General features: G+C 34.9%; 1 protein-coding gene across 2 annotated transcripts; it reads left to right on the top strand.

The window, feature by feature from the left end:
- Positions 1-48,495: 48,495 nt before the first annotated feature.
- On the top strand, positions 48,496-57,999 carry LOC131155195 (protein indeterminate-domain 12). 2 transcript variants are annotated; one of them, XM_058108151.1, is made up of 4 exons: positions 48,696-49,341; positions 49,496-49,657; positions 49,744-50,140; positions 56,914-57,999. In XM_058108151.1, exons 2-4 carry the CDS (start codon positions 49,498-49,500, stop codon positions 57,719-57,721), a joined length of 1,365 nt encoding a protein of 454 aa, XP_057964134.1. In that variant the 5' UTR covers positions 48,696-49,341; positions 49,496-49,497; the 3' UTR covers positions 57,722-57,999. The 2 variants fall into 2 exon arrangements, with proteins under 2 accessions (XP_057964133.1, XP_057964134.1); XM_058108150.1 differs by having other exon boundaries at positions 48,496-49,657.
- Positions 58,000-72,089: the final 14,090 nt, after the last annotated feature.

Raw genomic sequence — 72,089 nt, 5'->3', positions numbered from 1 at the left:
TATACCACTAGTTTCGATAACTTAATCTCACAGAGTGTGACATGCTTCTCTACTATGAATGAAATTAGTTGGATTTGGCATAGGAGATTAGGACACGCAAACATGGACTTAATATCTAAACTAGTTAAGGGAGACTTTGTTAAGGGATTGCCTAAAACAAAATTTGTCTAAGATAAAATTTGTGAGGCTTGTCAACTAGGAAAACAAGCAAGAACAACCTTTAAAAAGAAGAAAGAAATCTCCTCTACTAGGCCACTTCAAATGCTATACTTAGATTTATTTGGTCTTAACCCAATTCAAAGTTTAGGAAGAAAAACATACACATTCGTCATAGTTGATGATCTTTCAAGATATACATGGGTACTATTCTTAGGTCACAAAGATGAAGCTTGTGAACAATTCATAAACCTATGCAATAAAATCCAAAATGAAAAGGGATATACTATCACTAAAATTCAAAGTGATAGGGGTAGAGAATTTAAAAATCAAGGCATGGAAGACTACTGCAACTCACTAGGAATAGCTCATAATTTTTCAGCTCCTAGAACACCACAATAAAATGGTGTAGTTGAAAGGAAGAATAGGTCTATACAAGAAATGGCCAGAACTATGCTTAACGAACATAAATTAGTATTTCTGGGCTGAGGCAGTGAATACCGCCTGCTATGTTCTAAATAGAGTTTTGATTAGACCATCACTTAATAAGACTCCGTATGAATTATGGAATGGCCATAGACCAAACATATCATATTTTCATGTCTTTGGCTGTAAATGTTTTGTGCTTTAGATATAATGAACATATAGGAAAGTTTGATGTGAAATCAGATGAAGGTGTTTTCCTAGGGTATGCCTTACATAGTAAAGCCTATAGAGTATATAAAAAACGAACATTAACGGTTATAGAATCTATTCGTGTAGTGTTCAATGAGTCAAATCCCTTCTCCAAAAGAACTGATGAAGATGAAATTGAGATAAACAAGGAATTTCAGAAACTATTAATTGAGAATGATTCAAAAAAGAAAAATAAAATTAAGGAACCATCCACTGAAACTAATCAAATTGAAAATGCGGTTAATGAACCACCTAGAGAATGGAAGTACATAAAATTCATCCCATTGATCAAATAATAGGTGAACCATTACATGGAGTAGCAACACGATCCTCAGTTAAGAATATGATGAGTCATTTTGCCTTTCTATCACAAAAAGAACCTAGGAATGTGAGTGAAGGAATTGAGGATGAATCATGGGTGTTGTCCATGCAAGAAGAGTTAAACCAGTTTTAGAGAAACAAAATATGGACATTAGTTCCTAGACCTAAGGATAATCAATCATTGGAACAAAATGGATATATAAGAACAAGAAAGATGAATATGGGATAGTTGTTAGAAATAAAGCTGCACTAGTAGCTCAGGGATATAACCAGGAAGAAGGTATAGATTTTGAAGAAACCTTTGCACCTGTAGCTAGAATGGAAGCCATTCGAATGCTTTTAGCCTATGTAGCTTTTAAGGATTTCAAGCTATATAAAATGAATGTGCATTTTTAAATGGCTACATAAGTGAAGAAGTGTATGTAGAACAACCCCCAGGTTTTGAAAACCATAAGAATCTAGATCAGGTGTATAGACTGACAAAAACCTTGTATGGTTTAAAGCAAGATCCTAGAGCTTGGTATGAAAGGTTAAGTGATTTTCTACTAGAAAATGGATTTATCAGAGGAAAGATAGGTACAACTCTGTTCATAAAGTCTAAGAAAGATGACATTCTCCTAGTTCACGTATATGTAGATGATATCATATTTAGAGCCACAAATAAAGAATTGTGTAATGAATTTGCTAGTACTATGCAAAATGAATTTAAAATGAGCATGATGGGTGAACTAAATTTCTTCCTAGGACTCAGATCAAACAAGTGAAACATAGAATATTTATAAATCAATCGAAGTATATTAGAGATCTACTCAAAAAGTTTAATATGGAAGATGGAAAAACACTAGGTACATTTATGAGCGCTTCATTGAAATTAGATAAAGATGAACAAGGTATACTAGCAGATGTCAAGCTTTATCATGGAATGATTGGTAGCTTATTAAATCTGACTACCAGTAGGCCTGATATAATGTTTAGTGTACGTTTGTGCGCAACATTTCAGGTTGCACCAAAAGAGTCACATTTTCTAACAATTAAATGAATACTTAGATACCTGATAGGAACCATGGAAGTTGGATTTTGGTAACCTAAGTATACATCTTTTGAGATTATCAGCTATTCAGATGCTGATTTTGCCGGTAGCAAAGTGGATAGGAAGATCACAAGTGGTACATGTCATTTCTTAGGACATTTGTTAGTCTCTTGGTTTTCCAAGAAGCAGAATTCAGTTCCTCTTTCCACAACTGAGGCAGAATACATAATAGCAGGTAGTTGTTGTGCTCAAACTCTATACATTAAGCAACAACTGATGGATTTTGGATTAAGTTATGAAAAAATTCTTATAAGATGCGACAATACAAATGCAATAAATATCTCAAAGAATCCCACATTACATTCATGAACTAAGCATATAGAAATACGACATCATTTTCTTCGTGATCATGTGCAAAAAGGAGATGTAACACTTGAGTTTGTTTGCACGGATGAACAATAGGCAGACATATTCACGAAACCACTTACAGAGGATAGGTTTATCCAAATTAGGCGAGAATTAGGCTTGATGCATAGTCGAGAGGTTGCCTAAAATTATATTAGATGACATAATTCAGGGGGAGCAACGTCACTTGACATTCACAATTTGTTAAAACATTTCACTTTCGACTCATTTGTTCTCATTTGATATCACATTAATCAACATTGGTATCCTCACATAATCTTTGACATTTGGCACATTGTGTATGTTCACAATGCAATTTACATTCCATAACATAGATTTACGCATTAACAAGCGGGATGGTTGATGTCAAAAGGGGGAGAAGAAAATTTTTTTTGGTCAAATATGATAGTTGAATAAGTTCAAAACTTTAAGACTTAAAAAGGGAGAAAAATATAAGACTATGTCCACTCATGTATTAATATTATACACCTTTTTGTTGATGTCAAAAAGGGGAGAAGAATCTGGCATTAGGCAAAAATAAGAATCTGGCTTTAGGCAAAAATGGTTGACAACACTAATTGTGTAAAGGGGGAGAAGAATCAGGTTATCAAAAATTGACCAGTGCAAATTGCAAGTCCATAGTATCGTAGTTTTATAATATAATGATGTGTAGAGTATCGTCCTCAGAGATTGATGTCTTAATTTTACCAAGTACCGAAATTTTACTAACCTTGATTTTATTTAGAAAAATTAATAATTTTAGACTGCAAAATTTAAACAAGGCTACTTTAAATAAACTATTCAGGAGAATTTAAAACTGGATACCGCGTGTCAAATTGATGATGGTGAAAACTTCTAGGAAACCGATTTCACCTAGCTTCTCACTATGCTTTACTCATTTAGCTAATTTAACTTCGTTTTCTCTATTTGTTAGCAAATCACCAATTTTTCCAAAAGCCTCTTTCGATAGTCAATCAGAACCTATTCTTGTTTATTATTTAACATAAGAGTATGCAAAGATCTATCCTACAATCCCCCCTTTCGGTAGCAAATCACAAGACTAAAATCATTTAATTAATGGCCAGTTAATTAAAAGCATTAGGCACAGAATAACTCAAACAAACATTAATGAAAACTACTTCAGATTAGCATCAAAGAGCAAGTATAATTCGAAACTGGCTACATCGTTTTCCTAGAATTCAAAAATTTAGTTCATTTCGAAAATTAAATCCAACATAACAGATTTCACCATATTTTCTTCAATTTGAAGCGTACGGAAAAGATCAACACTCGCCGCACTGCCGTCGCGCGTCACGAACACCACGAACACCGCCGTTGTTCGCCGCCTTCCAATTCTGAAAAGATAGTATTTTCGCGTGCTTCCAACTCTCCTTTGCTGGCTGTGTGTGTATCTTCACAGCACCCCCCAAAAGAAAACCACAAGAAAGCTCCCAAAAAGATAATTTTTCCAAGAAAATTTTCGTGGTTTGGCCTCCCTTGTGTGTCTCCCAAGAAAAATTCTTTTTTTTTTTTCTATGGTGCAGCCTCTCTCCCCCCAGCCCAGCGCACGTTGCCTCCCTTCATCTCTTCTTGCACACGGCTCCCTCCACAAGGAAACCCTCCGTTGACTTTTCCTTTTTCAATCCTTTCCTTTTGCTTTTCTTTCCTTTCTTTTTTTTTTTTTCCATTCTTTTGTCTTTCCATTCTATGTACCCAGCGCACACTGCCCTTATGAGATGACCCGGCTGTATGGCTGGGTCACATCTCATTTTTTGATTTTTTTATTTTCTCTTTTTTTCAAAGGTACATGAACTGCCCTCCTCTTTCAAGCCAACTTTCAACCCTTTTAAGATCGTAACTCTAAAAGATTAAAACACAAAAGATGTAGAGATCTTTTTCAGCTTTTCTCAGAATTTTGAATCATCTCGATCAGAGCTCGTATGAGAAAGTTACGCCAATATTACGAAGAATTGTCGAAATAATCCATAAAACGGCATATGCTAACTTCACGTCTGATTTCGATCTTGATGCATCCATTATTTCATAAAATTCAAAACATGAAAATTGTAGAACATTTTCTTATCTTTCTATGGCATCCTGAATCATCTGAATCAGAGGTTGGATGAGAGAGTTACGCCAAGATTACGAAGAATTGTTGTTGGTTTTTGGCTTCCGATAGTTGCCCTACAAGAAAAAATACCAAAATTTCATAAATTACTTAATAAACTCAAATATTATAAATAGAACATAATTTTAAAATATTGAGAGTAATTAGGCATTTAAATACAAAATAGGATTCCCAATGCATGAATTAAAGCACCTAATTACGCAATTTAAGCGCGTAATCAAAGATGAATCAAGTTATAAGGATCAGGCTATAGGAGAAGAATCAAGCTAAACAACTTGTGTATCAACATAAGCATATTTCATTCAGAATTAGGCAAAGTAACATGTATATGAACATGAGCATATTTCATTTGGCATGAGCATATTTCACTTACTGAATATTTGATGCATTATTTGAGGGGGAGCCTTGTTAGGCGTAACCTATTTTATATATATTTTTGCTCGTGTATTTGTCATCATCAAAAAGGGGGAGATTGTTAACTTTATGAGTCCAATCCTGTTTTGATAATGACAAATCACTTGGCATTTGATTTGTGCATTGAGATTGTGAACGGGAATTATATTAAGCAAGCACGAAAGGGTAATAAGTCATAGAGGCCATAAAGAATAAAGCATACATATCTAGGCAAGATCCATAGAACTCAAAGAGTACAAGAATGAAGATGCAAGCAACAGGTTCAAGAACGTCATGGGAATGTGTACTTAGAGCTACTGTAATTACATTTTCAAATGATTTAATTTGAGGCTTAACATATACCCTACATTGACTTTAGGACTTATGCATTTCATAAACATCATTAGGGGACATTCATGGACTTAGAAATATTTATAAAACTCAGAAAATATTTTTATAAAAGAGCCAAGAAAGAGAGCAAAGCAATTTTTAAAACTATAAAGAAAAAATTCAGGAAATAGGAACTTCAGAAAACCGAACTCAACAGTCAGTTGCCTGAAGTTGCCACTTCAAAAGACTGAAGTTAACCTCAGTCATCTGAAGAATTTCTTCAGAAGGCTGAAGATTAAGTTCAGTCACCTGAAGAATTAATAGTGAAACACAAAACCTGGCAGAAGCACCTCACAAGACTAAACTCAGATTTCAGTCGTCTAAACCCGACACTTTAGTTGTCTGACCCTGTGTCCAAGTTAATTTTTTTAAACTCTAAGGAACTTCAGTTGTCTGGGTCTTTGACCTCAGTCCTCTGAAGTTGCAGGAAAACTAAAAAATCTAATTTTTAATAAGAGAACTCGAGTGATATTTTTTGATCCAACGGTTGAGATCAATTCTAAGGGCAAGATACCTATATATTGAACATCTAAACCCTAGTATGTTAACTAAGATCAACGAGAAGAGAAGAGAACATATTTTTGAAAGAGAATTGAGAAACTTGAGCATATAGCTATACGATTGCCTGCACTCTAGCTCATACTCATGAAGCTTGGGCAAATCAACTCAAAAAAACAAAGGGATTTCATATACACATCTTGATTTCTTTCTGATATTGAGGTTTGGTAAATCACACTACTTGTTAAGAGTTATTCTCATAAATTTTCTTCATCTAAATTGATTTGCTGATTAATATCTAGTTTTCAAAGAGCTTGTCATTTCAAAATCTACTTTTGAATATTTGTTAAGAGGTTGATCTTGAGTGTACATATATTAAATTATTTTGAAAAGTTTACCACTTGAGAAAAGATTTTGTTATTGATTAGATATTTTTTATTCAAGTTAGTTTTCATTCAAAGACTTGATATTTTTAATATTCCAAAATCTACTTGATTGAAAGTCTAAAGGTTATCGATATACACTTGAGAGAAATATTGTTGTGACAAAGTGTGTTTCAAATATTTGCAATCTTCAAAGCTTTTTTTTTTTTTTATGTATTCAAAGATTTAACCTAAGTTCTCCAAAGCATTGATTTGAATAAATATTTTTGGGATATTTGATAAAAAGGGAAGTTAGTGAATCATATTTTTGCATATAACGATTATATCATTACATTCATTTTGAGCTTCAAGTTTCATCATATGATTATGTATTGGGAATTTAAATTGTACTCACTAGCTTTGTTGGAAGCAGCTTTGAGTGTTTTTACATATTTGATTGTAATCACGGTTCGGGTTGTGAACCGGGTTTGAGGAGAGATTTGTATCTCTTGTAAGCAGCAGATTAGAAGGATGTTGTACCTCTTGTAAGCAGCGGATTGTAAGGGAAGCTCCTTACCAATTTAAGGAGCAGGGATTATAGTGGAATTCTTGAGTGGGTTGCTCAAGGCGAGGACGTAGGTCGGGTTGGTTGAACCTCATAAAGTCGCGTTTGCATTCTCTCTTCCCTTATCTCTTTACTTTCCGCACTACATTTCATTAATCATATTGCATGTGTATGTTGAATAACTCTACATGCACTTAATCAGGTAAAAAGAACTCATTGATAAAATAAATTTAATTCAGTCTTAAATCCTTACAATTGATTTTATAAATATACAAATAGGGATTAAGTGGTAAATAGTTTCAAATAATTTTAAAATACCTAATTCACCCCCCCCCCCTCTCTAGGGATTACACCTAAATCAACAGCTACTATCCAAGAATCATCACTTAAGGCTTCTTCTATATTCTTGGGTTCTTCTTGAGATAGAAATGCATAACAATTACGTAGATTTTTCAATGAGAATCTAGTGGACACACCACGTGAAGGTTCACCAATGGTTTGGTCATTTGGGTGATTTCTTACAAACTTTTATTCTTTAAGTAGTTCAGATTTATATGTAGGTCTATCATTCGAGGTTGATTCATTATTCTCATATTTTATTTCTTTAATTTCTAAGTCTTCTAGTTTTTCTATTGTTTTAACTTCCTCAATATCAATTGTTTTAGTGAATGGATTTGCCTTATCAAAGGCTTCATGTATTGATTTTATGATTGTGAGTGTTCTTTTGTTGTAGATTTTGAATGCTTTACTATTTAATGCATACCCTAGGAAAATTACTTCATCTGATTTTGCATCAAATTTTCCTAAGTCTTCTTTATCATTCAATACAAAACACTTACATCCAAATACATGAAATAAGATACGTTAGGTCGTCTTCCTTTCCATAGTTCATAGGGGGTCTTATCTAAGTTTCATCTTATCGAAACTCTATTCATCACATAACATGCGGTATTTACTACTTCAGGCCAAAAATACTTAGGTAATTTATGCTCAATAAGCATGGTCCTAACCATTTCTTGAAGACATCTACTCTTCTTTTCAACAACTCCATTTTTTGAGGAGTTTGAGGTGCTAAAAAATTGTTATTTATTCCATATTCATTACAAAATTTATCAACTTCTTTATTTTTAAATTCTCTTCCTTGATCATTTATGATATTTATAACTTCATACCCTTTTTCATTTTGTAGTCTCTTGCATAAATTAATTAACATCTTGCAAGCTTCATCTTTGGAGGCTAAGAAGAGTACCCAGGTAAACTTGGAGTAGTCATCAACAATGACGAAAGCATATTGTTTTCCTCCTAGACTTTGTGTTCTAGTAGGGCCAAATAAATCAAAGTGGATAAGTTCTAAGGGCCTACTAGTGGAAATGTGTTTCATCTTTTTCAAACTTATTTTGGTTTGCTTCCCAAGTTGGCAAGCATCACAAATTTTGTCATTTATAAACTTTGTGTTGTGTAGACCTTTGACTAAGTTCCTTATAACAAATCCATACTAGCGTGTCCTATTCTTCTATGCCATAGTCAGCTAGCTTCATTTGTGGCTGTTAGGCATGTTATTTCTTGTGATATTAGATTTTCAAAGTTTATATAATGCACATTTGTGATTTTAGGTGTAATCCCATGAGGTGGTGAATTGGGTATTTTAAAAATATTTAGGTCTCTTAGTCCCTAATTTTGAAAACTATAACCACACAAACACAAGCTAGGAGTTATACAGATTTCGGTACTACACAACCTAATAAATTCAAGCTATGGATATCTCAAACAATCAGTATTACCCAATCAATCTTAAGTGCAAGAAATATTTCAGGCATTCACAATAAGCAAGTATGAAATAAATAAAATCACGCATTAGCGAAAATAAAAGAGATAAGGGTAAGAGAAGCAAACTCAAGATTTCACGAGGTTCGGCCAAAGCCGGCCTACATCCTTGCCTCAAGACAACTTGTCTAAGGATTCCACTAATCTGCTCCTTAAAACAGGGTGGAGCTTCCGTTACAAGTTGCTGCTTACAAGAGGCACAACTTCCTCCTCCCGGTTCACAATCCGAACTGTAAATACAAATGATATAAGAATATTTTTTAGTACAAGAAGGTGATTCTTAATCAAGAAAATTTGTACAAATGAAAGCCCTAAACACTCTCACAAGATATAACTTGAAGCTCAATGGAGAATATGTATATTTCCCAATAAGATATTTGTAGTAAAAAAGTATATGATCTTTGTATGAAAATATATATAGTGTGTTGCTTCAAAGATCTAAACTTAATGCAATATTTCTACAAAAATAATTTTTCAAATAATGTGTGTTGGAGAATCAAGGGTTTGCTCACAAATGACTTTTGTAAAAATATAAGAATGGAATTCTTTGAGTAAAAATATGCAAATGAATGCTTCAAAGTTTCAAGCCCTAGTAAGAAACTTTTTCTCAAGAGATATTTTTCAAAACTATGAAAATATGGAAAACTAGGGTTCTTGCTCTCAACAAAATTTTTAAATAAAAGACTAGGAGAGAAGATAAACTTTTAAGAGAAATATTGAATGCCCAACAAGAATGCTTGAATATCAAACCTCAAGACCAATGATGCTTGCAATAGATGTGAGTGAATGCTCTAGAATGTTGAAAATGGGAGTAGAGAATGTAAAAATGCAGAAATGTAAGAGATTATAAATCAATAACCTCAAAAGTGTTTTTTAAGTCTTGTGGGCATCGTATTTATAGGAAAATTGAAGATATAACCGTTTTATGGCCGTTGGGGTATTAAAATATGATTTAATTTGAAAACTAGTCGTTTTTCAGCCATTAGGGAGCTTTTTGTGCGGACACCCTTTAGTTTTTCAGACATAACATTTTCTATAAAACTTAAAATTTGACATTCTTGGTAACAAAATAAAGTGAAGAGAAAATCTCACAACTTTCATGTTGAACACTTTTTGAGATAAGGAGTGATTGATTGATAAAATTGCTCATCAATGAGATGAAAGAAACCTAAAGGAAAATTTACTGCTGCGGATACCATTTAGTTTTTAAGACATAACGTCTTCTACACAACTCCAAATTTGACGTTCTTGGTATCAAAAGAAATCTAAGAGAGAATCCCACAATTTTCATGTTGAACAATGTTTAATATGAGAGTTGATTGATTGATAAAATTGCTCATCAATGTAAAGATAAAAAAATGAAAGGGAATTTTTAAAATTGTTTTGGAGTTTTTCACTTGAAATAATTTTTGCATATTTGTAAAATGATTTTCTATGAAATATGGAGTGCCTAAGGTCAGTCTAAGATCATTTGAGAGCTTCATATCAAATCATGTGAGACGTTCATATATAATACATTATAATTGAAAAACTGAATTATCTTCATCCTTTTGCTCTTCTGCTTCCATGGAATGAGCCAAGCCTTATGTGCTTCAAGATCCTCATGGCCTCCACACCATCCTTACCACATGTGCATTCTGAATTATTGCCCTTTTTGAACACTTAGTGCACACGTAAAATACTTAGGATTTGTCATCCTCAAAACGGGATTGGACTCATAGAGTGAATATTTTCCCCCTTTTTGATGATGAAAAATACCAGAGCAAAAATGGGTTTTTGCCTAAAAAGGTTCCCCCTAGGAATATGCATGATTTAGAATATTGTTACATAATCCAAACATATTGTAGAATGAAGATAATAAAATTTTCAATATGCAATTTTCACTTTTCTCTTATCTCACCAAGTTTTGCACACCACACTTAGTTTTGCTTATTTCTCCCTCTTTTGGCTTCAACAAAAGGGTCAACGTAAAAAAAATATTAACATTCAACCCAACCTTGAGTAGATAAATTTTATTTTTTGTCAAAGGCATAACTTGTTTTAAAAGAAATTTATCATTTTGTGCACAAAAACAGTATGTAAATCCAGTATCTCCAAGTGATATAGTCAATGAACATTCAATACCAGATAATACCCATCCATTCAATAGATTTAAACAATAAGAAAAGTATGGATGGTGAATGCATTTCATAGTAGTAATAGTTCTAAGTTAAAATACTCCACCTCAGTTATGTACTTGGTTATATCATTAGGCAACTTCTCAACTGTGCATCAAGCCTAATTCACATCTGATTAGGATAAACCAATCCTCCTGAAGTGGTTTCGTGAATATATTAGCCCATTGCTCATTTGTGCACAAAAGCTCAAGTGTCCCCCTTTTGCACATGGTTACAAATAAAGTGATGTCTAATTTCTATGTGCTTAGTTCGTGAGTATGATATGGGGTTCTTTGAGATATTTATTGCACTAGTATTATCACATTTGATGGGAACAGTTTCATAGTGCAATCCATAGTCGATGAGTTGTTGCTTCAAATACAGTGTTTGTGCACAACAACTGCCAGCTACTATGTATTCGGCCTCGACTATGGACAGTACAACTGAGTTATGTTTCTTAAAGAACCAAGAAACTAGAGATTGTCCTAAAAAGTGACATGTGCCGCTTGTGCTTTTTCTATACTATACTACTGGAAAAGTCAGCATCAAAGTAACTGACAATCTTAAAAGCAATGTACTTAGGATACCATAACCCTATTTCAATAGTCCCGATAAGGTATCTAAGTATTCTTTTAACTACTAATAAATAAGATTCTTTAGGTGTAGCCCGAAATCTAGCACACATATAAACACTAAACATAATATCAGGTCTACTAGTAGTCAGATATAATAGACTACCAATCATGCCATGGTAGAGCTTACCATCTACTGATATGCCTTGCTCATTTTTGTCTAATTTTATGGAAGAACTCATAGGTGTTCCTAAAATTTTACTATCTTCCATATTGAACCTTTTAAGCAAGTCTCTTATGTATTTAGATTGGAATATAAATGTTCAATGTTTGGCCTGTTTTATCTGAAGGCGTATGAAGAAATTAAGCTCACCCATCATGCTCATTTCAAGTTCATTTTGCATGCATTTGGCAAACTCATTACAAAGTTCTTCGTTTGTTGCTCCAAAAAAGATATCATCTACATATATTTGCACTAGGAGCATGTTATCATTTTTATCCATTATGAAGAGTGTTGTATCTATCTTCCCTCTAATAAACCAATTATCTAGCAGAATATCACTTAACCTTTCATACCAAGATTTAGGAGCTTGCTTCAATCCATACAAGGCTTTAGTCAATCTATAAACATGATTTAATTTGTGGTTTTCAAATCCTAGGGCTTGTTCAACATATACTTCCTCATTTATATAGCCATTTAGAAATGCACTTATAACATCCATTTGATATAATTTAAAGTTCTTAAAAGCAGCATATGCTAGTAACATTCAAATGACTTCCATCCTAGCTATAGGAGCATATGTTTCCTCAAAATTTGTACCTTCCTCTGGGTTATACCCTTGGGCTACTAATCTGACTTTGTTTCTAATTATAATGCCATTTTCGTCTTTTGCTTTTCTTATAGACCCATTTAGTTCCAATAACAGTATGATCATCAGGTCTAGGAACCAACGTCCAGACTTTGTTCCTTTCAAATTGGTTAAGCTCTTCCTGCAAGGACATTACCCATGAATCATCCTCAATGGCCTCTTTTACATTTTTTGGCTGCTCCTCCTAAGACAAGAAAGCATAGTGGCTAACCATATTTATAAGAGATGATCGGGTGGCTACCCCACAAGATAGTTTACCTATGATTTGATCTATGGGGTGATTTCTTACAAATTTCCATTCCCTAGATAGTTCATGTACCTCACTTTCTACTTGATTACCTTCAGCAGGTGTTTCTTTTATTTCAGTGCTCTTATAATTGTTTTCAATAGATAAATTTTCTAATCCCTTCCTTATCTCAATATCATCCTCATCAACCTTTTTAGAGAAAGGATTGGACTTATCAAATACTACATAGATAGATTCTACAATCATTAAAGTTCTTTCATTAAACACTCTATAGGCTTTACTATCCAAAGCACAACTTAGAAATATCCCTTCATCATATTTTGCATCAAATTTTCCTAGGTTATCCATATCGCTAAGAACAAAACACTTACAACCAAAGACGTGAAAATATGAAATAATTCTATGGCCTTTCCACAATTCATAGGGGATTTTGTTGAGAGTGGTCCTGGTTTTCGCTCTATTCATTACATAGCATGCGGTACTAACTACTTCAGCCCATAAATATTTGGGTAACTTATGCTCATTTAGCATTGTTCTACTCATTTCCGATAGAGATTTGTTCTTTCTCTCAACTACTCCATTCTGTTGTGGTGTTCTAGGTGCAGAAAAATTATGAGATATTCCTTATGAATCACAGAATTCTTCTGTATCCTTATTCTTACATTCTCTACCCCTATCACTTCAAATGTGTGTGATCATATAACATTTTTCATTTTGAATTTTTCTACATAATTTAACAATTTTTTTCACATGCTTTATATTTATGTGCAAGGAATAATACCCATGTGAATTTAGAATAATCATCAACAATAAAAAAAGCATACGACATACCTCCTAGACTCTGAATTTGATTAGAACTAAATAAATCTAAGTGCAACATTTGAAGTGGCCTAGTAGTGGAGATGAATTTTTATTTTCTTTCTTAAAACTGGATCTAGTTTGTTTACCTAATTGACATGCATCACATATCTCTCTTACCAAATTTGTGTTTGGTAAACTTTTAACTAACTTGTTCTTAACTAGCTTTGACAATAAATTCATGTTAGCATGTCCTAATCTCCTGTGCCAAAGCCAACTAGCTTCATTTATAGCAAAAAAAAAGCATTTGACATGTTAAGAGACTAAGTTATCAAAACTTGTAGTATAAACATTTTCATATTGATCTGCAGTAAATAGAACTTTGTTCTCAAATATGTTTTCTACTAAGCATTTATCATGTTCAAAGGACAACCTATATCCTTTGTCACATAATTAACTTATACTCAACAAATTATGCTTCAAGTCATCTACAAATAAAATATTGTCTATAACAAGAGAAGGTCCCTTAACTATCTTACCTACTCTGATGATCTTGCCTTTTGCGTTGTCTTCGAATGTGACGAATCCTCCATCCTTAGGTAAGAAGGACACGAACTTTGCTTTGTCTCCTATCATGTGTCGCGAATGGCCACTGTCCATGTACCATTTGTCCTTGGATGAGGATGATCTCAAGTACACCTGCAAGGAATATTCAAGTAGCTACTTTTGGTACCCAAATTCTCTTGGGTCCATTCGGGTTAGTGCCAGACTCTCTCTTAACCTTCTAGGCCTTCTTAATTCTAACATCTTTGTTCTTGAAAGGACAATCAAATTGTATATGGCCTAACTTCTTACATTTAAAGCATATTGTATGTCTATAGGAGTCTTTAGTTGGGATATAAGATTTGATTCTTTTATAAAGTATCCCAAGTAACGATTTTTCTATTTCCTATTTTCCTTCCCATTAAAACCAAGGCCTTCTTTGTCAAGAGAGTTTCTATAGGCCGCAAGGAGTTTTTCAAAATTGTTTTGACCCTTTATGAATTTATAAATAATTTTAGAATTATCCTTCATTTTTCTTTCTAACTCCACAGTTTTCAAATCCTTTTCTTTTATCAAAGAAGCATAAGACTCATTTTGTTTTTCCAAAAGCTTTGAAAATTCCTTTAGTTTAGTTTTCAAATCAGTATTTTTCCTAGACATTTTCTCAATCATTTTAAGAGCATACAAATATTCTTGTTGTAGCTCATCATATGAAAGCATGCTATTATCATTATTAAAATCACTAGAATAATATAATGAAACAGAGCAAGATGATTGTACCTCGTGATCGCTATGTGCCATTAGGCATAGATTGGCAACCTCATTGTCACTGGATTCAGTGTCTGAGTTGCTGGCACTATGTGTGTCCTATCCGATTTTCAGTGCATTCTTATTCTTTTTGGAGTCCCTCTTTAGCAAGGGACACTCCGTTTTGATATGTCTAGCTTTTCTGCAGTTGTAGCACATCGGAGGTTCTGCTTTTTGTTTCCTTTCTCTTGACTTTCTTTTTTCTATATTTGAGTCCTAAAATTTTCTGGTACACTTCTTGTTCTTTTTTAGGAACTTGCCGAACTTTTTTGTTAGTAGGGTCATATCCTTATCTGACTCTGAAGCACTCTCTTCACTAGAGTTGCCAGTAGATGCTTTAGGAGTTGTTAATGTCGTTACTATGTTCTGTTCACTCATCCTTTCATTTATTGCCAATTCGCATGTGATGAGCGATCCAGTAAGCTCATCGAGCGTCACTGCCTTTAAGTTCCTTCCCTCGGCTATGGAAGTAGCTTTTGCCTCCCAAACTGGTGGTAAACCCCTTAGAATTTTCCTGATCATTTCATAAGTAAGGTAAGTCTTACCAAGAGCATGCAAAGAGTTTGTGATATGGGTGAACTTGGTGCACATAGATTGAATTGATTCATTTGGAGACATTTTAAATGCTTCGTACTCACTAGTAAGCATGTCTATTCTACTATCTTTTACCTCTTTAGTGCCCTCATAGGTTACTTCTAATTTATTCCATATTTCCTTAGCAGATGTACATGCTATGACTCTATTAAATTCATTTACGTCTAAAGCACAGTATAAAAGATTCATGGCAGTGGCATTCACTTGAGCCTTTTTCATATCTTCCTCATTAAAATCTTCTTCATCTAAAATGACATCTTTTCCATCAACAATTTTCATGGGGACATAATTTCCTTTAATAACAACCCTCAACACTTTCCAATCAACATTTTGAATAAAAATGTGCATTCTTTGTTTCCAATAGGTGCAATTAACAGCACAAAAAATTGGAGGATGTGTGGACGATTGTCACTATCCAAAAGAAGTTACACCAATATGAGCCATCATGATCTTTTACAAAAGTAGTTAAGTCAAATGTGACGAGACTCTGATACCAAATGTGATTTTAGGTGTAACCCCAAGCGGGGGGGTGAATTGGGTATTTTAAAAATATTTTGGTCTTGTAATCCCACATTTTGAAAATTACAACCACACAAACACAGGCTAGGAGTTATATAGATTTCGGTATTACACAACCTAATAAATTCAAGTTATGGATATCTCAAACAATCAGTATTACCCAATCAATCTCAAGTGCAAGAAATATTTAAGGCATTCACAATGAGAAAATATGAAATAAATATAATCATGCACTAGTGGAAATAAAAGAGATAAGTGTAAGAGAAGCAAACTTAAGATTTTACAAAGTTCGGAAAAACCAAGCCTATGTCCTCTCCTCAAGACAACTTGTCTGAGGATTCCACCAATCCGCTCCTTAAATTTGGGCGGAGCTTCCCATTACAATCTACTGCTTACAAAAGGCACAACTTCCTCCTTACAATTCGCTGCTTACAAGAGACACAACTTCCTCCTCCCGGTTCATAACCTGAACCATAAATACAGACGATACAAGAATATTTTTTAGTACAAGAAGATGCTTTTCAATCAAGCAAGTTTGTACAAATGAAAGCCCTAAACACTCTCACAAGATATAACTTGAAGCTCAAGAGAGAATATGTATTTTTCCCAAGAAGATATTTGAGGTAAAAGAGTATATGATCTTTGTACGAATATTTATATATATATATATATAATGAGTTGCTTCAAAGATATAAACTCAATGCAATATTTCTCCAAAAATAAATTTTCAAATAATGTGTTTGGAGAATCTAGGGCTTGCTCTCAAATGACTTTTGCAAAAATATAAGAATGAAATTCTTTGAGTAAAAATATGTAAATGAATGCTTCAAAGTTTCAAGCCCTAGTAAGAAACTTTTTCTCAAAAGATATTTTTCAAAACAATGAAAATATAGAAAACTAGGGTTCTTGTTCCCAATAAAATTTTTAAATAAAATACTAGGAGAGAAGATAAACTTTGAAGAGAAAGATTGAATGCCCAACAAGAATGCTTGAATATCAAACCTCAAGACCAATGATGCTTGCAAAAGAAGTGAGTGAATGCTCTTAAATGTTGAAAATGATGTAAAAATGCCCAAATGTAAGAGAGTATGAATCAATAGACTCAAAAAAGGTTTCTAAGTCTTGTGGGCATGGTATTTATAGGTAAATTGAAGATATAGCCGTTTTATGGCCGTTGGGGGTATTAAAATACGATTTAATTTGAAAACTAGCCATTTTTCGGCCATTAGGGAGCTTTTTGTGTGGATACCCTTTAGTTTTTTAAACATTAATTTTTTTATAAAAGTTCAAATTGAACATTCTTAGTATTAGAAGAAAGCTAATATAAAATCCCACAATGTTCATGTTGAACAATTTTTGAGATAAGGAGTGATTGATTGACAAAATCGCTCATCAATAAGACGGAAGAAACATGAAGGAAAATTTACTACTGCAGATACCCTTCAATTTTTCAGACATAACTTTTTCTATACAACTCAAAATTGGACGTTCTTGGTATCAAAATAAATCTAAGAGAGAATCCCACAATTTTTAGGCTGAACAATATTTAATATGAGAACTGATTGATTGAGAAAATTGCTCATTAATGCAATGGTAGAAACATGAAAGGGGATTTTTAAAAACTTGTTTTGGAGTTTTTCACTTGAAATAATTTTTGCACATTTGTAAAATGATTTTATATGAAATATAGTGTTCCTAATGTCTGTCTACGGTCATATGAGAGCTTCACATCAAATCATGTGAGACGTGCATATACAATACAATATAATTGAAAAAATGAATTATCTTCATCCTTTTGCTCTTCTACTTCCATGAAATGAGTCAAGCCTTGTGTGCTTCAAGATCCTCATGGCCTCCACACCATACTTATCATATGTGCGTTCTGAATTATTGCCCTTTTCGAACACTCAATGTACAGGTAAAATACATAGGATTTGTCATCCTCAAAATGGGACCAGACTCATAGAGTCAACAACATTATCAACCCTATTAGCGGTGAATAAAACATCATGTTTTTCTCGATTTTCAACTATGCATTTTTCTGGTTCAAAGATTATGTCAAAGCCTTTATCACTTAATTGACTTATACTAAGTTGATTATGTTTTAACTCATCTACTAGTAAAACATCATCAATGGTTAAGGAGGGTTCTTTACCTACTTTTCTGATACCAATAATTTTTCCTTTAGCATTGTCGCCGATGGTGACATATACATCATCTTTGAAAAGCAAGGTGTAGTCCCAAGAGGGGGGGGGGGTTGAATTGGATTTTAAATTTTTCTTTTAATTTCTTTGGAGACTTCTTTTTATTTCTCTTAACCAATTCTTAACTTGTTTGTTTAATTTACTAATCACACAAGAACTTAGTTCTTTTAATCCACAACATTATTGCTTAACCAAACAAGTAATCAATTATTCAACCAAACCAATCAATCAAGAATAATATTCAAACCAAACAATCATAAAACATTCAATCAAGATATATGTTGCAACTTAATAAAAAATCACAGCTTGTGTGCAGGCCTGTTGTTAATGCAATCCGTTTGATAATGAACTGCTTTCTTAATCAACACAACATTTACAAACACACTTCTTCCCAATGTTTAACTTTTAAATAAACTTTCGGCTTAATAAGTTAAGGATGATCCACCAACTTAGTCCCTTTCGGTTTCCGCAATCAATACTGATCAAACCAAAACAAATTATCTTCCAATCTATTTAACAACTAAACACTTAGAATTCAGAGTTTTATAAAGCATCCACGCAATTTATAAACTTTGCTGAAAAATAAAGAGTAGGGAAGAAAGAGAAAGTGAGACTGAGACTTTTACGAAGTTCAGCTTATACCCAACCTACGTCCTCGCCTTTGGAAAACTGCCAAAGGATTCACTAAACATGTTCCTTTATCGGGCAGAACAATACCTTTACACACTCCTTCAGTAGGCTAGAGCCCTCCTCTCCAAACGATGTACCCTCGTTTGGTCACTCCTTCAATTAGGCTAGAGCCCACCTCTCTAAACAATATTCCCTTGCTTAGCTGACGATCCAAACAATCCTTGGAATCGTCAATCTACAAGATACAAATCAAATATTTGTGTACAAAGAATTTGCTCCTCAAAGAGCTAATTAGTATAGTTCAAAAACTATATACTTCAATAAAATTCACAATATGAAATTCAGATTGAAGCTCTAGAAATTTTTCACCCTATGATTCTTTCCATGCATGAAAGAATTAATAGTGGAAGCACAATATTAGTGAGAACATCAGCAAGACTTCAATAACTTCATGCAAGATGTGAGCAAAAGAGAGCTTTTGCAATTTCAGAATGCTTTAGAGAAATTTGATTGCTGAATTGAATTCTTGATGTCGAAATCAATGTAACTTGAGGGTATTTATAGATGTATAAAAGTTTATAACTTGTTCCCCAAGTTTACATGGAGTAGGGTCCAAGTTTTATATTAATTTGGGCTTCAAGTAATTGAAATTTCAAAAATATATCCGTTGAGTATTTTAAAATTTGTCATGAGCTAGATGACTGTGCGGTCACTGGGAGTCATCTGTCTATGCATTTCAAGTATATATTTCACAAACAGTAAGGTGGCAATAACCTGTCATCAGGGTGGCAATCGTCTATCACTAAACAACCGACTTTTTAAAAACATTCAGAAGTGTGGCAGATAACTAACAAAACACACCCAGTCATCTCAATTGTCACTGACAGTCGTCTATCAAGTACTTGACAGTCGTTTGTCAAGCTTCTGCCTTACTTAGTTAAGGTTCTTTAATATGCCAGTCGGCTGTCTATAGATAGACAGTCGTCTATCAACCAATTTTTCCTCCTTAAAAAAAATTTTTATCTCTCTCATCTTTGCTTAATTTATCTTGGAATATTAACTTGTTTAACTTTGAAAAATATGTTCCAAGTCTTTAAAACTTCAAGTTTCTAAGTATGTCTTTGCCTAATGAGCTTCAAAATGAAAAATCATATTTGAACCATTCTTGAAGTACTTACAAAGACTTGTCCTAAGAACTAAGGTGACTCCTCTTTGCTTTGAGTTCTCTTTATTGCTGAGCTTCAATGATCCTGAATTTGAAGTGAGCTTTCAATTCTTTATCTCTCTTGATCTTTCATCACTAATTCATACTTTGAGGCTCATTGATCTTTTAGCTTTCCATGTTGATCACTTGAGCTTTTATTCTTTGAAGCTTTTATCTTTAATATCAATGCTTTCATTATCTTCAAGTTCTAATTCGTGCCTCACGCTTGATATAATCATCCTTATTTGAAGTACAAGCTTTCATAAATTCTTTAACCTTGCATTTCATCATTAAGTCCTCAAAATACATCACTTAAACAAAGCATGTTAAGTTCTACTTGTTTGTTAGCATCAAAACAGGATGTTAAGCGTTGTAAGGCCAACAATCTTCTCCTTTTTTATGATGACAAACAAGAAGCAAAAATTGGAATGAGCCTTAAAAGACTCCCCCTTACAATAAGCATCATCTTAACAATATTCGCAAGATCAATATTAATTTCAAAACTCTTTTATAATCATGCTCATCACTTCATTAAGTTTATGTTTATCAATCAATATCAAATACTTCTCCTCCTTTTGATATATATTATGTTCATGCTCTATTTTTGCAATATCATGCTCAATTTTTGCTTAAAACTTCTCCCCCTTTTGACATCAATCAAAAAGAGAAAAAAAATAATTAAGTTCAACTAAAATCACTTTTTTTTTTTAGCATATTATCAAACATGCATATCAAACATATGTACACACTCAATTTATTATTTTTCAATATAGCATGTGTAGTGTGTTTTAATAGTCATGTATATAAGTTGCAACATCTTTACTAACAACTTTTTCCCTTTGACAATATTCAAGATTCTAATTGTTGATTTTATGATACCAATTTAAAATTGAATTCATGATATCAATTAAAAAATTTATTAATTTATGATACCAATTGAGACTTGATTAATAGGGAAACGATCATAATATAGGCAATAAGTCATAACACTCCCCCTGAATACAATACATTCAGTTTTGTTACCAATTATGCTTTTACCATCCCATGTTTCAAAACATTTATTCACATCATGTATCAAATATCAATATTATGCCAATATCATCAATGCCATACCATGCTTATGGTTATAATCATACTTTTCATGCTCAAAAACAAGTTGAACTTTAGATTGTAATAACAAGTGAGCTTTTTAAATTGTGATACCAATTAAAAGTTTTAAAATGTGATACCAAAAATATAATGGATACCAAATTACTTTATAGATACCAAAGTCATTATCACATTATGCATGGCTCATGGATATCAATATAACTATTATATCTTTCATAGCTCATAAAATATCAATATAAAAAGCAGTAACTTTATCCATGTGATTCATTAATGGCATGCATGGTCAAGAATTAATCTCATATCAGAATTCATGCTTATGCTCAATAATCTCATGCTCAAATTTTTAACATAGTAAGTCATAAATTATTAATATAAGTCAAGTCATATACATATAGCATATAGCATATCATATAGGCATGTAAGCATGTAGCATATAGGCTTTCATTCTCAAATATCTTCTTCTTAATCAAGGTACTTATGTAATATGTTCATTTTGATATTTCTTAATATTTTCTTAAGTTAAGCCTTGTAAAAAATCATCCTATGATGTTTGCCAACAATGTCATTTTGAATTTGTTATAATAAGCTCTAAAACTCATCGTTAAGTTTTTCTATTTCAACTAGTTCGTTTATTGATCATGAATTAAGTTACTTTCTCATTTTTTTTTTAAACGAAATGATTTAATCCACAGAGTTTTTCGTTTATGAACTAGTCTTTCATCTTTGTACCCATAGTTTCTTGGGTCCGGTTGGTTTAATAAAGGATATTTCTTTTACTCTCCATACTTGTTTCGTTTTCACACCCTTTCTCTTAAATGGACATTCAAACTTTATATGTCTCTTTTTCTTACATTGTAGGCATTAGAAGATGTGCTAGCATAATCTTTGGATGCTTTTGAAAAGTAACCCACGTAAAGATTATTATTTTTTTTTTTATTTTCAACCCCATTAAATCCAATGCCTTCTTTGTTTAAGGTCATCCTTTGTGAGCCTATCATTTTGTCAAAGTTTCTCTTTCCTTTTGTGAAGTTGTAAATAATTTTTTCTTTATCTTCAATTTGATTTTTGAGATCATTTATTTCAATATCTTTCTTATTATCATCCTTCTTTAGTGATTTCTCTAAATCTTGAGATAATTTTCTGATTTTATCCTCTAATACAGAAATATATATATCTTTCTCATATTCCATAGAGGATAGAGATCAAAGGTCTTCTATCATATTTTAATTATTGCTTTCTAATTCTTCAATTTTCATGTCTTTTTCTTTTTCAACAAGATTTTTATATTCTAACTCCTTCGTCATAGCTTCATTCTGACTTTCTATTTTCTTGATTCTTGAATCCTTGTCTCTTTCAACAGTTCTAAGGGATTCTAACTCTTTCATTATACCTTCATTCTTATTTTTCAATGATGTGTTTTGTTTAGTTACTTTGATTAGCATCTTATGTACTTTGAATAAGTCATTTTGAAGTTCTTCATAAGATGACATACACTCATCATTGGATTTATTTGATGAATCACTACAAGAATTATTTAAAGATTTAGATGAGGAGCTTTCCTCATCGTCCCAAGCCATAAAGCACGTATAAGCAACCTCTTGGTTACTTGATTCATTTTTTGAACTACTTGTACTCATGTTGTCCCAAGTAGTCGCTTTCATGACCTTTTTGTTTTTCTTCTTAGACTCTTTCTTTAGTAATGGACATTTCGGTTTTATATGTCCAACTTTGTTACAATTATAACACGTAGGAGTTTTATTTTTAGATTTCTTTTTACTCATATCTTCTTCTCCAAATTCACAGTCTTGGTTTCTTCTTTTGAATTTGTTTTTCCTTCTAAAGATATATGCTAGCTTTTTAGATATAAATACTACTTCATCTTCATCCATATTTTCTTCACTACTAGAGTTCTCTTTTGAGGCTTTGAAGGCTATTGTTTCTTGGGCTTTGGTTTTACCATTCCTTGCATTCATTGTCATTCGTATATGAGGAGAGAACCCATTAGCTCATCTAAAGAAATGTTTTTAAGGTTTCTTCCTTCAGTTGTCGCAGTGGCTTTTGATTCCCATATAGGTGGCAGCCCTCTAAGAATTTTCCTTATCATCTCATAACTAGTGTAAGTTTTTCCTAAGACATTTAGGGAATTTATTATGTGAGTGAACCTAGTGAACATGCTAGCTAGTTATAGATTCATTTGAGTTCATATTAAAAGCTTCATATTCACTTGTAAGCATATCGATCCTATTATCCCTAACATCTATAGTACCTTCATAAGTGACTTCTAGCTTGTTCTATATTTCCTTAGCTGATTTGCAAGTCATTACTCTATTAAATTCATTAGCATCTAAAGCACAATATAAAACATTCATAGCACTAGAGTTAACTTGCAACATCTTATGATCTAAGTCTATCATATCATTTTTCTCCTTGGGAACTTGTTTTCCATCAACTAGTTTAAAAGGAATTTGATCACCATCCATAACAACCTCCTAAGCTTTCCAGTTCATAGTTTGAAGATATATTTGCATTCATTTTTTTCCAAAAAGTGTAGTTCAAACCACAAAATATGGGTGGCCTAATTGAAGATTGTCCCTCTCCAAAGGGAGCTATGCCTAAGTGAGCAATTTCGATCTTTTTATAGCTACTAATTAAGATTTGCTATAACCTGGCTCTGATACCAATTGAAAACCAAGGTATAGTCCCAAGAGGGGGGGTGAATTGGATTATAAAATTTCTTTTAATTCCTTTGGAGACTTCCATTTTATTTCTCTAAACCAATTCTTGACTTGTTTGTTTAATTTACCAATCACACAAGAACTTGGTTCTTTTAATCCACAATACTATTACTTAACCAAACAAGTAATCAATTATTCAACCAAACCAATCAATCAAACATAATATTCAAACCAAACAATCATAAAACATTCAATCAAGATATACGTTGCAACTTAAATAAAAATTCTTAGCTTGTGTGCAGCCTTGTTGTTAATGCAATCCCTTTGATAATGAATTAGCTTTCTCAATCAACACAACATTCACACTCTTCCCCAAATTCAGAATTCAAAACTCTTAGTTAATTTATTTTTGGGTGTTTAACCAAATAACGTACTCCCTTATGGTTTCTGTAAAATATGGTTCAACCAATGTACTCGCTTTCGGTTTTCGCAATCCCAAATCAAAATTAAACCTTAATTTTATTTAATTTCCAAATTACGTAGTTTGTATGATTACCAATTAAACCATCCACACAATTTAAATGTGCTGAAAATAAAGAGTAAGGGAAAGAGAGAGTGAGACCGAGATTTTTACGAGGTTTGTCTTATACCTAGCCTACATCCTCGCCTTTGGAAAACCACCAAAGGATTACTAAATTCAGCCTTTTTCGGGTGGAACAATACCATTTACACACTCCTTTAGCAAGCTAGAGTCCGCCTCTCCAAACGATGTACCCTCATTCAGTCACTCCTTCAATTAGGCTAGAGCCCGCCTCTCTAAGCAATATCCCCTTGTTTAGCCAACGATCCAAACAATCCTCGGAATCGTCAATCTACAAGATACAAATCAAATATTTCTATACAAAGAATTCCTCACACAAAGAGTTGATTAGTACAACAATTCAGCACTATAATATACTTCAAAGTAAATAACAATATGGAATTTAACATGAAGCTCAAGAGAGTATATCACCGATCAATTCTTTCAATGATTGAAAGATTTAGAATTTGTAACACAAGATTGGTGAATAGAATCAGCAAGAACTCAGTAAGCATCATGCAAGTTGAGAGCAAGAGAGCCCCTTGAGAATTTGAGAGCAATTGGGAGAGATTTTGAATGCTGAATTTAATTCTTGGTTCTATTAATTTAATGATCTTGAGGCTTATTTATAGACTTGAAAAGGTATGTAACTTGATCCCCAAGTGACTTAGAGTATTCCCTAATTTTTCACAAAGTTTTAGCCCCAAGAAATCTCATTTAAAAAATTTTTCCATTATAGAAATTTAAAACCTGCCGCGTGATAGTTGACTGCCACTTTTGGTCAGTCAGCTGTCTAGTTGTCAGCTTCGAGCACCCTTTAGTATTTTAGTTATAAAATTTTCTATGTAACTCCAAATTTAACTATATTGGTGTCAAAATAAAGTTAAGATAAAATCCTACAACTTACATGTTGAATAGTATTTAAAATAAGGACTTTTTGATAGATAAAAATGCACCTTAATGTGCATGTATAAAAAATGACAGCAATTGGGAAATCCTCTTTTTGGTGCTTTTCATTCCAAAAATGATTCCAACCTTTTTGAAATAATTTTTTAACCTTATAAAAATATTTTCCAAGTATGTTAAAAGGTATTTAGGTCCAAGAAATTAACCTAAGAGCTTCATGCATCCATATTGAAATTCTTTGAAGTACTTACATGAAATTTCCTATAAACTCTTTCAAATTTTTAATTCTTGAATCCCTTAAGGTCTTTATGCTTGTTTCATCTTTCAGTGAGCTTTAATCAAGTTCTCTTTAATCCTCATGCTCTCATGATCTTCAAGCTTTATCTTTAAATCCATTTTTGAATCCATGCTTTAAGCTTCATATTGATCATCCTCCTTTGAAATATAAGCTTTCATGAATCCTTCTAAACACTTGTCCTTGCATTCATCATTGAATCCTGAAACAACATCACTTAACCAAATATGTTAAGTTCTACTTGCTTATTAGCATCAAAATAAGATGTTAAGCATTGTAAGGCCAACAATAGGGTCATGGCATGTTAGTCAACCAAAGAAATTTGAGATAAGTTAGAGGTAACCTATAAAGGAATGGTCGATGTTGGAGATAGTAGAATCGACATGCTCATAAGCGAGTATGAGGCCTTTAGGATGAACCCGGATGAAACTATCACTAGCATTTATACTAGATTTACTCACATAATAAACTGTATAAATGCTTTAGGGAAAAATTACTCAACATATGAAATGATTTGAAAAATCCTTGGAGGACTTCCTTCGATATGGGAACCTAAGGCCACAGAAATAACGAAAGGAAGAAACCAGTAAAATACCTCTCTTGATGAGTCAATTGGATCCCTTCTCACATATGAGATGGTGATAAATGAAAGAAATTTCGAGAATAATAATAAAAATAAAAAATCAATAGCCCTTAAGGCTGCCAAAGAAAGCTCTAGTCATGAAGATGAAGAAAATGAATTAGATGATGAAGAATTGGCCTTCATTACTAGAAGACTTGGAAAATTGTTCAAAAAAAATAAGGAGTTCCCTCAGAAGTTTAAAGGATCAAAAACTGACAAAGGAGAAGCAAACAAAAAGCAAAACTAAGAGTGAACTTCCAATGTGTTATAACTGCAATAAAGTTGGACATGCTAAACCTAATTATCCATAGTTGAAGAAAGACAAGAAAAAATAAAAAGAAAGCAATGAAAGTTACATGTGATGACAAGCTCAAACAAATCGGAGAATGAATCAAGTGAACAAGAAGTTGTCAACATATGCTTCATGGCTCACAACGCTGAGGTAAACTCCTACTATAGTTCATCAGAAGAGTCTAGTGATGAGTCATGTAATGATTTATGTGATAGTATGCCTTCATAGAAAGAAATTCAGGTTGAATTATTTGCCTTACACAACAGGTTCATAAAAGTAACTAAAAGGGATATAACTATGAAAGAACAAAATGAAAATATGAAAAATCAGCTAGGAACTTCTAAATTAGCAGAAATAGAAAAGGACTCTCATATTAATGATCTTATAAAGAAAATAAACATGTCTCAAGATTTGGTAAAGCTGCAAGTAAATGGTGAAAGCAAGAAAGACTTAGAAATAAGTAGCTTTAAAAGAAAAATTGAAGAAAAAGACAAGATCATTTACAATTTTACTAGAGGAAAAGAGAATTTTGAAAAGATGGTCAGACAACAAAGGATGATTAGTGATAAAAAAGGAATTGGATACAATGGAATTGAAATAAAAAAGAAGAAGAACCTATTTATTGGATATTTCGTAAAAGAAGCAAAATACTATGCAAGTACATCTTCTACAAATATTTATGAACACACTACTTACTTCTTGTATAGGAATAAGGGACACATAAAGTATAATTGTCCACTTAAAAGGAAGTATGTCAAATAATAATAAAAATGAATGGAATGTAAACACTAAAAATAGATATGACTTAAAAAGAATTAAGAAGGTTTGGGTTCCAAAATCCTTCCTTGTAATTATGCTTTAGGACCACTCCATCAAAGGAAAAATGGTATTTGGATAGCAAGTGTTCAAGACACATGACCAGGGATAGAACAAAGTTCACCACGCTTGTTTAAAAGGATGAAAGGTATGTAACCTTCAGTGAGAACACTAAAGGTAAAATCATTGGAATCGAAAAAATAGGTAAAGAACCTTCCTTAACCATAGATGATGTTTTACTAGTAGATGGGTTAAAATATAATCTTTTAAGCATAAGTGAACTTAATGATAAGGGGTTTGACATGGTATTTAAGCAAGATAAGTGCATAGTTCAAATCCAAGAAAACATGAAGTTCTATTTACAATTTATAGAGTCAATAATGTATATTGTATAAACCTTGAAAATCTAATCTCTCAAGAAGTAACATGCTTGGCTGCCATGAATGAAGCCAGTTGGTTTTGGCATAGAAGACTAGGACATGCAAACATGAATTTGTTATCAAACTTATCTAGAAAGAAGTTAGTCAAAGGTTTAGTAAGCATAAAATTCATAAAAGACAAAATTTTTTATGCTTACCAACTTGGGAAGCAAATTAAGACGAGCTTTAAAAAGAAGAAACATATTTCTACTAGTAGACCTTTAGAACTTATTCATTTGGATTTGTTTGGTCCTACTAGAACACAAAGTATAGGAAGAAAGCAATATGCTTTGGTCATAGTTGATGACTACTCCAGGTTTACATGGGTACTCTTTTTAGCCTTCAAGGATGAAACATATAATATGTTAATTAATTTGTGCAAAAGACTTCAAAATGAAAAAGGATATGGTGTCTCAAATATTAGGAGTGATCAAGGAAAAGAATTTAACAACAAAGAAGTTGAAAAGTTTTGTAATGAACATCGAATAAGTCATAATTTTTTAGCACCTAAAACTCCACAACAAAATGAATTTGTTGAAAGAAAGTATAAAACTCTTCAAGCAATGGCAATAAAAATGCTCAATGAACATAAGCTACCAAAGTATATTTGGGCTGAAGTGGTAAATACTGCATGCTATGTAATAAATAGAGTATTCATAAGATAAAACATAAAAAAGACTCTCTATGAACTATGGAAAGGTAGAAAGCCTAACATATCTTACTTTCATGTATTCGGTTGCAAGTGCTTTGAACTAATTGATGAAGATGATTTAGGAAAATTTGATACAAAAGCTGATGAAGGAATATTCTTAAGATATGCATCAAAGAGTAAAGAATTTAGAATATATAATAAAATAATTTAGAATCTATAATAAAATAACTCTTAATATTGTGGAAACAATTTATGTAACATTTGGTGAAGAAAATCCATTTTATAAAACAATAAATGTTGAAAAAGTTCAAACCACTCAAAAACCAGAAGACTTAGAAATTATAGAAGTGAAAGAAGAGAAAAATGAATTAACTTCAAATGATGATGCTACAGAGAATTCTAAGTTACCCAAAGAATGGAAATTTGTAAGAAATCATCATAGAGAACAAATCCTAGGAGAACCATCACGAGGTGCATCTACTAGATCTTTGTTGAAAAATCTATGTAATCATTATGCATTCTTATCTCAAGATGAACCTAAGTACGTTGAAGAAGCTCTTAGTGATGATTCATGGATAGTGGCTATGCAAGAAGAATTAAATCAATTTGAAAGAAATAAAATATGGAAGTTAGTTCCTAGACTAGATGACCATTCAATTATTAGAACAAAGTGGGTATTTAGGAATAAAAAGGATGAAAATGGAATTGTGGTAAGAAATAAAGTTAGACTTGTGGCTCAAGGATATAACTAAGAAGAAGGAATAAACTAACATCACACTCTTGCTCCATAGCTAGAATGGAAACCATAAGAATTCTATTAGTCTATGCATCTAACAAAGAATTCAAACTTTATTAAATGGATGTGAAGAGTGTATTTTTAAATGGTTTTATAAATGAAGAAGTATATGTAGCACAACCTCTAGGCTTTAAGGGATATTCAAAATCCTAATCATGTGTTTAAGTTAGTAAATGCCTTGTATGGATTGAAACAAACCCCTGGGGCTTGGTATGAAAGGTTAAGTGGATTCTTACTAGAAAAGGGATTTTCTAGAGGAAAGGTAGATAGCACACTATTTATCAAAACTAAGAAGGAAGACAAGCCCATTGTCCAAATCTATTTTGATAATGTCATATTTGGTGCAACAAATAATGATTTATGTGAGGAATTTGAAATGAGCATGATGGGAGAATTGAACTACTTCCTAGGACTACAAATTAAGCAAGTAAAGAATGGAACTTTTATAAATCAATCCAAATATATAAAAGACATGGTTAAGAAATTTGACATGGAAAGTAGCAAGCCTATAGGAACTCCAATGAATACTTCCATAAGTCTTGATAAGGATTAAAAAGGAAAACTAGTAGATATGAAAAACTATCAAGGTATGATAGGAAGTTTGTTATACTTGACAGCTAGTAGACCAGATATAATGTTTAGCGTATGCATGTGTGCATGATTTCAATCAGCTCCTAAAGAATCTTATCAAATGGTTGTGAAAAGAATTTTAAGATACTTGATAGGTACTATTAACCTAGGACTTTGGTATCCTAAGGACACTGGATTCGAAATGATTAGTCATTCAGATGTCGATTATGCTGGATGTAAAATTGATAGAAAAAGTACAGGTGATACGTATCATTTTCTATGACGATCTCTAGTATCTTGGTTCTTTAAGAAAAAAAACTGCATAGCATTATCTACTACTAAAGCTGAGTATGCAATTGCAAGGACTTGTTGTGCACAAACATTCTACATTAAGCAACAATTAAAAAACTTTAATTTAGAATACTAAGTCATACCAATAAAGTGTGATAATACAAGTGCTATAAACATTTTTAAAAATCCAATATCATATCCAACAACCAAGCATGTAAACATTACACATCATTTTCTAAGAGATCATATGCAAAAAGAAGATATCATACTACAATTCATAAATACAAGTGATCAATGGGCGGATATTTTTACCAAACCTCTTTTAGAATAAAGGTTTATATCAAAAAGAAGAGAACTTAGCCTATTACATAATAGAAGAGTGGTTTAGAAAAAATTCAAGAAGAGAAAATAAGAAATTTTGAAATTTTTCGGAAGTCAAGCGACCGAGTTCAGTGATCCTAGTCGACCGGTAGGCCACTAATTTGTAGGAATTCAGTTTCTTTATCAATCAGGCAACTGACTTCTGAGACCCAGTCGACTAGATCATTGGGGCTTTATATATTTTGAGCGTGAAACCCTAATTTCTTTCATTCAAGTCAACTAGACTTGGTTCCTTAACTCACCCGAACTCATTATCTTCCATTCCCCTTGCATCTAAACCCAAAATCTTTCATTAAAAAAGTGGAAATCATCTTCGCACATCTTCCCCGTATGACTTTCTAGGGTTTTCGATTATGTTCGTTCATTAAATTTCCATGAACCAAATGTGCAGCGAATCGAGGTTCTACCACTAGATAAGAAGAAGACAACATTGACCAATGGCTTGTTGCTCCTCACGCCAAACAAAGATATAGGATTCATCTTCGAGCAACCAATCCATTAATACTTGGTAAGATCATCGACACAACTTTCTTTACGACAGATATTCTGAATATTCTACCAATGTTTAGGGCGATAGGTGGGAAAAATCTTTTGTTTTATCAAGCAAAGGGTCTATACCCAAATCTCATTAAGATCTTTTATGCAAATATGGTTCAAGGTCAATCAATACTCACTACCGAAGTAAGAGGACAAAGAATATCATTAACACCACAAACCTTGGCCCCCATTCTTCGTATTGACCAAGGTGATTTTGAGTGTCTTGCATTCTCACGTACTTGGATCATGGACCAAGGATTCAACCCCGATGAATTTTTACCGTTTATTATGGTCGAAGCACTAGATCAATTTAGGAATCCTTCTAAGTATACACAGTTGAACTTTCAAGCACAGATACTTCAGAAAATCATCACATATAATATTGTACCCCAAGCTAGATTACACGATTACATGTCATATGTGGACTGCTTTATCATGTGGTGCTTTTTGAAAGGGAAGAAACTTAACTTGTCCAGTTTGATTCTAAAATGGATGTGGACAAGATTAGAAGCACGACGGGTTACTCTTCCATATGGAGGAATCTTTAATATCATGTTTTCTCATCTTAGTATCATTTGTCCAAATGAGTTGTTCATAAAGAGAACTTGATATGATCTTTTCAACTTTACAATTTTGAAATAGATGGGATATGAGAAACATAAGTAGGGTTGGAACTTGAAAGGAAGAAAACCACCTAGGCCAGCTCCTGAGCAAGCTCCACCTCCTGATAAGCAGCCAGAACCTCAGAATGATGCGCCTTCATGGTTCATACCATTTCATCATCAGTTTACTACTTTTAGAAGTGATGTACGCTTAGGACTTCAATCTTTTAAGGAAAGTAATACCTCACTTTAGTCTAGTATCTCCTCAATTGATCAAATACTTAGCCATTTGGAACAATATCAGGCCAGTTCCTCACGTTATCCTAGTGATGATGCATTAGATGAGGAATCTGAGGAAAAGAAAGATGAAGGAGATAATAAAGGATCTGAAGATGATGATGTAGCTGATGCTGATGCTTGATGTTTTTGTTGCTATAATGTGCATTTCAGTGCTATATTAGTTTTTTGTTGTGCATCTCATCACTATATATATATATATATATGTGTGTGTGTGTGTGTGTGTGTGTAATCAGTTTGCTATGTTTTAGATTGTATCTCAGTTCATTTTTTTTATCTCAAGATTGCTTATGACACTATGTATACCTATGGTTCTATGTGAACATCTCTTTGTGTATGACTTAGTGTCTGTTTTGGACTTTGCCTTGTTATTTATTTTCTTCTTCTTTTTTTTCCGATTGATGTCAAAAGGGGAAGAAGGATTAAAAATTGAGAGTAAAGTTGCAAAGTGAAAAATGAGAATGATATATGATATTTTGATATATGTTGATAAATGAAATGAATATGGTATATTATTGAAATGAGATCTTGCAATATGAACTTTCATAAAACTGAAGTTGATACTATTTGAAAAACTATCATATGGATGATTATTGAACTCTCAAAACATTGTTAAAAATATGCTTATTGTAAAAGGGAGCCTTATCAAGGTTCACTCACTTTTACTCTTTATTTGTCATCATCAAAAAGGGGGAGATTGTTGGCCTAACATGGCTTACTAATCTATTTTGATGATAACAAATCAAAGGTAATTTATTATGTTTTGGTGAAAGTGATGATACTTTAGGAATCAGGTTTTTAAACTCAAGTTCAAGTAATCATGAAGTTCATTGCAAGAATACATGAAAAGGAAATGAAAGCTTAAAGGACATGAAAGCATGAATTCCAAACCCATGTGGTAGGGCTTGTGGGGACCCACGAACCACTCTGCTCAGTTTGAACTTTATCCAAACCCTTTTTTGGCAAGGATGGGGGTCATATTGGGAACCTATTGTCAATAGGGTTAGAGTCTAGCCAAATATAACTATTGATAATCTCTTGCCTAAGATAAAGCCCGGAAGAACCCTGTATATACAATCCCACCTTAGGTTGGGACACAGGCCACATCCTTCTTCACATGTATGTAATTGAGTCTTTTGCATATATATGTTTTTGTGTTGTACATATCACGTATTTTGCATCCATTTGAGAAAAGCATACTACTTAGCCATTATTCTAGAAAAGCCCAATAATGAGACCATGGCCCATCCCTTCAAAAAATAAAACATTTGGCCTAAGCATTTTAAAAGATGAATCGGTCCAATCCTTCTCAAATAACTCAGACCCAACTCTTTTAAAAACAAATCTAAGCCCGACCTTTTTCCTAAACAAAAATCCGACCTAAGCCTAAATTTCAAAAAGGGCCAAACCCATATTTCAAAAGGGGGCTTCGGCCCTTATTACTTAAAAATATAGGCCAAATTTTTTTTGAAAAACAATCCAAGCCCAACTCCCTTTAAACTCGGGCCTTGACCCATCAAAAAATAGCTTGAAGCCTATATTTTGAAACACCTGAGGGCCAAGTGCATATCAAAGTCCACAAGCCTACGTTGAACCAACCCAATGGGTTAACTCGCCCGAGTTAATCCCAAATCCAGATCATAACCTGATACTTCGTAGGATCTAAGATACCTGGACCATCATCAAGGAAAGGGATGGTCGAGGGAGGAATTGAATTGAATCAGTGGTCCATCAATGGTCGGCTTAATCATGAAACCATTCATTAGTCGATAGGGATTTTTCCAAAATTCTGGCAAAGTAGTTATTTAGGTTACATTGACTTCATGCACTTCACACATAGCCATGCACGATAGGCCGCATGCATGTTCATATCCCTATTTGCATGTATTTTTGCACTAGTTACACCCATGCATAAACATCCATTGCATAACATAATCATGCATTCCAGGCTCAATTCATAACCATGCATGCATAATGATCTCCAATAAGTCGGTAATCACATCCCAATTTTCTATAAAACTAGTGTGCCAAGGTGGTGAGATCAAGATCCAGTATTCCAAAAGAAGGCACAGCAGAATAGTCTCTGTACATCCTTTTTAATTCCTGATAAAGGGCAGAGTCATGTGGAAGCATCTAGAAGGTCACAAGAGATCTTTTGAAAAAAATCATGAAAATATCCATCAAGATGTTCGAAAGGTTAAGGATCAAATGGAGAAGATAGCCCCCTCGTGGAGCAAAACCAACACAATATCCAGAGCAAGCAATTGAAAACAAGCCTTTGTTCCCACCACGACCGATGGAGTCATTAGCTGACCTAGGACTAAGCCTACATGCATTTATCCTATCAACTCAGGACCTGAGATCCTAACTAGAAAGAAATGTCCAAGCACAACACTTTATCAATCCTTATATTCAAGAAGAGAGAATAGCTGAAGAAACGAGCAAAGAACAGATAACTAATGTAGAAATGTATTAGGAAAATGAAGTATGGAAGGAACAGCTACAAGCTATGCAAAAAGCAAACATGTCTAGTTTGTCGAATGCTTTCAATCCTTGTTTGATTTCGAATTTGATCTTTACCCCCAAAGCTCAAAGCCCCAAATTTTGAGAAGTTTAGTGGGTCCGAATGTCCACTAGCTCACTTGGGGCTGTATTTACAAAAGATGGCTGGACATTGTAGCGATGATGATCTGCTCATCCACTATTTCCAAAATAGTTTGGCAGGGGAAGCTCTAGAATGGTGTAGCCGAGTAAAAATTCATACATGGAGGGACTTGGCTCATGCTTTTATTGTTCAGTACAACAATTATGCAGCTTCAAACAAGTCGACTTCACAGAATATTGGGAAAAAAGAAAGCAGACACTCTTATCATGGGAAGATATGACAAAACCAGGTTACCCTTTGATCAAAAAAGTAAAAGTAGGTTATCCATATGACAATCCCCTTGAAGATCCATGTGGTGACCATCTTCTTTGAAGCATCCCCTAGAATGGTCCACATTGGGTAGTGACTAAGAAGCGAAGTGAAAGGGCAACCAATATTGGGGAAGCGAAGTATGCTGAGTCAGAACAAAACCTTTCCAAAGGGGCCAGTAGAAAGAAAAACAAAGGAGCCTAGATGAGTGAGGGACATTATTACCAAGGCAATAAGAACTAGGGGCTTGGGAAAAATCTTATTTGTGGACACACCTTTGATCAGATAGTGTATACGGGTGCAAGGTCTCAGTTTGTGCCCTATGGGCCTATGCTCACACAAAAAATGTTCAAACACAGAGAAATGGTCGTAATAGGGTGGAACCAATTCCTATGCCTTATTCGGAATTGTTCCCCCAATTGCTCGAAAGAAGGCTCATTTTAGTTATCCCTGGAGTAGTCGTACGACATCCCCTACCGCAATGGTATAAACCGGATGCTAGGTGCACCTATCATGCCAATTCCCCATGTCATACCATCGATTGATGCTAGGCGTTTACACACAAGGTATAATCATTAAGGGATGCAGGTTGGTCAGCGTTCGATGATAAGCAGTCAAGGATCTAGAGTGATCCTTCATCCATTCGCAAGGAAGGAAATATGTTGTAAGAAGATCTGGGAGCCGAGGTCAGGTAAAAGAATATGTTAGTTATGAATCCTAGAATTCTCGTAAGAAGCCTGAATGGATAGATTTACTATTTGACTGCAGGAGCGAAAGTACACAAGGGGCAAGTTTTTGATTATCTAGTTTATTTCATGTAATGATGTCATTTTAATTCCCTTTCTTCGTGTAGTCTGTCGACACTATTGTCTCGAACAATTTCCATTCCATCAATAAAATGAATTATGCATTTCATTATATCACTTGCATCATGAGTTTAGTTGCCAAATTTTGTTTGCTTATGTTTCATGCGGGAATATGGAAAGTAACATTACCAGTATTCACGATCCGGAAATAGATGTTAAATTTGGTCCAGAAGGTGGAAGTAGAGGGGGATGGAACAATCATCCTCACCCTATTGAATTCAGATGTTATGAAGAAGTATTTTACTCTCAAAGGAATTCAACGAAAAGGTTGTGCTGTTCCGATAATTTCATGTTAGTTCATCACTCATGCTTTTATCAAATGATAGATGACCATCTTTGGCCGATCAATTTTCCCATAAAGACGAACCAAACAATGATTTACCATTTGTTAACCAAGTTGAGCTTGAATGTTAAAACCAACTCTTCCTTAAAAGTCAGTTCACCATAAACTTAACCTGGGTTTGGGTCCCCTAGCATTTGACAAGTTATTTGAGACAATGAGCATTGCCAAAAGGATGGCAAGCCACTTTTCCGCTACCAGAAGAAGCTCAAAAGAAGAATAAGTTCCTTGTAGCCCTTTTGAGTCTGAAAGATTCAATTCTTGATTAACCCGTCAAAGAATCACATCCCGCACTAGGGCAATTTAAAAAAAAAAATTAGTCCCAAATGGAGTCCAAATCAAAATGGAGTTAAGATTCCTTCATGAAAGGAAAAGCAAAAGGAGCAATAAAAGCAGAAGATATAGAAAAAAGGAGAGAAAAAGAAGAAAAAATAAAGAAAGAAACAAGGGACATACTTCATATGTGATATTTGGCTAATTTATCCTTTATAAGAACAATAATTTTGAGCCTTACTTAACCCTTTTGTTCTTTAACCTATACCCCCACCCCCCACCCCAGCCTACATTATGGTCCAAATGAAAGTCTTGACCAGATTGGTATATATTGTTGTCTCTAATTATTTTTCAAACTCAATGTTAAGTCTGAACTACGTAATGACTTGATCCTGAAAAGGTACGTAGGCAGCTTGTTCAAATAACAAGTTCGGGTGAAATCTTGCAAAGTGCCTCAACTCAAACTGGGGCAGAAAATGCTACTATGGGATGGGATTTTTAAGCCTTAGTTTCCCTTTTCTTCTGAAAACCTATATCCTTAAGCCTACGTTTCATCCCGAGTCTTAAAGACCATCTTGAGACCAAAACATGGACTGAACCTAACTAAACTAAAGGCAACAATTAAACATGAGAAATTTCTAGTGGTTTCACAGCAGAATGAGACAAAAAGGGGAGAAGTGACCATCGATAAAACGGGGGTAGTCGAAGAGAAGATCAATCATTCAATCTGGTAAATTAACATCAATGTCATATGTCTTTTGAATACTGGTATGAATTTTCCTTGTAATAGCATTGGAACATGGTAAAACATTTATTTTATGTTGGTGACCTTCTGATTTAACAAGTTGATGTCATAATTGCATAATCATTCCTCATTTCTAAAAAAAAAAAAAACCCCCCTTGTTACTCTTCCAAGCTTTAAAAGAGGATGGACAGTCAAAGAGTTTCGAAATCACCAGTATGCTTCTTGTAGAGAAGGTCTTCGTTGGGAATATACGATGCGGGTAGAATCAGTCAATCTAACTGGGGCAAATGTCATAATAATTTTCATGTAAGCTAATTCAAAGATTTGCTTATTCAAGAGGAATTTAACAACATGGCAATTACAGATGCATTTAACTTGGGCTAATTCCATGTTCAGGTACCCTCATATCAGAGTGTAGATTGAAAACATGCCCAAGATCAGCGTTAAATAAATGCAATAGGGGCAGATCCCATGTTGAGTTCCAGTGGGGCCAATTTAGGGGCTTTCCTATCATAAGTAAAAATTGAAAACATGACAAATAAAAGTGGTTGTGCAGACAGAGTTTCAAGAAAGCCAATTTAGGGGCCTTAATATTGGATTTGGAATTCGAAAATCTGGTCAAGGTTAGAGATTAGGTTGTTGATTATAGACACGATTAATAAATAAAGTTCATGCATCATTATACATTTCATGCATTGCGAAAAAAAAAAAAAAGCATACATGTCATATCATGAAACATGCATATGTATCCCCATGTTCTGGCATCACATCAAACAACATGCATGCACCCTTGCATTCTAGCATCACCGATAGCCACATTCAATGCATCATGTAACATCATTCAGTCATACTCGTCATGTCATACATCTCTTTTCATCATTGTCCAAGCAACCTTTGTCTTACTGATATTTGAGTTATTATTGGGTGCTCGGGTTCCTACACCTGGTGCAAGCCACCCTCTGTGAACTATAGCTCGGGTTCCTATACCCGATGCAAGTCACCCTCTGTGAACTATAACTTGGGTTCCTACACCCGATACGAGTCACTGTCTGTGAACTATAGCTCGGATTCCTACACCCGACGCAAGTTACCCTCCGTGAACTATAGCTCGGGATCTTACACCTAGTGCAAGTCACTCTTTGTGAACTATAGCTCGGGTTCCTACACCCGGTGCAAGTCACCCTCCGTGAACTATAGCTCGAGTTCCTACACCTAGTGCAAGTCACCCTCCATGAACTATAGCTTGGGTTCCTACACCTAGTGCAAGTCACCCTCTGTGAATTGTAACTCTGTTTTCTACACCCGATGCAAGTCACCCTCTATGAATTGTAACTCTGTTTTCTACACTCGATGCAAGTCACCCTCCGTGAACTATAGCTCAGGTTCCTACACCCAATGTAAGTCACCCTCCATGAACTATGGATTGGGTTCCTACACCCAGTGCAAGTCACCGTCCGTGAAATTATAACTCGGGTTCCTACACCCGATACAAGTCACTCTCCCTTAACTATAGCTCGTGTTCCTACACCCAGTGCAATTGACTTTACACTCATATCTAGGACCTCTAATTGGTATAGTTCCGTAGCTTAATATAAATAGTTTTTTGATATTGTTAGAAGTTAAAGTAATTAAGGGTTAACATAAATAAAAAATTCCACAAATTAATTTTAAATAACCCAATTCACCCTCCTCTTGGGAATACATCATAATTTCAATTGTTATCAGAGTGTAGGTTGTAGCAAATCTTAACAAGTAGCTACACAAAAATCCCTATGACACAATTAGGAGTATCCCCTTTTGGTGAAGGTCAATCTTCATCTAGACCTCCCATTTTTTGTTGTGTAAACTACACCTTTTGGAAACAATGAATGAGAATATTCTAGCAAACTATTGATTATAAGGTATGGAGAGTAGCTACACATGGTGACTTGATTCCCACAAAAAATGTTGATAATAAATAAGTCTCTAGAGAAGAAAAAGTATGCAATGATATAGACATAAAACAAATACAAATTAATTCCAGTGCAATGAATGCACTAATGAATTCAATAGAGTTATGGGTTGTAAATCGTTTAAGGAGATTTGAGACATGAAAAAGAAGTGTATTCTCAAAAGTGGGGTGAATTGGGATTTTAAAATTTCTTTATACCCTATTTAATTAATTCTTTCTTAGCTTGTTTTGGTTTCAGCAAACACACATGCAAAGTTGATTTACAATCACTAGTTCAGCGGAAAATTAATTTAGCTATAAACCTTTATGAATGATAATTCCAATTGGAATACTTCTTTCCGCAATTTAATTCAACTAACCAAGATAACCAAGGCAAGATTCACAATATAGAATAATTTGAGTAATGCTTCCAAAGATTCAGCAATTTAGTAAGTCAAAGTAGAGTTTAAGTATGTAGCTGAAAAATGCCCTGTATTGATAGACTTGATTTCTTAATGTGAAGCACTATATAAATTTCCAATCACTCTTCCAAAACTCAAAATTTAAACAAACTTTCAATTAATTAATGAGTCTTGGGTGTCAATCAATCAACGTACTCCCTTACGGTTTCCGCAATTAGTATTGATCAACCAACGTACTCCCTTGCAATTTCCATAATCTCAAAGTAAAATTAATTTTCAATTTATTTAATATCTAATCCACGTGGTTTATATGAGCAGAAAATTAAATATCCAACCACACAGCTTATATGACCAGAAAATTAAATGAGAGTAGGGAAGAAAGTGACACCGCGAGTTTTACGAGGTTCGGCTATACCCACCTACATCCTCACCCTAGGCAACACACCCAAGGATTCCACTATACCACTCCTTTATGGGTAGGAGCAACCTTTTACAATCCCTTTTTCAATAGGCTAGAGTTCGTCTCTCCAAACGATACCCCACGCTTGGTACAACAACAATTCAAAACCTGAACTGTCTACAAAAACAAGAACAAATTTGGTGTACAAAGACACTTTTTACTAAAGTTGATTAGTACAACAATAAAGCACAATTCTATATACTTCAATTCAAAATAACAATAGAAAGAATTTGAAACTTTTGAAGTATATTACCGTGAGCTTCTTTCTAGATGGAAAGAATTCAGAATATGCTCGGAAATTTGTGAGAGTTTCACAGCAAAACTCAGTAGAGAACTTCAGAAAGTATGTGAGCAAGAGAGTTTTGAGAGTTTTGTAAGTAAGAAAGCTTTGATTGCTGTGTATTGCTTGGTGTATTGAATCCTTTGTCTTGGGGGTTATTTATATATGTTTAGAAAAGTGTATTTCGTGTTCTCCAAGTGACTTAGAGTGTTTCCCAAGTTTTCATAACGTTTAGAATTCAAAAAACTCATTTTTGGAAACTTTCCGTTATTTTAAAAATTTGAATTTTCGAAGAGTCAGTCGACTGGATCACAAAGGGTCTGTCACCTGGGTCATTAAAAACACTGAAAATTCAAAGGCAAGGTGTCAGTCGATTGGGTCGTTACGAGTCAGTCGCCTGGGTCCTCTCGGGTTTGCCCAAAATCCTTCTATTTACTTGCCAGTCGCCTGGACCAACCATGTCAGGCGCCTAGACAGACAAAATTACTGATTTTCAAGTTTGTTTCCAAATTCTTTTTGCTCTTTTGTTTTCCTCAAAGTAATTTAAGACTTTTGAAAAATATTTTCGGTGGTTTCGCAAAATATGATCTCTAAGTTAATGAGTTTCCTAATATCCTTCAAATCCAACCATGTCATTATTTGAATGAAGTACTTACATAGAGACTCTCTTAAGACTTAAACATGTTCTAAACTTGGAGTCTTCATGCTTATCATTTGCTGAGTCCATCTTCCCTTTAAGTCATCTTTGGAATTCATGCTTACTTGAACTTGAGTTTAAAAGCCATAGGGAGTTGTATAGTCTAGTTAAAATAGATGTCTTTTATCTTTGCATGTTTGTTGTTACAAAAACGTAGGACAGTTCCTGTCATTATATTGAAGCAATAAATCCTACAAAGAGGGGCAACTGTAGACATCCTATTTTTGCCGAAGCCAAATATATTATATTATTATTATTATTATTATTATTATTATTATTATTATTATTATTACTTCTATTTTATTATTATTTTACTATTACTATTTTTATTATTTTCATCATTCTTATTATTTTTATTTTATTATTACTTTACTATAATTATTTTTACTATTTCGATTTATTATTATTGGTTATTAGTAGTGTCATTATTTTTAAATCTTATTGTTATCATTACATTACTATTATTATTATTATTATTATTATTATTATTATTATTATTATTATTATTATTATTATTATTATTATTATTATCATTATTATTGCTTTGCTATTATTATTATTTTTATTATTATATATGTTGTGTTATTATTATTATTATTATTATTATTATTATTATTATTATTATTATTATATCTACTTTGTTGTTGTTGTTGTTATTATTATTATTATTATTATTATTAGTCTTAGGGTTTTGGGGGGATGAAAGCCTATAAAGAGGCATGGATACGCACAAAAGCAAGGGAGGCGGAGACGCACAAAAAAAGAGAGCCATCTTCTCTCTTTCACACAAGCCTCACAACCCCTCGCACAGCCTCCTTGTCTCTCTTCTGTCCCTCTCACTCACTCTCTCGTGCCCAGTAGTCAGGCCGGCTACGGGCTACCCTCTGCAACACCAGCTGCCCCACCTCTATTCCACAGCCTCAGCCACACCTTCTACTACACAGCTGCTACACTACCCGAAGTCTCCATCTTCACTAGTAGCCGAGCCACCTTGCTCTGTAGCCAGTCCATAGAACTAGCCACCACCGAGACCCTCTGCAACACCAGCCACCACTGAGACCCTCTACAACACCTCCTACTACACGGCCACCACCAGTTACAGCATTGCCAGCGACTCACCACTTCATGGTTCTCTTACTGCCAAATGTCTTTTGTAAGTTTGATTTGAGTATTGATTGTTTTATAGGTTTGCTCTCCTATGTGTTGTGCTTGATCGATACGATTTTGTTAGAGAGCAAAACCTTAAGTATTCTTAAGGGACTTTGTTAATAAGTCTATCCTAAGAAGACTTTGAAATCTTCTGAGATTGCACCTTCATTGCAACATCTTGAGAAGCTCGTAGTTTATTTTGGTTGCAAAATTTTTTCAAAATCATTTTCAAATATCTATTGTGTTTTATCTTGAAAAATATTTGAAGAGATATTTGTTGTTGAGGTGAAAATCTTTGTTGCAATATTCCTTGATCTATATATCATTTGTTGAATATAGAGATTAAACTTCTTTTGCAAACCAAACATATACATTACTTGAGCTTTATATGATTGAGAAGATCTGCTGGTTGAAATATATGAAGCTTGACTAATATCTTTGTTTAAGCATTTAGATTGAACATCTTGTGATACAAAGATCATACTAGTTTGCACTTTCACACACTAATTACATCGATTGCAAATATATTTGAGAGTTAATATAATATACCACATTGAGCTTACTTATTATATCGGTGTATGTGATTGTGCGTAACTGGGTACATATCTGCTTTACTTGAAAGCATAATTACTGTACCAATCTCATTGATTGTGAACATACTGTTGTATTTCCAGGCACAGGCCTGAAGAGGCAGACTAGCCCTTTGAAATAGTCCCGAATTGGCTTAGACCAATTAGGAAAGGTAGATGCTCCATCCCGTTAGGGTGTAGGTTGAGGTCAACCCCACTAATTGACCTGGTTGTAAAGGTTGAGGTCAGCTATATGCTAATTGACCTGATTGTAATCGGTGCCGCTCCACCCATTAAGTGAACTATTAGTGGAATCATCAGGCTTGCGAGCTAGAGGCGGGGACATAGGCACAGTTGGCTGAACTCCAATAACATATCGTGTGCATTGTTTACATTTCTGTACTTTATATTTACCGCACATTTATGTTATGGTGTGAATGATGCGCTTGATTTAAATTTCCACACATTATATTATTGGCGCATTTGGAATTGCATAGAAAGGTCCTAGATTGTATTATACGAGTATTTCATTTAACCTAGGAGATAAATTTTAAAATTCCAATTCACACTCCCCCCACCCCCCTTCTTGGGAATACACCAATTCTAATAGCATTGATTCATCTTCTTCATTTGCAAATTTATTGCAACTTGAATATTGTCGAATAAACATTCTTGTCGGCATTATTCATCTCGTTTAAAAGCATTTACTCTCAGTCATTCATTAGTTTTTGAAAATCATTTTTGAGAGTAAGATTTTTTTTTTCCATATTATTTTTTTGATAAATATTCTTGGGAAAACTCCTCATAGATTGTGAGTCTTTGTGCATATCCATTGGAAGATTCAAAAGCTTATATTGTGTTTATTGCAAAAATATTTTTGTTAGCTAATCTCCAATATATTCTACACTTCATTTTTGGAAAACATATTTGGAGATATTATTTGGGTCTTTAGATCTTTGATATACACTTAGTGAATATTACATATTTGAATCAAAGATCATTTTCATTATCATCTCTCACACTATTTCATAAATATATTTTTTGAGAGAGAAATTATAAATACTCTACTAAGCATAAACTCATATCATACAAGAGTGTTAATATAATTTTAATGCCTTTGTAGTTGATAGAAAAACCAACAATCTCATCCTTTTTCCTTTTACACAAAGAGTATTAAATTATGCTAGAAGTGGTAAACAATTGCACTTAAGTTCCTGAGGATCGACACCCGTCTTACTTATTATTCTACTAAACTTGGGCTTAGTTAGGTTATAAATTTTATCTTTGGTAGTTAAGGACCAAAGCCTTAGCGAGTCTACTAGTTGCCCATGCTAGAAGTTTACCCTCATCCCCCCCCCCCTCGAAAACCTATAGTGGTTTTCTTACTAATGACACGATGGTTTGTTGTATACGTAAGAGGTTTATCACTTGATAATCAAAATCATTTTTCTTGCTAACGGCATCAGTTGAAGCTCGAAGGCCTGTCACTAGCAATTAGGATTTCAATTGAGAACCAACTAATCTATGTGGCAACACTCAGAACTCGAAGGTTTCCATAGTCCTTTGAAGAATTCAAATACAAACCAGACATGGAATTGAAAGAAAGCTGTAAATCCAATCTAAATGACACCCAAAGACACTCTAGGTGTGTCACTAACCAAAGAGGGATCAAAGGGGAACCTTAATCACATATTCAAAGTTTGGTTTTATACCCAAAAGGGTTTACAAGTGTTTGATTCTCCAATCAGGAAAGTTTTGGCAGAAATCTCGCGAAACGGGTTCTGGATTCGAACACAGTCAACCAGCTCACACCCTAGTCTTCCCCTAGTCACACCCTAATTGAGACTCTCGAGAATTCTAGGGTTTAATCTATAGGTTTCCTTGACTTGGTTGCACCTCTAAGATCTCCTAGTCGTGCCCTAGTCGAACCTCTCGGGATCTCTACTTCAGCCAGTCTTATGTTCAGCTGACCTGGTCGCCCCTCAGGGTCCTTTTGTCACGCCCTTGGTCGAACTTCTTAGCATCTCCACTTCAGTCTGCACTCTAGAGTCTTCATTTTGCGACCTTGTCATCCCTTGTGTTTACTGGTCGCACCACATGGTCGAGTAAGGTTTTGTTTGCTTTGACGAACTAAGGCTTTGGGGACTTTGTTGAGCACCTTGTTGAGCCTTGTTCTTCCCAATTACTCCCTTGACTTCTTGCAATGCTTAACTCCTTGGTTTTAACTTTATTTTCCTGAAACATGAACGAGCCACGCATAACTCCGAACTATGATAAGAAAGGGTAAATATAAGATAAATGAGTACAATACATAGGTAAATTGTGGCTTAAAATAATGCATTTTAGGGACATATCAGGGTGTCAGAGTTATAGGAGTACCCTTGACAGATTTCACCTATGTAAGCATGAGAGTGGGGTCACTCTCTATAAGAATTGGGCTTATTCTCAAATATGCTCATGAAACTAGGATTAGCACAAGGTCGAAATATGCTAGCTATTAACACTCATGTCAACACCTGAATGATTATGTGTGAGCAGTAATACTTTATTTCCCTTAAGCAGTCATAGTTCAAGGCTGAGACTAGTACTACTAACTCTGGAGTAAAGATTATTGTTCACTAAGTGAAAGTTCAATACATAGTACACCTTCATTATGCATAATTATTCTTCTTTGATTGTTAATGTTGACTTTTTGAATCTGATCCTTGTTTTGATGTTGACAAAGTATAAGTATCTCATGTGTGCATTTAGTGTTTTTGAATAGGTTCATGATTCAGAACACACATGAGGTAAAGGACATGGAAGCCTGGAGGAACATAAAGCTCATATCTGGCGTATTCCATAGAGTTAAAGAGCAAAAAAGAAAGAAGAAGACATTTGTGTTTAATTTGTATATGCATTTAATTTTTATCTTTGGTCTGTAATAATGCATGCATCTGCATGATATGTTTTAAATGCTCAGATAACCATAGAATGACCATATGGACCGAATGACTTTAGGGCACCCTGTTGACCGACGCCAAATTTTTAGGGTTTTTTCTCAAAGGCCTTAGACTGACCTTAGGTCCCTGAATATTTCATAAAAATATGCCCTATGGGCCTAACATTAATTATCATATGAATAGGGTAAATTTTATAAGAGAAAAAGGATCGAAATGCACTAAATGTGCACATTCCTTCGACCAAACTCCCATGTATAAAATGCCCCTAATTGACCGAACTAGGACCGAGTCAACTAGTTGACAACATCCCGGTCAACCGAACTCCTATAGTTCGTTTGACCTCGATCAACCGAACCCCCTAAGAGTCAACTTTATTGACCTCCTGATTGACCGAGCCCATATTGCATTACAACGCTCTGGTCGACTGAGTTCCCACGTGTGGGAACTCAACGGTTTAGTCGACCAATCAAGTTAGTTCAACATCATGTCGGTCGACTGAACCTCGCAAAAAGGGAAAATCGCCTTTGGCCATACAAGTCCGGTCGACCGAACTCACAAGTCATTTAATGCCCGGTCAACCAAACCTCAAGAACTTTAGTCAACCGAACTTGCCTCGATCGACCGGTGCTCTTGGGTTGGAATTTTTTAAAAGCTTTAAAACGTCATTAAAACTTAATTAATTTTTTCCAAAATACCGAGCGTGTCCCCAACGGTCAAATTTTCCAAAAATTCTATAAATACCCCCTCATAACTCCATATTAGTAACTTTGATTAGCCTAATTTTTCTCTCAAATATTTTTACTAATCAGAGTTCCCCTAGATACCCTTTTACTTAAAAAAATCATTTTGGGGTCAAATCTTTTCATACTCTCCAAACTCTCTTTAACTCTTTTATTGAAAACATTCTTTTTAAGAGGGTATTTTTTTTATTAGACTGATTATTTTTAAAGTGTGATTATTGCAAAAACGTTTTGAGCATAAATCCTATCTTCTCCAAACGATATTATTGCATATCTTCATTGGAGAAAATATTTGTTTTACATTTGATCTTTGAAGCTTTTATTGCATGTTTTATATAATATCAAAGATCTTACATGTTAGTTTTTGCAAAAATACTTTTAGACCAAACCCTTGATTCTCCGGTGCATTTGATATATATTTTTAGGAGAACATTTCATCAGGGTTCAAATCTTTAAAGCGTTTTATCATATACATCTTTCCTCAAAGATTAGAATATTTATTTAGAAAAACACCCTTACTTTACTGAGCATAAATCATATCATAAGAGAGTGCATATTTTATGAGCTTAAGCAAGTACATCTCTGCTTATATTTCAGAAGCATGTTTCATGTACAAAATGTTTTATTGTAACGATTAGGTTCAGCCCGTTAATTGAATTGGAGAGTTTCAGCCCCGTAAATTAGACCAGTTCGGTTCAGCCCGAAATTGAACTTGAGAGTCTCAGCCCCATAAGTGAGACTAGTTCGGCTCAGCCTAATAATTGAACTGGGGTTTTTCTCGCCCCATAAGGAGAGGATGTAAAAGGTTTTTGCTCCGCTCGATCAAGTGAGCAGGTTTAGTGGAATCCTTGGGGAATTTGCCCAAGGCGGGGATGTAGGCTGATTTGGCCGAACCTCGATAAAAAATCTGGTGTTGCTATCTCTATCTTATTTAAATTCTTACACTTTAATTTCAGCATGTGTATAAATGTTTATTTAATGTTAAAATTATTTGAATACACGCATTTGATTTAAATAAGATACTACACACGTATATGTTTGCTTTCACCGTTAAAATTATTTTATATACGCGCGTGCACATTAAATGGGATATGATATGTGGTGAATCGACGTAATTGTTCAAATTAGTGAAAAATATTTTAAAACTCAATTCACTCCCCTCTTGGGATCACACCGATTCCAACAGTTAAACTATCTATAGTACATACATAATATTAAAATAACGGGGGAATTGTTAGTGTATTTTAATATTTTTATTTTATTAATCATATTGTTAGTGTAATTTAATATTATTATTTTATTTATTATCTTGGAAAAGAGTATGTATCTTGGATTGGGTTATGTATCAATATTTAATTAGGTCATTCATTCATGTATTTCATAAATGCGTAAGATTAATTATATGAATGTACCTTGAATGTAGGTTTGTATCTATTTAATATATATATATATATATATATATATATATATATATATATATGTATATAAACATCTTATTTATTAAGTACATGGAGCATGAAGGTCATTTTGTGCTTATAAATAGATCCTTGAGACATTAGCACAACATACCAATTTCTTCTTATCATATCATCCTTCTTTTGAGTTTAGAGAGTTTGACAAGTAGAGAAAAGTATTTTTTGTGGAACTTTGAACTCCTTCGTATTTGTCTAGAATTTGAGAGAGTCATATGATTCAAATCGGACTATTGTATCTTGGGGGAAACTAGTCTTGAAGAGTTGTGCTACACCAGTTCATGGACTAAGCCAAAAATCACAAAAGATTTGAGTTTCCTTAAAAAGAGCGAGATATTCGTATCTAACTTATTTGTGAATCGTGTTTATATTTGTATTAAAGTTCTATTATTTTTTATTTTATTAAATTTCCAAAAGCATGCTATATATGTTTTTGACAAAATAATAAGGATAAAATGGTCACTGCATTTTTCTCAATTTCCATGGCGTTGAGTTTGGGTTTGGAATTAAAAAAAAAATGAAAAAAAAAAAAAAAAGTTGTTGGCAAAGGCGAAAAAGAGGAAACGCCTTCAAACACTAGAATATGACAGAATATCAAAGATAAAAAGAAAAGAAAAAAAATGAATATGAGAGAATATATAATATTTCATATTGGGTTGGGGGAGAGAGAGAGAGAGAGAGAGAGTGTGTGTGAGTTTGTGTTAATAAGAAAAAGAAGAGGGACAGCAACGGGAAACTTTCCCCTTCCAATTAAGGAATTATTACTTTTTGAGTAAAAATGTTTTATAAGGGCCTAAAATTTAAAGTTTTAAATAATTGTCTAAAATCTGAGATGATAAGACAATTCAAGCTAATAATATATGGAATTAAGTAATTATAGTAATTTGTTGTTTGGTTTAGAGGAAAGGATGAAGGTGGCTCATCTCCAAGCTTTATAATAAGGTGCCGAGTGCTCATATATCCTTCTAAGCCTTCTTGCAAGTAATGTCCCTTTTATTTTATAATAATTTCATTCAAATCAAGTCCCTTTTAGGGTTTGGGTGTTTTGTAACAGGAACAAAGTAAACGACAGAAACTGCCAACGTCGAACTAAGAAGGAAAAATAATTAATAAATTAGAGAGAAAATTAGATGAATAAAGAGAAGAGGTGGGTTGGGGATTCTTCCTGGTCATTTCTTTTGCCGGCCTCATACATCTGTCTCTCTCTCTCTCTCTCTCCTCCCTAACTTTTTAGCCTTTTCCTATTTTCTTTAGTTTAAAATTTATTATTATTATTCTCTCTAATTTGCCACCCCCTTCACCTTAGTCTGCCACTATAATCATCACCTCCTGTACATTGCTCTTCTACAATACCCACCTACTGAAATTAAAATCTCTCTCCGGCCAGTGTCTCCCTCACTCACATATATAGATATAGATACAAGCAGAAGGTTATTTAGAGAGAGAGAGAAGCATATGGGCTTCTGTTTTTACCATTCCAGGTGCATGGTATGGGGTAACTTGATGGATTTGAAGAGAGATTGGAAAGAGACGTGATCTGAATCTGAATTTGTGCTGCAGAGCTAGCCGCTCAGACAAGCGATCCATGGCTAGATAGCAACTTGGAGAACAACCCATCATCATCCCTTCACGGGATTAATTTTTCAGTTGCCAATTGAGTCCTGCCTCTCTGCGGCCAAATGTCACTGCCACCTGCTCTTCTCCAGGAACTAAGGCTGTATTTAGCTGTTTTCACAGATGCGATCGATCGATTCTCTTCTTCTGGGTTAATGGTCTTTTATAAATTTCTAGTGTTGCTGTGTTCTTGAAAGGTACGATTAATTACAAAGTGATTAAGCAGGGTGACCGAGCTAGCCGAGACTGATTGGAGCACAAGATCCATCAAAAGAAAAGACTAGCTAGTGGGTTTTTGGTTTTGCTTTTATTTATTGGAGTTTTCCTAGTTGACAGCTATGTTTCCTGCAGCCATGTCCAATTCCACTTCTTTGTCCGAGGAAGCAGCTAGTACTGTTTCTTCTGGTACTAGACTAGTTCACGACTTGGGTTCCTTAAATCCCATGGTCTCCACCATTTCTCCTCAACAGTCACTGAAGATCAAGAAGAAGAGAAACCTTCCAGGAAACCCAGGTAATTAGATTTTATTAATATATTACACCTAGAATATTAATCATATAGTTTACTGAAATTAATACATAATTAAATGGCATATATAGATCCAGATGCAGAAGTGATAGCATTATCTCCAAACACCTTGTTGGCTACCAATAGATTTGTGTGTGAGATCTGCAACAAGGGATTTCAGAGAGATCAGAACCTTCAGCTTCACAGACGAGGCCATAACCTTCCATGGAAGTTAAAGCAAAGAAACAGCAAAGAGAACAGAAAGAGAGCCTATGTTTGCCCTGAGCCTTCCTGTGTTCACCACCATCCTTCCAGGGCTCTCGGCGATCTCACCGGAATCAAGAAACACTTCTGCAGAAAACACGGAGAGAAAAAATGGAAATGCGAGAAATGTTCAAAGATCTATGCTGTTCAATCTGACTGGAAGGCTCACTCCAAAACCTGTGGAACTAGAGAATATAGATGTGACTGTGGAACGCTTTTCTCCAGGTAATTAATTTACTTCAATATTATTTTAATCTAATTTCTTTCGCACAGTTAATAAAGTTCTCTTTTTTCTGTATGTTTAATTATCTTCCTTCTGCTTGCTTTGCTTCAAAGTTCTATGTTTTTCTTCTTCTTTACCATCTAGGCGCTTTGGCTTTTATATGCTTCAGTGGGCTTACTTTGTTTTGTGTGGGTAGTTCTCATACAAAAGTAGTAAGCTTGCATGGATATTAATAATTTTTTTTAGGAAGTTGCATGGAATATAAATATACACACACAAGTGGACCTTAATGCACGGACAGGTTGCATGGAAATGGACACCCATTAACTCTTGTGTCTGTTACTGATGACAATTCATTAGAAACCAAAGCAGTGTCTGCCTATGCAAAGCCATCCATCAGAAAGGAAAACAGCACCTAAATAAATAAAGAATAAACTTTTATTTACTGCGAATTTTGTTTAATTTACTGCAACCTCTGTGAATAATGAGCTATTTTTTAGACTTTTATAAATAATATGCTTTTCATTGATGAATATGAATATATTACCTGCTGGTAAATAAAAGCTTTACACCATGAAACCAAGAACGTCTCATTACACATAAAGAAAGAAAAAGAAAATGAAGAACTCATTACTCATGCATGCATTCTGGATATGTGTATATATATATTTATACTCATTACTCTCCTTAACACTTAGGTTATTATTTATAGAAGTCTAAAAAATAGCTCATATATATGTGTATATATATATTAATATTCATATTATTCAATGGCAGCTTGAACTATCGATTATTATTAATTATAAGCAAAATTAAGGTGATTCATTAGAATGATTAAGGAGATCGTGCACAAATACAGCTAAACGTACACCACTCCTGCAGCCGAAGTACTGTGTCAACAGACAGGATTTTTTTTTTGTTTTTCCTTTTTTTCGTGGTGGGGACCCTTTGATCAGTTCGATACTTAGTAAAGCTGGTACGACGACTGCGCGCAGTCACAATAACAATGATGGATCTCTGCTTCTGATATAGGAAAAGTTAGAGCTCAGCTACTTTTTAAGCATTCATATAAAACTATTGATTATTTCTTCTCATGAAGAATGCATGCCATTATTTTCTAGCTGAGCCCTCTGAAACCCTGAATCTTCATCATTATGATATCTGATAAATCAGCAAAATATTTTAAAGGGAGAGTTGAATTAATTTTCCTCCCTTCCACACACAGTTGTTAGATGTTTTGGCTCAATATGTTTGTTTTGTTGGTTTGCCTCTAGTCCGTATAAAATCATCTTAATTTTTTCCCCTTAATATCTAAATTTTGAGAATGAGTTCTCTAACTTGATATCAAAATTAGGTGCTTGACTCCTCCGGTACAATTTCAAGCCAATATAAAATTCTTTTAACTTTCTCTCCTTAACACTTAAGTTTTAGGATGAGCTCTCTAACTTACTTTATGTATATATGCTTCTATAGTTTTTATTTTTCTACTAATTATTATGATATATATATATATATATATATATATGAATATGTTTTATCCTGGTAGCAGTGGCAAAAATTATAATATATTATCATAACATTGATATGACAAGATATAATGATGTGCTTATAACAATATTAGTGTAAAAATAAATTTGTTTAATTAAAATCATATCACACAATTTCTTACCATTCAAAAAGGGGGAAAAAAAAAGATAATTTCTTGATAATTGGGGCTCATCCATGCCTGTCTTCGCATGCACAAACATCAGTCAATTTTCATTCATCTCTCTCTCTCTCTCTCTCTCTCTGCATTATGCTTAAGTTTGACCCACGAAGGCTGTTTCTCAAGTGTAATCATTTTTAATTTATGACGTCTCAGTTAATTTTAGGACTACTGACTCTCTATGCCAATTCCGCATGCATGAGTTCACATTGCGGCTCTTTCCTTTTTCTTTGTTGAAGAAAAGAACAAAGAAGAGAAGGGTCATTTTTGCATTATCAAAATGAATTACTTTGATCACGTTCATGCACAGCCTGCACAGTTTTGTTGTCAAGTCATCCAAGAATTTCTCTGTTTTCCCATGCCAATGCTAGCTAATCAACATCCTATAAATCATCACATAACATGTTTCTCTACACCCATTTCACTTTTCAGAGTAATTATCATATATAGAACGTGTGTTTTAGGGCATATGTCTGTAATTATTCTTTTGTTTGAAAATTCATAGATTCAAGTTGTCTTGTGGTTGCAAACTTAATTCTCAAATAAAAGACAAAGAAAAGGTCGCGCCATAGTTTACTCTTATGTGGAGAAAACTTAGTCCCATCACTACTTGTACTAATTGGTAGTCATAAGTTCCACCACAAGACAAAATGTAATAGTGCTTTAATAATTAGCTACCGACTTAAAAGGTGTGGCAATTATTTCATTATTTTATGTTAAATTAAAAATTAGCATTATTAAAGTAGTGAAATATTAAGAAATTCGTAAATTTGATCGTGTTCTTTGTCCTCTAGAAAATTATCGCTTAGGATAATCCATCATATATTTTCCTTTTTTAAGGGTTTCAAGCTTGAGCACTCATTCCTAATTGGCTCTCATGTATACCTTACCAAAGTTGGAAATAAATTTGATAATTAAAAAGTATAGAAAGAAACATTACTTAGGAAGCATATTCACATATATTGATTAGGCCTATTTTTTATATACGAACATACAAAATTATGGCAATTGATTTTGGATTCATGCATGTGAAAAATGTGTACTTAGTGTGAGTGTCTCTAGCAATATCCCCAAAATCCATAAGCCCATGTCAATCTTAGGGAGGAACTTGGAGAAAATAAGTTCTCCCTATTTGAAGGGATGTTCTATACTATATGGAAATCTATGGAATAATTTAGTTCTTAGTGTTCGTGTATAAGAGTATAATATATTGTATAAATATGAGTTTGAGCTTTTCACATCTCTAGTGATTGTGTGTGTGTGTGTGTGTGTGGTTGTATGTGTATGCATGTTGTGGGAGGAAATGGATAAAATAAGAGAAACATAGAAAAACCAAAGGAGAAGGGAATTGGAGTAGCGACACTACCTAATTCATCAACAAACTAGAAAGTTACACTACAATGATCCTTCTACAAACTAGGTATGTACTCCTTTATATAGGCTCCTAAAACATTATCACTACTTCAACTGCTCCCAATTACAACAAAATAGATGATCTGCATGTCCATGATGCATAATCACTTTGTCGGAATAAATGTTAGCAACATAGGAATTAGCATCTATAGATTTCTTACATGGAATAAAGTGAGTTATTTCTAAAAACAATCAATAACCGATTAAATAGAATCAACACATGATTATGTTATTGGTAAATAACCAAAAAATTCATGCTAAAATCGTGCCATAAAGCCTTAGAAATAGGTAATGGTGTGTCTATTTTAGTATTTTGAGTTACTCTTGGAAGTTTGGCAAATTCTACACCTCCTCACAATGTTATTTACATTTCGGTATGATAGTAGGTCAAAAAAATTTTTAAATGGAAAATCATTTTAACATTCCAAAATAGAAACCTAGACCTATGCAATGAAGTTCTTTGATGATGTACTATTGCTAAGACAACACTTAGGAATACACAAATGATTTCCTGTGAAGAGAAAGTCTTTCAAATGAAATATTATCTATTAGGCCCTTCTTTGCATTGCTTCTAAATCTCACCAATGTCTTTATCATTTACATAGAAGTTTCTTGTGGTATCAAAACTTTCAAGTTGGAGACTCATGGCACTCTAAAGAACTATGCACTAACTAAGTCAATGTGGCCTTTGGTTGCACTTTTCACACTTTTTCAACTCAAAGTGTACTCTTTTAGAAATTTGTCCCACTTAGCATGCTGCTAACTTAGGTTTGTTTGATTATTGACTTGCTTAATAGGGTTATGTTTAGAATGCAAGATTAACTCTATTTGAAAGAGACAAGAGCTCCAATTTTGTAGAAGACAATTGCATTGAACTTGCATCATTATTAAGTTGTGCATGCATTTCCTCCTTACTAATTCATTAAGCTTCACACTAGAGAAGAGAATTTTACGTATAAACTTCTAGGCTTTGAATTGAACTCCAATGCTAGTATGAGAGACAACAAAATTAACCTCAAATATCTTTCAAAAGTTTGATAACACAAGCATAGGGGCATGAGGCAACTTGTCTTTAATAAGTTGAAATTTCTTCTCACCTCCATTGTTTATTTGGAGTCCCTTCATTGATGCAATATTTTTAAGGGGATACAATAGTGTTGAAATTCCTTATGAATTGGCAATAAAATAAGGCCAATCCATGGAAGTTACATGCTTTTTGCAACCTATTTGGTGTTGATTTTCTTTGATAGTTTAATAATCTCACTATCCTCCATAAATCCTATGGAAAATCAAGACAAAAGCTGGGAAGGTTAGGCTAAAAGTCAAAAAAATAGCACTTCCTAGCTACATGAAGCTCTCACCTCTCAAAATTGTTAGAACAAACCTTAAATGATTCTTGTTATTATTTTTATTATAACAATAAACAAGTATATCATGCATCAAAAAACAAAACTATAAATTTTCCAATAAAATTATAAAAAGCATGACTCCTTAGCCTTAAATTTCTTGGGGCATTGGGGGCAACAATTTTCATAGAATCAATTTATGTAATTAATCCCTTGTTTTGTATCTAGTTTTTAAATCAATGCCCCTTTTGAGTTAGATTTGATGGTACCCATTTTATTCTCTAACTAATCTTGGAGAAGACTTAAGCATGGGAGAGCATATCAAATGTTATATCACCAACTTTTGGAATGGGAATCTGGTATTTGGTGGTAATGTGACTAATAACGCGACTTCCCACAAACACCATCCATCTTACATCCTTCTTAGGAATTGAAAAGACTGGAATTGAACAAGAGCTTGCACTCTCCCTAATGTGGCTTTTCTTTTGAAGTCCATCGATCACTTATGAATTTAGTTATTCATACTTCTTAGAACTAATCTAAGAATGAGTTTCTTTAGGAAGTGTAAAACTTGTTATCAGATCATTTTGATGCTAGATGTCTCTTAAAAACATAGTCATCTCGTCATGGAACTCCTATAAGAGGTCTTCCAACCCAATGACTTTATCTCTACTTTTAGCTGCCAACAAGTACATAATAAATTTCTTCACTTTCCTTATTGAATTTGGATAATGTGACTATTTCTATCCTCTTATTTAGAAGATTGGGAGCAATCACCTTTTTATTTAGTAAAAGCACAAATTTTCATTTTACCCACTTTAATAAAGGCATGCATATTCCTAAAAACATCATGAAACATGTCTACCATAGTTGCCAAGGTCTTCAAGCTTTGTGTATATTATATATGTCCATAGAAATTATGTAATACCAAACTTTGCATAGCTTTATCATTTTTATCCACATAAAACAAGACATTTTTTAGGATCCTTTACTTCATTACTATCTTCAAACTACATAATTTGGTAAGGCTTTGGATAGGGATGAGTATTTAGTTTGAACTTATTCACCATCTCCTAAGAAACTATGTTGCTGCAACTCCCACCACTAATGATAATGGGGCACACCTTGGCATGAGATTAGCAGCAAGTTGAAAATATGTTAGGGCAAATTGAATTGTCCTTGATCTGACTCTACTTTTGAATCTATAAAACCTTTGAATCATGAAGCTTCTCACCTTTTAAAGGTTTAACCTCTTCTATTTCAAGCCCTCTTCCTTATCAAATATAGGGTAACTACAGTCATTAAAATTTCTAATCTTCTTCAATCGACTTCACCCATAACTTTGAAGATTTATTGGCAAAATAGCCCACCATACTACCCTTAAGCAACTGGTCTAGCAAGTGACAGTTGCAACCTCTAAATTAAGTTATAGGATTACTTGTTTACCTCCTTGATCAAACCTTTCAGTTGAGTATCAGCTTCAAAATTATCAATGACATCACAAGAGGTCTCACCTTTGGAATAAAGGAAAAAGTAAATTCTTTAAACAACTACATACTTCTTTACTCCAACTTGGACAACTCAACTCAAAGTTCGTTGATAAGCATCATTCAACCTCCATGGCACCAAGAAAATCTCTTGAATAGGAAACTTATGCTCATTGATAATCTTGCCACAAGTTGTCTTATTAAAGATTGTTAAAAGGAGGGGGGGGGGGGAGGGAATATATTTTGATGAAATTTTAAAGGAAAAAATTTCTCTTTAAGGCACAAATTTTTTCTTCTCCCAAGTGATAATTTTTGGCTTTCCCTTATATAGACAAATCTTTTGAACCTAGTCCTACAATACCAGAACATAGTCACCAAACTTGTTGTAACCAATTTCACTTGTTGGCTTTTTTGATATTTTCTTGTAGTCAATAAATTTCTTAATAGCTCAACAGAATCCATTCAGAAAACCTCTCTATTTAGTAACTTAACGATAAAACTCAAGGAAATTGATTCAAACCAACATCCTTCAAATGAAAATTCCTCTCCACCAATATATGCCCATGAGATTGAAAATGACAAATTGATTCACATTTTGAAGTTCTTTGAAAATAGTCATAAATTTTCTCATTATGAGTTTCATGTCATTTAAGACACATGGTAAATAACATGACTTGTTCTTGAGATATCTCACTCATCAGTAGATGGCCAAGAAACAACTTCAATTAACTTATTATAATAAGTTTTTGGTTAATGAATGAATTTCCACCTCATTGTTTATGAAACTATCCTCACTTACATTTCAAATAATATTTCAAGTGCAGGAAGGACAGCTTCATCACCCATAGAGCATTTTGTGACGCATTAGCTGAAGAAAGTGCAAGACTCTCTGCTAGCGCATTGGCCACAGCCAACCACCCTCTTCACCTCCATTCTCAAAATGCACCACCTCCCCCACTCTTCCTTTTCTCAACTCAAACCCACTTCCCAGCCCAACCCACCCAAGCCCCTCTCCCTCCATGGGTTGACTTAACCCAAAACCCTAGCCCGACTCCAAACCCAATTAAAATCAAGCCCGAAACCCACCACCCCCAACTTCCACCGCCCATGTCTTCCCCATTTTACCAAGAACCCCCAAAGATCAGCCTGTTAACTTCATCTTTCCATGACCTTCAAGGGAGCACTCAACCCACCTCCCATGGTGCCCCATCAGCACACCTCTCAGCCACTGCACTCCTCCAAAAGGCTGCTTCAGTTGGCGCAACCTCCATTAACAAGGGCCCCACACAGTCTCAATCGGCAGGGCACATTACCACCGCTCGACTGAATGCTGGTGAACTCAAAACGGTGAGTCATGCAAGCTTTGGAATCTCGCCAGGGTACCTAGAAAGCCTTGCCACGTGGCAAAAGAATGATCGTTTGACTAGGGACTTTCTAGGTCTAACAGGGGATAACTGTTGCAGTGGCAATGGCGATGGTGATGATGTTAATGTTAGCATGAACGTAAGGGATCTGCTAACGTTCACAGGGGACGTAGAGTTTCAAGAGTATGAGCGTGACATGTCCCTGTTGAAGCCCCAAAGCTTTAGTGTTGCTGATCAGCGTGCCTCAAAAACCTGGGATGACCGTTGAATCGTTAAATTAAGAGGTCAAAAACCAATGGGTAGGGACAAATTAGTAAATAAGAAGCCTAATAAATACTAAGATGACAAAGATGTCCCCTCCCCATGCCTATGAGAGATGGTGTACCTATTGAGATCTATGTCCTTTATTAAAATACATTCTTTGGCCCTTGGTTTTCCTGTAGTTTTTGACGAGTGCTCGTAGCTTGCAAAATTCCATCTTTTCTTTTCCTTTCTTGGTAATACATTTTTTAATATTTTTCACCAATAGTGGTTTGTTGTGGAAAATTTTTATTTACTTAATTACCTTGTTTATTTTCTTTATCGAGTAATGAGTGTTGACTTGGATAAACTTGGAGATATTCATGTAAGTAGATTAATAATAATTTCATAGGAATAATGAATTTTCCAAATTGTTGGAATAGCGTGAATGAAATTGAATTTTGTAATGTCTATTTTTATTATGAAATTTTGGATCCCCATGAGTAAAGAGATTGGAGAGATAATTAGGATAGAAAGAATGGGATTTTATACCTCAAAATAAAAATATTATTAATTTATTACAATAACAAAAAAAAAAAAAATTACAACCTTATGATCCCGATGATTTTGAGTCTCACTTAAATAGTCTAAGCATGTGTCTTTTTAGTTTGATCTCATTTATTTCTGATCTTGATTTTCAAGAAAAAGGAGTCACAGAGAAGCACAAAGATGTTTATGAGCATACGTATTCCTCTGGCAAACTTAAGTGTGCATTTTCTTCTTATTTTGGACAAGATACAAATAATAAAGCTGACCTTCATGCAGTTGCCGTCGCGAAGGAAGACGATGACGGCCTGGAGCACTATTTCCATGAAGAAGGCCTGAAGCGCTGTTCCTTCTCCGACGTCACTGTCGTCGCGAGTTCCCACCACCGCAAACGACGACGGAGTTGGAGAGTTTAGAGGTGAGGAAGAGGACGATCCACAAGTCTAGCCGCCATTGCGAACGACGAGAGAGATGTCTTCTCCGGCTACACACGTCGGATCCGTCGCCCTACATGCTCACAAATGCCCCTTCATTCGAAAGCCCTAGCCAGTAGCCAGTAGCCTCTGTTCAAAAGGAGAAGCATCTCGTCTTGTTCCTCTTCTCCAGCTGTCGCAAGTACTTTCCTCATCTCCTCTAGTCGCCGTCATCGCAGACCCTATCTTTCTCTGGTCTGCATAGAAGCTTTCCTATCTTGCGTCGCGGAGTCTACCTGAACCCTCTACTTCTCAAACTTTCGCCGCCGACTCCACAGCAAGTGCTTTACTCCATATTCGCTTCATTTTTACTCCATTAAGTAAACTAGGGTTTCTAGCAATTCGTCGAAATTCATTGAAGTATCATCTGGGTCGGAGGAGGAGGCACTCGGAGAAGGATCATTCGCCAGCGGTGACTATTTTGCCGGCACCTAACACACACCTTCGACGACCTTCGCTCTCTAGCTCAGCTAGCCGCTTCCCAGTGCCACCACTGTGTTTCTCCCATCACCGTCATTGCTTTTCCCTACGAAGCAAATGCCAAGACTCAAGGTTTGTTGTTTTTTCTGAGGAGACACACAAGGGGTAACACAGAACAACGATATGTGCCAAAAACTGCGATTCGTTGCCGTCGAGGACAGATCATGGAAATTACAAGCCATCGCTGCTCAGGGAGTCGCCAAACAACTCAGGTCAATTTATTTTCCATTTAGAAAAGTTTGGCTTTAATTCTCAATATATTGCAATACAGTGTCGTCCCTCGCCAATGGTCGCACCATCGGTGGGGAATGCCGTCCAGGCTAGTCCCGAGGTGCAGTCATATGCGCAAATTGTGAGTAAAAAAATGGAGATGCCTGCGTTCAAAATTCCCATGAGAATGCCTATTAATATCAATGGGGAATTGGGATTTATTTTCTCAGAAGCAGAGATGGTTAAGGCTGAGGAAGAACTTCGTTTTGCATTAGTAATGAAATTTTTGAGGAATCGGCCATCTATTGATAAAATTCGGCTTTTGATTGTGAAAACGTGGGGTTTGACGAAAATTCCAACAATCAGTGTTATGGATGATTATCACGTGTTAATTTACATGAAAAAACGAATGTGACTTTCTGCATGGTTGGATAAGGGAAGGTAGAACTATGGAAGGCAATTCTTTTCGAATGTTCAAGTGGACGAAGGATTTTGATACTAAAAAAGAATCCCCATTGGCTCCTCAATGGATTTTCTTACCGGGGTTACCAATGCATCTTTACCAAACTGATTTTCTTCAAATTATAGCGACTTGTTTTGGTCGTTATCTTGGAACTGATAATGCAACAATTAATCGTACGAGAGCATCGAGGGCACGTATTTGCATGGAAATTGACCTAACAATGGAGCCGGTAAAGGGATTTCCTCTTATCTTATCTTCGAAATAATGTATTTGGCAAGAGGCCAAATATGAAAAGATGCGTTTTTTCTACTCTAAATATTGCTGGCAAGGACATACCTCAATTGTTTGTAGGGTGGGAGAGAAGCGAAGGAAAGAGGAAAAATATAAAGAAAAAAAAAATATGGAAACCAAAGACTAATGACGGTGTAATAGAAACCAATTCCTACGTGGATAAAGGATCAAAGAAAGTGGTGCAAGAAGCAGGAACCAATAATGTGCATATGAAGAAGCAGATTAATGATAGCGGCCCTGAAATAATGGAAACTCCTATAGTTCAAGAAAATGGGGATCATGCAAGGCAAAACTCTGATATACCATAGAAAGAATTAGAAAATAATGGGCATGAAGATTCAATAGAGAGGAATGAAGGGGAGTGTGAAGAAGTCAGATGTGATGATGATCCTCGAGTTTCAAACGATGAACCTCTATCTCAAGAGGAAGTGGATCACGTGAATAGTTCTAAACTGACTGAAGGTCGGGACCAAGGTTTGCAACAGGAGGATTTGGCTTGGGGTTATTCTTCTGAGAAGGAGGAAAGTGAAATATCAGTTTTAAAGGGCAAAGAAAATATGTATGAGTCTGATACAGGGCAGGGATGGATTTCCGTAAAAAATTCAATGAGGAAATCTCAGAGGGTTCTCATCCGACCGCAGAAATTAAATTTATGACGAATACAATTCTTTTATGGAATATTAGGGGGTTGGGTAGGTCTAGAGGCAAGTTAAAGATGTTAATTAAAAATTTTAATGTTGGGTTGTTTACTATTTCAGAACCGTTCGCGGCTGAAGAGCGGATGGTAATGCTAGGTAATTTTTTGAATTTCCACTATTTTATACCTAATGAAAATCAGGGCAGTAAATTATGGCTATTTTGGAAGGATATAGATGCCTTTGAGGTGATTTCAATCACGACTCAGAAGATTTCTAGGTGGTTTTTTAAGGATGGACAAATAATTTTGGTGAGTTTTGTCTATGCCAAATGTTCTTATGTTGAAAGAAGAGAGTAATGGCGGCAACTAGAGGAGTGCCAATTAGATTTTCCTTAGTTGGTCATAGGTGATTTTAATGTGATTCGAACGGCACTGAAAGAATTGGTGGAAATCCAAGACCACTGTTACCTATGATGGAGTTTAATGACTGCTTACATCATGGTCTCTTTGATTTATTAAACACAGGCTCACGAATGTCGTGGTGCAATGTCCATGAAGGGGTGGCTCGTAGTTGGGCTAAGCTTAATAGTGTTCTTATTAATAATGGTTTTTCCAACCTATATGGTTTGGCTCAATTCAAATATCTGAGTCGGAAATCATCATATCATAGCCCTATGGTGGTGCATACAAATACGTCTTTCTCCCGGTATGGATCTACCCTATTTCGGTTCTTAAATATGTGGAGCTTGCATGAGATGTTTTTTTTGTATGTTAAAGATGTCTGGATTAGGAATGACTCGGCCTCGGGTCTTCTGAAACTTTCTATTCGCCTTAAGAGAACTAAAGTTGCATTATGTGCATGGAATAAAAATGTCTTTGGGAGAGTGGAAGAAATTTAAAAGCTCTTGAGGAAAGGATGGAATATCTAGAAAATCAACTACAAGCAGGTTTTTCTAAGGACGTCGAAGCTGATTACTTGATGGTGAAAAAAAAATGGTTGACTGAGGGGGATCAAAACTCTAAATTTTTTCATTCAGTTATCAATCAAAAAAGGAATAAGAGTCATATAGATCGTATGGTTCTGAACGATGGGAGGATATTAGAGGGTGCAGAAGCAATTCATAATGAGGAAACTATTTTTTTTCAGAATTTTTCTTTCAGAGTCTTCAGCGGTTGAACCATGCGATCTCTCCAAGTTAATTCAAAGGCAAATTTCAGATGTTGATAATAATTTACTCTGTGCTTATCTGATAGAAGAAGAAGTTAAAAGAGTGGTGTTCTCTATTCCCAAACAAAGCAGTCCAGGATTGGATGGATTTGGAATTGAATTTTATAAATCTTGCTGGGACATCGTAAAAAAAGATCTCTTGGATGTGGCAATGGATTTTTTTCAGGGGACTACTCTTTCCAAGTTTTTTTCATCTTCATTTATTGTTTAATTCCGAAGGTGGATAATCCTTCTAGCTTTGATAAATTCCGACCAATTACTTTATGCTCTGTGGCTCATAAAATTTTTTCCAAGATTCTTGTTTTTAGACTAAATGATGTTGTTGATAAGTTGGTCTAGCATGAACAAGGTGCTTTTATTTCTGGGTGAAGTATTTTTGAAAATATTACACTAGCTCAAGAAATGGTTCAATTTTTGCACAAAAAAATAGTTGGCGGCAATGTGATGATAAAACTAGATATGGCTAAGGCTTACGATAAAATGAATTGGAATTTTCTTCTAGAGGTACTTAATGCTTTTGATTTCTCTGATTGGTTTCGTAAGCTCATAAAAAGTTATGTGGAGTCTCCATGGTTTTCTGTTTTGATGAACGGAACCTTTAAAGGGTTTTTTCAATCTACGAGAAGCTTGCGGCAAGGGGATCCACTATCTCCTTATTTATTCATCATAATGGAGGAGATTTTGACAAGGTTGCTTAAGAAAAACTATGAGACTGGTCGAATTGGTAAATTTAATCATCTGATTGGGACCCAATTGGTTTCGCATTTTTTATATGCGGATGATATTCTTATTTTTGCGAATGGTGGGAAGAGGTCTATAAGAAATTTAGTTTACGCTCTGGAAAGGTATAAGAAGTGGTCGAGTCAAAAAATCAGTAAGACTAAGTTAGCGTTATTCTTTTCAAAATACGTCACTTCCGCTAGGAAGCGTGGTTTATTGAGAATCACGGGTTTCATGGAAGGTAAATTCCCTGTTTCATATTTGGGTGCACCTTTGGTGTCTAGAAAATTGTCTTCCAAGACATTGGAGCCTATTGTGGAGAAGATTAGAAAGAAAATTGCAGGGTAAAAATCTAAGTTGCTCTCGCAAGGTGGAAGATTGATTTTATTAAGACATGTGTTGTCTAGCATGCCTATTCATTTGATGTCTGTTATTGAGATTTCGCAGGTCACATATTCTCGCATTAACTCTCTTCTTCCAATTTTTTTATGGGGAGAGGTGAAAGATAAAAGGAAGATACATTGGCACTCTTGGGGGAAAATTTGTGAACCTACCTCGAAAGGGGGTCTGGGCCTGAGAGATCTTAAGGAAGTTTAGAAATCTCTTCTCATGAAATTTGCCTTCATATTGCTCTTTTCTAACAATCTATGGGCAGATTTTTTTGGAGCTAAATATTACAGAAATGATCATTTACTAATAAGGAAGGGAGACCAAATGACTCTCGGTTTTGGAAATCAATTATGGCCACCATTCCAGAAGTTATGGATAATGTTAAAATTTTGGTGAGAGGTGGGAACTCTTCATTTTGGTTAGACAGGTGGCTGTCATCAGACCCGTTATCTGTGAGCACTGAAAATATTTTGAACAAGAAACTGTGTATTAAGGATTGCTGGCTAAATAATTGTCGCGGCGTCTCGGGGGTGCGTGTGCCCCGAGCGGCGAAATTAAAAATCATTTTAATATTTTTAGGAAAAAATCATGGAATATCGGAGTCGCCACTAACCTTTAGTGCGGTTAGAACACATGATTACTACCCCGTTAGGGGTAGAATCGGTCTACATTACCAGAGTTGGGGTCGGGAGTTCGGTTACGCGAGGGGAAGGTACGAGCACCCCCTACGCGCCCGTTCTTACGAACGGTACCTAATTAATTTGAAATTATCCCTAAGTTAATCTAATAATTCTTTAAATTACTCCTTTTTATGAATTTATAAATACATGTAAAAAATAAATAAATAAATAAATAAATATATACATGTATATATTCCCTCAGAGCTTAGGGTACGTGATGCCCGAAGGCTCATACCCCCGCAATAAAATCATAGGGATTAAAATCAAAATTATTTAAGAAAATACGCTCCCACATTTTAAAATTGTAAGTAAAAGTTTTATAGGAAAATATTAGTATGAGAGGTTTTAATAATAGATATAATAATTTAAACATAATAAATAAGTAAATAAAATAGTAATAAACTAGAATATTAGGATACCAAAATACATACTAATCAACATATATAATAGAAGCTAAAATATCTAACATACCAATAATAGTAGAATATAAACAATAATATAGACTAAGATAATGAGCAAATATTAAAATACTACATGTGCGTTATAAACAAAAATACTTAAACATACCATAATACACATAATTACGATAATAATAATAATAAATATCCACAAATAATATAATACGTAATAGATTACTATAATACTATATATACTAAACATACCATATAATAGCATGATACCAAAACACAAAGAATATTACCTAAAATATTAAACTTACCATAATAATTAATACCTTGTATATTATCATACTAAAAATATAATAATAATATATAATATTACCTAAAATGTTATATTACTAAATGTACACGGTCACCTAAAATACTAAATTAAATGTATAATGCTACTTACAATTCTAAGTTGCTAAATATAAATATCATTTATTCAAATAAATATTATAGCATTAAAAATTCCACAACAATGTTATGAACACGAAAAAATGATAATACAATCGTATACAAGAAATAAATAAATAATAAACAATAATGAACATCAATATATACGCAATAGCAATATATATACAAAATAACATTAAGAAGAAAAAAATATATATATAAACAAATTACAAAAACATCACACGTGCATGTGTGTGTTTGTGTGTGTGTGGACAAGTTGTCTAAGAGATGAAACTCAAAGAAATTAATCAAATCAGTAAATATTAACAAGGGAGAGTTAGAAACAACCGAGTAAGGTTTCAGATTGATCAGATAAGAAATCGCCGCTCGATTGGCTTCATCTAGTTGAATGCGCATACACCGACGATTCCACTGCTGCGGCGGTGAGACAGCTGTGTAATAAATTAAAATAAAATTGTAAAACTCAAAATAATAATCTGAATGGTGAGAATTAAGATAAAAGGGTCAGAAACAACCTGGTTAAATTTCGTATTGATCGGATAAGAAATCGCCGCTCGATTGCCTTCGTCTAGTTGAATGCGCAGACGCCGATGACTCCACTGCTGCGGCGGTGATACGACTTTGCAAGAAATTAACACAAAGGGAGAAAACTCAAAAGACGAATCTGAATGGTGAAAATTAAGAAGAAAGGGTTAGAAACGACCTCGTAAAATTTCGCATTGATCGGATAAGAAATCGCTGCTTGATTGGCTTCGTCCAGTTCGATGCGCAGACACTAATGACTCCACTGCTGCGGCGGTAATACGGCTGTGCAAGACATTAACACAAAGGGAGAAAACTCAAAAGAAGAATCTGAACGGTGAAAATTAAGATGAAAGGGTTAGGAAACACCTCATAAAGTTTCGCATTAATCGGATAAGAAATCGTTGCTCGATTGGTTTCATCTAGTTGACTGTGCAAACGCCAACGACTCCATTGCCGCCGCACAAGACTGCAAGGTAAGATTTTTCTTTCTTTGGTCTGTGCCCCCCCCCCCCCCCCTCTTTGGCTTGGCTATGGCCCCCTTATATAAAAAAATTCTGTAAACCCTAAAAAAAACTTCCTTTTTGATTTTATTTTTCTTTTTCTTTTCTTTTTTTTTGCTTTTACTATTATGGTAATAATGAAAATAGTAATAGTAATAATAATTATTATAATAATAATAATAAAATCAATAAGGTAATAATAATAATAATAATAAATAATTGTAGTAAAAGTAAAAATAATAAAGATACTATCAATAAAATAATAATAATAAGACTAGTAATAATAATAATACTAATAGTAATAGTAAAAACGACAATAATAAAATAATAATAATAATTATAGCAAAAAATAAAAATAAAAATAAAAATGAAGTAATAATAACAATGTAAATAATAATAATAATAATAATAATAATAATAATAATAATAATAATAATAATCATATCGGGCCTGGGTAAAAATGGGGTGTCTACAGCTGCCCCTCTTTGTAGGCTTCGTCGCTTCAAAGTAAAAGTAGGAATTCTCCTACGTTATTTGTAGCAACAAGCCTGCAAAGATAAAAGACATTGATTTTGGACTAGGCCCAATGTAACAAAAGAGACCAAAATGATTTGTGAAAACCGATTTGCATGTATGCTTGAGAGTCCATGAGAATGACTTGCGTCGAGTGTAGGAACCCGAGCTATAGTTCAAGGATGGGGACTTGCACCGGGGGTAGGAACCCGAGCTATAGTTCATGAAGGGTCAATAAGGTGGGACCGTGGATGGTCAATAAGGTGGGACTGCGAATGGTCAATAAGAGTGGGACTGCAAAGGGTCAATAAAGTGGGACTGTGAAGGGTCAATAAGATGGAACCGCGATGGGTCAATAAGAATGGGACTGCAAAGGGTCAATAAAGTGGGACTGTGAAGGGTCAATAAGATGGAACCGCGATGGGTCGATAAGAATGGGACCACGATAGGCCAATAAGGTGGGACCGCGAAGGGTCAATAAGGTGGGACCGCGATAGGTCAATAAGAATGGGACCGTGATAAGTCAATAAGGTGGGACCGCAAAGGGTCAATAAGAGTGGAACCGCAAAGGGTTAATAAGGTGAGACCGCGATGGGTTAATAAGGTGGGACTGCGATGGGTCAATAAGAATGAGACCGTGATAGGTCAATAAGGTGGGACCGCGAAGGGTCAATAAGGTGGGACCACGATGGGTCAATAAGAATGGGACCGTGATAGGTCAATAAGGTGGGACCGCGAAGGGTCAATAAGATGGGACCGCAATGGGTCAATAAGAATAGGATCGTGATAGTCAATAAGGTGGGACCGCGAAAGGTCAATAAGGTGGGACCACGATGGGTCAATAAGGTGGGACCGCGATGGGTCAATAAGAATGGGACCGTGATAGGTCAATAAGAATGGGACCGTGATAGGTCAATAAGGTGGGACCGCGAAAGGTCAATAAGGTGAGACCACGATGGGTCAATAAGGTGGGACCGCGATGGGTCAATAAGAATGGGACCGTGATAGGTCAATAAGAATGGGACCGTGATAGGTCAATAAGGTGGGACCGCGAAGGGTCAATAAGGTGGGACCACAAGGGGTCAATAAGGTGGGACCGCGATGGGTCAATAAAAATGGGACCGTGATAGGTCAATAAGAATGGGACCGTGATAGGTCAATAAGGTGGGACCGCGAAGGGTCAATAAGGTGGGACCGCGATGGGTCAATAAGGTGGGAACATGATGATCCAGCCATAGGACACAATGATGGCTTGCTTCGAATGTAAGAATCCGAGCCGTAGGGACACGATGATCCAGCCATGGGACACAATGATGGCTTGCTTCGAATGTAAGAATCCGAGCCGTAGGGACATGATGATCCAGCCATGGCACACAATGATGGCTTGCTTCGAATGTAAGAATCCGAGCCGTAGGGACACGATGATCCAGCCATGGGACACAATGATGGCTTGCTTCGAATGTAAGAATCCGAGTCGTAGGGACACGATGATCCAGCCATGGGGCACAATGATGGCTTGCTTCGAATGTAGGAATCCGAGCCGTAGGGACACGATGATCCAGCCATGGCACACAATGATGGCTTGCTTCGAATGTAAGAATCCGAGCCGTAGGGACACGATGATCCAGCCATGGGACACAATGATGGCTTGCTTCGAATGTAAGAATCCGAGCCGTAGGGACACGATGATCCAGCCATGGGACACAATGATGGCTTGCTTCGAATGTAAGAATCCGAGCCGTAGGGACACGATGATCCAGCCATGGGACACAATGATGGCTTGCTTCGAATGTAAGAATCCGAGCCGTAGGGACACGATGATCCAGCCATGGGACACAATGATGGCTTGCTTCGAATGTAAGAATCCGAGCCGTAGGGACACGATGATCCAACCATGAGACACAATGATGGCTTGCTTCGAATGTAAGAATCCGAGCCGTAGGGACACGATGATCCAGCCACCTCAATCCAGTAACAAGATGTGAAAGAAAAATTTGGAAAGTTGTTACTCTATTTGGAAAATGCACTTGGGGTAAAGTCTAAATGTCAATGAATGAATCCCCTATCTTTGGGATTTGTTGCCCCAGTTCAAAATAAATCAACGTGTGTCTGGGGTCAACTTGCCCTAGTTTTCCAAGTAAATCAATGTGTGCTTGGGGTCAGATACCCCAATACAACTGAAATCTCTCCATCCAAGATGTCAAATAATCATTTGAAAGCTCAAGACAAGTGTGAAGGGTGCTCTATTGCTGCTTGTGATGCTAGAATATAATGATATGCTGCTATATGTATGCATATTGCTAACTGGTGATTTTTATTTTTTATTTTTGTGATGCTAAAATATAAAATGCATAAGATGTATGGTAATGCGTGAAATGCATGACAATGCATGAGATGCATAGTAATACATGAAATGCATGGCAATGCATGAGATGTGTGGTAATGTGTGCATGACATGCAAGGCGATGCATAAGATGTATGGTAATGCATAAGATGTATGGCAATGTGTGAAATGCATGGAAATGCATAAGATGTATGGTAATACATGAAATGCATGCAATGCATGACGATGCATAAGATGTATGGTAATGCTTGAAATGCATGACAATGCATGAAATGTACGGTAATACATGAAATGTAGGTACTGCATGCAATGGATGATAATGCATGAAATGTAGATAATGCATGAAATGCATGACAATGTATGAGATGAATGGTAGTGCATGGAATGCATGGCAATATGTGAAATCTAGGTAATGCATGAAATGTATGACAATGCATGAAATTTGGGGGGTAATGCATGATAATGCATGAATCTTTTCTCCCAATGCACTCATGATCAATGTCCTCATCTTTGGTCTCTACATGAGGTTCGCCACATTTGAATGGATTTGTAACCGATCTTAGCTTAATCTTCTTTATTCATCCGGTCATGGAAGTGATTGACTCGGCTCAAATGAAAATCATAAAATCTGCCCCAGTTGAATGGACCTACAGATGATCTTGACTCTGATTTCCTATTCCAATCCGATAAGAAAGTACTTGAATGGGACCTACTGAGACTCAACTCGGAATTTGCCCCAGTTAAATTCATCTATCACCGATCTTGAATCTATTGTTGGATTCCTTTTGAACTTGGCATAACATTTGCCTCAGTTTGACTGCTCTTTCTCCACAAGGATCTTCTTTATAGAAATTTCTGGTGATTCTGAAACTCTTTGACTATCCATCCCATTGGAATGATTATGCAATTATGACATCAACTTGGGAAATCAAAAGGTCAACCACCCAAAAAGATGTTTTACCATGTTCCAATGTTATTACAAGAAAAATTTATACCAGTATTCAAAAGCCATATGATATTGATGTTTAATTTACCAAACTGAATGGCTGATCTTTTCTTCGACTATCTCAACTTTATCGATGGCCACCTCTCTTCTTTTGTTTCATCATGCTGTGAAACCATTAGAAATTTCACCTATTTAAACGTTGTCTTTAGTTTAGTCAAGTTCAACTCATGTTTTGATCTCAAGATGGTCTTTAAGACTCGGGACGAAACGTAGGCTAAGGGATACAGGTTTTCAGAATAAAAGGGAAACTAAGGCTCAAAAATACCACCCCAAATAATGTTTTACGCCCCCAGTTCAAGTTGAGACGTTTTGCAAGATGTTGACCGAACTTGTTATTCAAACAAGCTGCCTACGTACCTTTTCAGGATCAGGTCATTACGTAGTTCAGACTCGTCATTGAGTCTGACAAATCATTAGAGACAACAATGTATACCAATCTGGTCAGGACTTCATTTGGACCGTAATGTAGGCTGGGGGTTATAGGTTAAAGAAAGAAAGAGTTAAATAGGGCTCAAAATCATCATTTTCATCAAGGGTAATTTGGTCAAGGATCACATGCGTAGTATGTCCCTTATTTTCTTTCTCTTTCCATTTTCTTTTATTGCTCCCTTTTGTTTTTCTCTTTCATGAAGGGATTTTTTCATTTTTGTTTGAACTTCATTTGGGACTAATCCTTTAAAATTGCCCCAGTGTGGGGTGTGATCCTTTGACGGGTTAATTAATAAATGAATTTTTCAGGCTCAAAAGGGCTTGCAAGAGATTTCTTCTTTGAATTTCTTTTGGATAGCAGAAAAATGGCCTGCCATCATTTCGATAGCCCATTGTTGTCTCATATGACTTGCCAAACGCTAGGAGACCCAACCCAGGTTAACTTTTTGGTGAACTGACTTTTAAGAAAAGGCTAGTTTAACAATCAAGCTCAACTTGGTTAGCAATTGGTAAATCAATATTTGGTTCTGTAGGAATAACTGGTCGGCCAAAGATGGCCATCTATCATTTGATCAAAACATGAATAATGAATTGACTTGAAACTCTTGGCACTACATATATTTTGCTGAATTCCTTCGAGAACATCTGTCTTCATAGGGTAAGGAAAATTGTTTCTATCTTCTTCTGATTCCACCTCCCGTGTTTGGTTTTCAAAATTAACATCACTTTCTGGCTTATGAATATTGGTATTATTATTTTCCTTATCTTTACACGAAACATCAACAAACAAACTCTTGGTCAATTGAACTCAGGACACAAGTGATATGAAAAGAATGCATAATTCAATTTATTGATGAAAGGAAAATTGTCCGAGACAATAGTGTCGACAGACTTCCAGAAGATAGGGAATTAAAATGACATCATCACATGAAACAAACTAGATAATCAAAAACTTGCCCCTTGTGTACTTTTGCTCCCTTTGGGCTCCTTACGAGAACTCTAGGATCCATAACTTGACAGATTCTTTTGCCAAACCTCGGCTCCTACAACATATTAACCATTTCTTTCCCCGTGATTGGGTAGGGGATCACTCTGGATTCCTAGCTGCTTATCATCGAAGACCAACCAACCGGCATCCCTCAACGACTGTACCGTGTGTTTTAAATGTCCAACCGCGGTCAACGGTGTGACCTGGAGAATTGGAGTGATACGCGCACTTAGCGTCCGGGTCATTACCATTGTGGTAGAGGGTGTCGTACGGCTACTCCAGGGATTGTTGAAATAAGCCTTCTTTCGAGCAATTGGGGGAGCAATTCCGAATAGGACATGGGAATTGGTTGCACCCTATTAGGACCATATCTCTGTGTTTGAACATTTTTTCTGTGTGAGCGTAGGCCCATAGGGAACAGACTGAGACCCTGTGCCTACATGCGCTATTTGATTAAACAATTTTCTTCTAAACCCTTGGTTATGACCTCTTTGGTATAGTCGCCATTGAATCATATGAGTTCATCATCCTCTCCTATATGCCCATTTCTTGTTGAACTAGTTTCTTCGCCACTACTTCTGGCTTTTCTGACTTTGATGGCTGTTTCGATTCTTCTCCGCTAGAAACACTGTCCATGAAGTCATGGGGGGTTGCCCCTAAGAGATGCCCAAAGTAGGGATCTTTCAATGTATTCACGAATAGGGAGATAGCCTCCCTATCTTCCACCGGAGGGTTCACTTGGATGGACATGTCCCTCCATCTATATGCATATTCTCTGAATGTTTCATTAGGTTTCATTTGCATGCTTTGCAGGGTCATACGATCAGGTGCCATCTCTATCACATGGCGGTACTGAGCTATAAATGAATTTGCCAGATCTTTCCAAGTACGGATTCGAAGCTCGATCCTGCTGAATGTACCATCTAATAGCTGCTCCAGTCAAACTATCTTGAAAGCAATGCATCATCAACCTTCATCATCAGTATGTGCAGCCATTTTTTGGCAATACAAGGCGCAAGGTGGGTCGAGGACAGTGGGTTCCATCGAATTTTTCAAAATCCGGCAATCTTGAATTTAGGCGGCAGAGTGACCTTTGGTACTAGGCAAAGGATCATTAGG

This window comes from Malania oleifera, chromosome 5, assembly GCF_029873635.1.
Source record: "Malania oleifera isolate guangnan ecotype guangnan chromosome 5, ASM2987363v1, whole genome shotgun sequence".
Taxonomy (NCBI): domain Eukaryota; kingdom Viridiplantae; phylum Streptophyta; class Magnoliopsida; order Santalales; family Ximeniaceae; genus Malania; species Malania oleifera.
This window is presented reverse-complemented; position numbering and strand designations above follow the sequence as displayed.

Bases quoted from the DNA above. Each gene is read 5' to 3' on its own strand.
- LOC131155195 (XM_058108150.1), top strand. From the start codon at position 49,483: ATGTTTCCTGCAGCCATGTCCAATTCCACTTCTTTGTCCGAGGAAGCA. The intron at 49,658-49,743 runs GTAATTAGATTT...TGGCATATATAG, and splicing joins AAACCTTCCAGGAAACCCAG to ATCCAGATGCAGAAGTGATA. The intron at 50,141-56,913 runs GTAATTAATTTA...TTTCAAGTGCAG, and splicing joins TGTGGAACGCTTTTCTCCAG to GAAGGACAGCTTCATCACCC.